This window comes from Medicago sativa, chromosome 3 (assembly GCF_051527215.1).
Source record: "Medicago sativa cultivar Bolivia chromosome 3, Bolivia_mono, whole genome shotgun sequence".
NCBI lineage: Eukaryota > Viridiplantae > Streptophyta > Magnoliopsida > Fabales > Fabaceae > Medicago > Medicago sativa.
This window is the reverse complement of record NC_140751.1, coordinates 102,979,096-103,046,753: the sequence shown is the minus strand read 5'-3', so window position 1 is coordinate 103,046,753 and position 67,658 is coordinate 102,979,096. Positions and strand designations below refer to the sequence as shown.

Sequence of the window (67,658 nt, the reverse complement as noted above, 5' to 3'; positions counted from 1 at the left end):
CTTGTTTGTTGATTGCTGGTAATTGAATTTAAAACTACAATCTTATTTGTTGAATTGGTTTAACTAGTATGGACACCCGTGCCAAGCACGGGCTAGAAATTCGTCATACTTAAGGGAGATGATATTGTGATGTATCAAATGTCATTTAAATCCAACATTAGATAAAATAGTGAATGTTGAACAACATATAGGTGACAGAACTCATACTTAAGTCTTAAAATTTTGGATGCAGATGTAGTATTATTTTTACTTGTGTGGTTGCTCTTTCTCAATTGTGTCAATCCACAACCGTGTTGGTTGCCCATAAGGCCTAACTATTGTATGATGTCTCGGTTTAACATTGCAGGAGTGCAGGAGTGTTTCTTGGTGGTGGAACACGAACACAAAGAGTCTTACACTTAGTGGAGAGATGTTAATGTGTGGAGAGATGTTAATGTGTCAAGTGACTTAAAATTCCAGTGTATGCAAGAGTAGATATTGAACAAAATATAAGTAAGATGACCCATATATCTATTGTTTTAAGATTTTGGATGATGATGTGATGTCAATCTCACTTGTGTGGTTTCTCTTAGGCTAGCATGATTATGCAACCTAATGTAGTCTACTATGGAAGTCCCGAAATTATTATATTTTGTTTTGTTAGTTTTTTGGTCTCATTATCTTAAATTTTAGTTTTTGGATATCATTTGCTTTCATGGGAAAAAAATATTCTACCTCTGTTATTTTAATTTGCTTTACTTTTGGTCTTTCGTAGATGTGTTTTGTTAATTTGACCCAGTCTTGTTCCGGGAGGCCTGACTACATAAATTAATGAGCTATCATGACCCATTCTATTTGTAATTGGGCCAGACATTTTAGAGTCCGACCCAATCTGTTTATGCCATGGGTCAATCCGTCTTATTTTTCTTTTTTTGATTTATTCAGTCTTTTTTATGTCTTTGCGATATATTAGTCACTCACAACTATCTTTTTACTAAAATATGATTGGATGATCATATCAGTGTAATGATACAATGTATTATAGGCTTAATGTGATGATACAATGTATTGTAGGTTCCCTCAAAACTCAAAACATTATGATGAGCTATTTGGTTAGTTTTTAATGTCATTATTTTAATTTTTAGGGAAATGATAACCAAATAAAACATAATTGCATAATTGCATTAATTAGCATGACCCATTATTATTCAATTTAATTTTTTTTTTTGGGTGTCATTTGTTTTAATGCAATATTTTTTAATCAATCTCTATTATTTTAAATTCCTTCACTTTTGATCTTTGTTAGAATTTGACAAAATAAAAATATTGATGTTCTATGTTGAGTTAACAAAATATGTGCTTATTAGACATTTTTAAATGTTGTGGTTTTTTTTTATTTTGTCTAATTTTTTAGTAAATTAATCACCAAAAAAATTTCAACTCCTTCAATAAACCCATAAAATTACTGACAACTCACTCAATCTCTCAATTTAAAGTTCTTTTTTATTAGACATATTTCTCAATCTCAAATTTCTTTTTCATCTTCTTTATTTTTCTAGTTTTTATTTTCTCTTCTCATGAAAGAAAAGAACATAAATTCCACTCTATTAAAATACAATCATATCGCCTTTTAGACCATGTTTTGTCTTCGTTTGACCTTATTTGACTATGTCACATAATTACAGACGCAGAGATTCGCACACTTGAGAGAGATGTTAATGAGTCAAAATTGAGTTAAAGTTCTACAATGGATGAAAGAGTGGATGCTGAATAACATATAAGTGAGATGATCCATATACTTGTACCTAAGAATTTAAAAAGAAATGTGGTGTCAATCTGAAAGTTAACAAAATATGTGTGATGTTGAGTTGACAAAATGTCTGCTCATTAGACATTGAAATTGATGTGGCATTCTTCTAATGATTCTAATATATTGGTAGTATAATTACCCCATAATCTCCAACTTCCTCAACAAAACCATAAAATTACCTGTAACTTAATATTTTCTCTTATCATTTCTTTCAAGTTCAAGTTCCTTTTTCATATTCTTTCATATTCTAATTTACCTTCTCTTTTGTCCTGAAAGAAAGGAGCAAAAACATCCCTTTTTGAAACAGCCACCAATCCACATTTTCCTTTACCATTTGTACATCTGACACCATATCATAGACACAAAGGGTCTCACATTTAAAGAAGAGATGTTAATGTCTAATGTGCGAGTTAAACTTCTATATTAGATGCAGCAGTGGATATTGAGCAACACATAAGTGAGATGACCAACATAACAAATGTCTTAAGTTTTTGGATGAAGATGTAGTGTCAATATCACTTGGGGAGTTTCTCTTAGCCAAATATGATCATCAAACCCATTGTAGACTACCTCGGAACTTTGAACTTTATAATGAACTGATTAGTTAGTTTTTAGATTCCATTTGCTTGATTTTTTTATTAAATATAAACAATTATTTCAATTTTTCATATTATTTCAAATTCATTCATGTTTGGTCTTTGTTGGGATCTAACCATCGAAAAACAATTTGTTATGCTGAGTTGACAAATGAATGCTTATTAGACATTTTTATGATTAATAAATTAGGGGAAATAATTTGATGGGTGATAAATGAGTTACATATTCCTAAAAAAGAAATGAGTCAAATATATTTACAAAAAAAAATAAAAATTGGTCAGCAAGATATGAAATATGTAGGAATGCAAATAGATGAAATAATAGTTATGGTTTTCAATTTGCTCAAAAAAAAGTTATGGTTTTCAGTTAAAGAAGATTGAAGTCAGAGGTTCCGTGTTCGATCCATGAAAACTAACGTTATCCTCTTCCCTAAAACATTCTCTTCCCTAAATACATTTCAAGTGAAAACAGAACTAACTATACGGTACAATTTCATTAACTTAATAATGTATTTCTCAATAATAACTAATGATAATTACTATACATATTTATAACCTTGTATCATCTTCTCATACAACTTTTCTTCTTCCTATCTTTTAGGAAATGCTTCAAGGAGTATATTTGGTTTATCACATGTATCCAACTTTTTTACACAAAAAACAAATCACTAAACTATATAAGTGAATGCAACAATGACATAAACCACAATATCTAGTGCATCAATTTCTTGTAATTCAAAAACAATTAAAGGAACACTTGAGAGAAATGATATTTTCTATAACAAACCTAAATAAAAATGAAGTCAAAATAAAATAGTGGTTATAGGTTAAAATGGAAATGAAGTGGAGATAATAGAGAAATGAAGAATATGGCCAGTTCCGACTTAAATCAAAGGAAGGAAATGAAATGGAGATAATAGAGAAATGAAGAACATGGTCAGTTCTGACTTAAATCAAAGAAAGACAATAGTCAAATGAAATATGATAATTAGGTAAAAAAAATTACAATGTAAGAATGAGAAAAAAAGTAGAATTTTAGAGAATTCAATAATATGAATTGTGAATTGAAAGTGTGTTGTGAAAAGTGTGAGAGCAAAACAAATATTTATAGCGAACGACATCATAATCAAAATAATCATATTTTAATGTTCATCAATTCGTAGATCTCAACTTAGAAACAAAATCACAAAAATTCAAACCCATGATTTTCTGTTATTGATTATATTTATTTGACATTTACACTTTTTTTTAGAGGGACATTCCACACCTTATTTTTTGTTCAAATATAGACATGTAGTTTTTTTATTTAATTTTAAATGTGTAACAAAAATAAATTGCAAACTTTACAAATATGAAATTTATTGTTTTTATTTTATTTTATAGATCCTAAATTTGTTATTCTAATTTATTACATCATGTGAAAAATGAAAAAACAATCTTAGTAGTGCAAGCTATTTAAAATTTCACATGAGTAAATTAGTCAAAGAAAAACATGTTAGCAAACAAAAAGTGTACCATTGAGTATTATATTGTATTCTTATCAAAGGATTTTTTTCTTCCAAATATACAAATGTTATAATATATTTTTTTCTTTAAATACTTTGAAAATCATTTCTTATAGAGAAAAAAAAACTTTGATAAAAAAAAGTTATTAAAAAAAAGTAATATGTACTCATTCAGTAACCCGTATAATTTGGTTGTTACATTGCGTCATGTTCACAAAATTATATATTAGTAACATCCAAATTATATATTACGTTGAAAATATATACGCTCATGAAAAATGAAAAATAAATGTATAAAGGATGATAACCATTTTTAAATACAAATGAATAAGTTATTGCATTCTTATCAAACTTTTTTTGCCATATTTTATTCATAATGTGTATAACAATAAAAGCAAGTTTTAAAAAAATAGACATGTATGCGTTACCAAAAAAAGATATGCTTGCGTTACCGAATTGAAATCGTGATTGCTGATTAGTCTTTTTCTATTGCAATCATATTTTATTGCTTTTTTTTTTGAAAGATTTTTTATTGCCTATTCATGCACATATGGAGTACTTTACTAATGCAATTTGATAGCAATCCTCTGACAAAATTAACAATTATGATTCCTTAATATATGGTGCTACAACTTCCTATTATAAAGAATAAAGAACACATTAATATCTTGATTCCTTGAAAACATTAATTCTTATTTGATTGCACCAATACGTAGAGTTTGTTCAAAATACGGAAATAACTATAGCCTATTTTTTTTTTAAGAACTGTAGCTTAATTTTGATCACTCAATGTCAGACATTTTTCCCAAACAATGTGATTGAAATACTTTTTTTTGGACATCATATTTGTTGTCCATTTTACAGTAAATAAAAAAAATATGGTACCACTAATTGCTACTCATTTGTCGGGTTTGGTTTACTACGTTAAAACAATTTCTGAAAACAATTGTTATTTTCATAAATTAAAAAAATCACAAAGAAAATACAATAATTAAGTTATTTTTGAGTAATTAAAAAAAGTATCAGCCAACTAATATTTAAAATTGATTGGTCATACAAAGTCAACATTAGAGTCGAATAAGAAAAAATAACTTTTTAGTTTGGTTGAATATGTAAAAGTAGTCTAACATTTTTTGGTTTTAATCTTTATAAAAATTTAAATTACAGTGCCAATATAATAATGTTCGTTTGAAATATATATAACAATCACATCTTTAAACAAATGTAATCAAAATCAACATTATTAAGGAAGATTGTATGTGAAATGTGAAATGGACACATTTGTTGATGAAGTAATAAATGCTAGAGTGGAAATTGAGATGCCATGTGTACTATCGCTCATAGATGTATCCTTTTGTATTATATAAAGATAAAGATTAAATAGGATTATAGGATTGAAGGACCATATAAGATAGATATTTCAACTTATGCATATGTCATGCCACTTTGTTAGTGTTTATTGAATTGTTCTTGTTTGCTACGAAGACTTTTTTTTTTCTTATTGTAGTTCAGTTTATATTTAACTAAGAAGGCTTTTTATTTTTATTTTCAAGTTATGCATATTGTAAGTAGTTTATGTTTAACTACGAAGGCTTTTCTTTAATACTTGTTAGTTTTTTTTTCTTCTTCCTTTTATAAACTTTTAATAATGCTTAATTTCTTTAATTTAGATTGTTATTGACTTATGAAATTATTTGATTTTTTGAAGAATAGGAAAGTATAGATGAAGAGTAGAAAAATTGATCATTTTTAAGAGGAAAGTTTGTGGGAGTGAAAGAGATGAACAAGGAATAACTTATGCATTTAAATTAGATTGTTATTGACTTATGAAATTATTTGATTTTTTTGAAGAAATAGAAAAGTATAGATGAAGAGTAGAAAAATTGATCATTTTTAAGAGGAAAGTTTGTGGGAGTGAAAGAGATGAACAAGGAATAACTTATGCATCTAAACTTAAAGTTCCAGGAATTGAAGAAGTGATAACTTCTACATGCTGAGGAATTAAGACTGTGTTTGGTTGTAACTAAGAGGAATAAAATTTACTTCTTGATTGAACAACATTGTGCTTAGCGTTTTTTTTTTTGTGTGTGTACTGCTTAGCGTTTATTACAACATAAATTTTATGTTTATATATTAGAGTTAATTTTGCCGGCCCACCCCAGATATATTTTCTGGCTCCGCCACTGATGAAAGTTACACAGGGAAAAAAAGAAAAAATTATAGTTAAGGTAGCTCATGTGTGGGTCTTCATCGTTACAATGCTGGAGCTGCCATTCCCGTACTTAAAATTGCTGATGTTTTTGCTTCTCTAAAAGATCATCCATCCACAAAGAAAATATATTAAATAAAAAAATAAAAAGTCATAGTATGAAGTTAGAGAAAATGCAACATAAATTAAAAGGAAAAAAAAAAAGAGTGAGAGAAATATGGGAGTATAAAAAAAAAATTCAATAACAAACATGTAGCGAACAATAAAAACTTAGCTTGTCATTACTTGAGGTTCCAAGCAGGGGAGCTCGACCAACGATGGAGGCAGAACATGGTGGAGTAAAACGGCATCGGAAACGACCATGAACAAGTGGTGAACCACCGTCGGCTCTCTCCGGCACCATCCTCCGATGCACCTCCGTTGTCTCTCTCTAGCACCGTCCTCTGCTGCACCTCCGACGCCCTTTGAGATGCAGTTTTGAACACTAAAGAGACACCGACGCCCTTTGAGATGCAGACTATTGCCAATGAAGATGTTAATAATTTTACCAGCTTTACCACATAATGTCTAAAAGAATGATGTTTTGCAATGGTGTACATGAGTTTTGAGCGCCTCATACACTGAACATAGAAATGTCAGTACTCGTAAAATATTGTTGTATTGGAATGTTGTATATGATTATCACTTGTTTTCATGATCAATTTCCATGTCAATTGTGATAGGCCTGTCACTTTCCACCATTGCAAACACAAAATAAGCTCTTGATTTTTGCTTCACAATTTCACCACCCAGATTTTTGCTTCAATTTCAGTGTGATTGGATTGGATGCTGCAAAGCATTTCATGTATTTCTGCAAACACTACAACATTCACAAATTTATTGGCTGAGGTGACAAATATATATTGGTTTATCTAACTTATTTCGGTTTGTGCAAACAACTACAATTACCACGAGGACCATTCAAAATATGTTAAATTTCTTTTCCTCCCTTTGGTTTGTTTGTTATTGATTATTGTTAGGAATGTGACCTGTTTTCTTCATAGTCACATAATTCGCGGTTCATTCCGGTACGCGGTACGGGTACGGGTTCGCGGTATGCGACAGGAGAAGAATTCGGTACGTATAGGGGTATACAGCTTCGGTACGCTCCGGTTCGTAGTAGTAATAATACCTAAATAAATATAGTGAGCTATAAAAAAAACTATTTTTTTTACCTAATTTCTTCTACCAAGTTTCTCACTCTCCACTCTTTGTTCATGTTCTTCTCACTCAGTCCTCAACTCATGGTGATTCATTTTATATTTACTTTGTAGTCTAAACCTTTTTTCAACCAATCAGCGGTAACCATGCTTTGGTACGCTTGATTCGCTGGTTTGTGCGTACCAATACGCCGAAGTACCCGAATTCGGTACTCACGTACCAATTCGCAATTCTCCCTTGATTACAAGAATTATGTGACTATGGTTTTCTTTCTCTCTGTTTCTACTTGCAGGTTTCTTGAATTGCTAATTTGTTCTTGGTTAGCAAAATTCAAAATCAATATTGCTATTATTACCAGACTTGAATTCAGCATCATCTTTTTATTAGCATTTTATCTGTAACACAATCATTTTGTATGATTCCATTTCGATCCAAAAAGCATTTGTCACCGTGTAAACCAATGGCTCATCGTCTCTCTCCAGCAGCGTCCTCCGCTGCACCTCCGGCGATTGGAGGTTTAGGTGTTACAAGGAGAAAGGAGAAGCCACGTTTTTCCCTTTTCAACTTCTGTGATACGCGCGTTTTTTCCTTTTCACTTCTTTCTTTTATTTTATTGTTCCCTTTTTTATTATTTATTTTTTTAAAACAAAGAAGTGCCACGTGGCGGCTTTTTACTGGTGCAAAGGCAGCCTTTCCCGCCACAATGGCACTGAAGCGCCACCCGAGTAAAACGGCATAGACATATTCATTTGATCCTAGAAAAAACGGTAGAATTAATATATTGTAGAAACCAAACCAATTACAACTAATGGCTCTTCCTCATTCTATTATTCGTATCATTGTTATTTTCTCACCAAAGTAAAAAAGCCAAAAACAAACCTTTTTGTAAATATGTGGTAGAGCTGCTTCCAGACTTCTCAAGATGATGCCAAAATTGTGCTAAAAAAGTAACAAAAGAATGAAGGAGACTATAAGAATTAAACTTAAATTGCTAGATAACTTCACTACCGCAAATTAACCTTTCCAAGATAAATTGGCAGATTACATACTTCTCAATGGATGCAATATTAGTCGAGATGCTTTATTAATTATCACATATTTCATTGCCTCATAAACGCATATGCAACAAATGCGAAGCCGCATTATTATATTCACACAGAGAACGGGGTGCTTATGAGAGAAAAATGAAAAGGAAAAAAAAAAAGTATTTTGTATTCCAAAGAAGAACAGGACCGTTGAATAGAATATGGACCAAAAGAGTGCAACTTCCAATCAATCTCAACAGATACCTAGTATTTTTTCAATTTTTTTTAATGTATCGGAAGAGTGCAAATTCCAATCCAAGTATTTAATTACTACAAAATTAAAAAACGATAGTTAAAAGCAAAATAAATAAAAAATAATTAAAAAATAATTAGGGAAATATTACCAATAATAGCAAGTTTAAAAGAAGTAAGCATTCTTAGAGGATGACATATGACAAACTTGCAAAAATACTAAGCTTGCTTTATTATTATCTATAGATATAAGAAAACCTTATGACATATAATACTTATATTTCTCCTCAGACTTACGATGCATATAACAGAGAACATCGAGAGTTTGTCAATCAAAAAACAAATATTTTAAAGAAATATGTTTTCATGAACAAGTCAACAATCTCCAAGGAAGAAGAAACAAATGGTAAAGTAATGGGATCATGCTAAAGAATATGATGAGGAGTACAGTGACAATCAATCTCAATGTATTTTGTTGCGTTCATGAAAAATATCAAGTTATGATCAATTTGAATCGCACTCGTATTATCTTAGTGTATAAGAGTCTGTCCAGAAAGAGAGTCATATATCAAAAAGTAATCAACGCGACCAAACTATTTCAATAATTATGGATGTCATAACCTGATACTCTTGTCTTCTGTAGAAGAGCGAGAAACAATGTCTTATTTTTTATTCTTCCAAGCGATGATTGAATCTCCAAAAAAGATAGAAAACCCGTTGGTTGACTTACGGTTAGTAATGTCCCCGATCCAATCAACAACAAAAGTAAGCACGTAACTCCAAATATGAATATGAGAGAAACAATGAGATGTGAAATTATGTTCCTTGAAGATAATGGAAAATACAAAGTGCAACTATTCAACGTGCTGTAGTAGGAGAAACAAAAAATATTGGCTAGCAATATGCACCACATAAACAATATCAAGTCTAATAAATGTAAGGTACGCCAAGCTTCTAACCAAAGTACGATACAAAATAGGATCTAGTAAAGGAATTCCATCAAAGGGAAGATATTTCACACTCAAGTACTCAAGTGGACTATCTACTGCTTGAGTATCAGAGTAGCGAAGAATGTTTGCAATTTACTTGGATTAAGATAAAAGATACTCCCTCCGTTTCAAAATGAGTGTCGTTTTAGTCCAAAAAAATTGTTTCAAAATGAATGTCACTTTACATTTCCAATGCAATAATAACTTTTTCTTTTCAATTGTACCCTTCAATTAATATTATGTTACACTACTTCCAAAGTATTATTTTTTCTTTAATGAAAAACAAACCAATAGTTGATTAGGATAATTTGGTAAAATTGCTATGACATTTGACTACTTTATTTCATTCCTTAATCTGTGTGCAATTGGCTAAAACGACACTCATTTTAAAACGGAGAGAGTAATTTATAGGGTAATGGGCAACTTCTATCCCCAAGAAATATAAGTTGAACCCTTACAAATTAAACTTTATGTATTGTCTTCTTCTTTGCCTCCCTTGGGATTCCATTGGATGCACACTACGAAAAAGAAAATGTGTTTCTCCCAATTTTTCAGATAACACTCCTACATGTATTAGGGGTGGCAAAATGGATGAATTGGATGGATATGGATGCTAATGGGTGGATCAACACAATCCATTAACCCGTTGCCAATCCACTAAAAATTCATTGGAAAAATTCAATCTAATCCATCCCATTGAACATAAAATCCATCTGATCCATATTATTATATTTTCAAAAGATGAATGCATCAAGAACAAAGCAACGCATAACTCCTCTTTTGTGAAAGGTGCCGTGAGCATCTGATTATCCTCCGGAGACATCTTACGGTGCATAACATCAATAACCAATGCGAAGTTACTATTTTGTGGCTGGAATAATTCAAGAAAATAATTTTTGGCAATCGAACACATACCTTGACTATCTGTGATTTTGTTGCCATTATCATCCTCAAAAGACATGAGTGTTGTTGTTTAAGGTTGTTATACACATATTAAAAAAATACAATAATGTTGGCTATATACATGACACTTTTACTAAAATAGTCTTGTTAACTATTGATGCATTTCTCATTATTATAAATTGAAGTAGAATGTAGTACTTTGGAAGTAGTGTGCTAGTAATAATTAAGGGGTATTATAAAAAAAAAAGTAATTAATGATATGTTGAAAAGTGAGAATAACATTTATTTTAAAACAATTTTATTTTGCTAAAATGACACTCATTTTGAAAGATTTTAAAAGAGATGGTTAGTTACCAAAGAAAACACGTTCTTCGATGAAAGCGGAAACAAAACGGTATATTCTTTTTCTTCTATTCTATATTGGTTTTGAAAGAGTTAAAGTAGTATTTTCTGTTAGAATAAAATCCTAGTTTATAGGAGAGACTTAGTCTTTAAGAATTAATTTGTATTTGTTTTAATTTGTTTCTGTTACCACTACCACTAGCATTTATTTTAGCTGAGTGGGTTGCATTTCAATTGTTGTTTTAATCGTGTGTTAAATGGCTATTTAAGCCAACATTGCAGTTAAATGGCTATTTAATAAAAACTGAGTCATTCAGGCCAATTGTTGTGTTCTTTGCTATCAGTTTCCAAACACTTAAACACAGGTTCTCAACAATTTGGCATCAGAGCCCCCACTGGGCCAGATATATCAAAGCAGCAGCCTTTGACATTCTTGCAGCAGCATAGAAAATGACTACAGAAGGGAGTTTTGTACAACCAGTAATTCCACGTTTTGATGGTCACTATGATCATTGGAGCATGCTAATGGAAAATTTTCTCAAATCTAAGGAATATTGGGAATTGATTGAGCCTGGCTATGTTCAGTCAGAAAGCGGAGCGACACAAACAGATGCACAACGAAAAAAGAATGAAGAGATGGAGTTGAAGGATCTCAAAACAAAAAACTACCTTTTTCAGGCGATTGATCGAACCGTGCTTGACACCATCCTTAAGAAGGATACTTCTAAGGAAATATGGGATTCTATGAAGAAAAAGTTTGAAGGAAATGCAAGGGTGAAAAGGTCTCATCTTCAAGCTCTCCGCAGAGATTTTGAAACTCTTGAAATGAGGTCTGGTGAAGGAGTAACAGAATACTTCTCCAGGGTCATGACAGTGGCTAACAAAATGCATATAGAGGAAGAGGAAGAGGAGGAGGTCGAGCAGATTTCAACAAGGCAACCATAGAGTGTTACCAGTGCCATCAACTTGGTCATTTTCGGTATGAATGTCCTCAGAACCGAGAAGCTAATTATGCAGAAATTGATGAAGAGGAAATGCTTCTGATGTCTTATGTGGAGCTGCATGAAGCTAAAGGAGAAGATGCATGGTTCCTTGATTCAGGATGTTCTAATCACATGTGTGGTGATCGAACTATGTTCACTGTACTTGATGAAAAATTTCGACATTCTGTAAAATTGGGAAACAACACTAAGATGAATGTGATGGGAAAAGGAAGTGTGAAGTTATTGCTGAATGGAATGAATCTCATTGTTACCGAAGTATACTATATTCCAGAACTGAAAAATAATCTCTTAAGCATAGGGCAATTACAAGAAAAAGGTTTGGCAATTTTGATCAAGGGAGGGATTTGCAAGGTATTTCATCCAGAGAAGGGTCTGATAATTCAAACCAACATGAGTGCTAATAGGATGTTTATCTTGCTGCCTCAATCTCAAGCCTCTTCAGAAGCACAATCTGATCAATGCTTTCACACAAAAGCTCAAAATTTGTCTCATCTATGGCATCGAAGGTATGGGCATATAAGTTACAAAGGCTTAAGAACATTGTTATACAAGAACATGATTAGTGGACTTCCTGAACTCTCTGTCTCAGCTGTGACATGCACTGACTGTATCAATGGAAAGCAACACCGTGACTCTATTCCAAGGACGAGCAATTGGAGAGCAACTCAGAAATTGGAACTTATTCATTCAGATATATGTGGTCCTATCAGTCCTATATCTAACAGCAACAAAAGGTATATTCTATTATTCATTGATGATTATAGTAGAAAAGCATGGGTGTATTTTTTGGCAGAGAAGTCAGAGGCTTTAAATTCTTTTAAATGCTTTAAAACTATGGTTGAGAAGGAAGTTGGGATGTCTATTAAGTGTCTACGCACTGATAGAGGTGGAGAATTTAATTCAAATGAGTTTAATGGTTTTTGTAAGCAAAATGGTATTAAAAGGCAGTTAACCACCGCTTATACTCCCCAACAAAACGGTGTTGCCGAAAGGAAAAATAGAACTGTTATGAACATGGTTCGTTCCATGTTATCTGATAAAAGCATTCCCAAGAATTTTTGGCCAGAGGCGGTTAACTGGACAATTTATGTACTAAACAGGTGTCCTACATTGGCAGTCAAGGATGTAACACCACAGGAGGCGTGGACTGGATTGAAACCTTCAGTTGCTCACTTTCGGGTCTTTGGATGCATAGCGCACGTTCATGTTCCAGAAGCAGGGAGGACTAAACTTGATAGCAGAATTACTACTTGTATTTTGTTGGGAGTTAGTGAAGAATCAAAAGGATACAGGTTGTTTGATCCAGTTGCTAAGAAAGTTGTTGTGAGTAAAGATGTGATTTTTGAGGAAGAAAAGAAATGGGATTGGGATGAAAAACAAACTGTACCAGATTTAGAATGGGACGATGGCGAGGATAAAGAAAGGGTAAGTGAAAATGAGAATGAAAAAATTATTAATGAGGAAGTTAGAGAAATGGGGGATGGTAGTGATGGTGAAGAGAGAGTGACAGAAATGATACAACCTAGAGAGCGGCGACCTCCGGGGTGGATGGATGATTATGCTAGCGGAGAGGGTTTATCTGATGATGAAGCTAACATGGCTTTATTGGTGTCAACTGATCCATTGTATTTTGAAGAAGCTGTGAAGAGCACAAATTGGAGACTGGCCATGGACAATGAAATCAAATCCATTGAAAAGAATCAGACATGGACACTCACTGAACTACCTGTTGGGGCCAAAGTAATTGGAGTAAAATGGGTTTACAAAACCAAATACGATGAGCATGGAAATATTGACAAGTACAAGGCTCGTTTGGTTGCTAAAGGGTACTCTCAAAAACATGGAGTGGACTACACAGAAGTTTATGCACCAGTGGCAAGAATGGATACAGTGAGAATGATTATTGCTCTAGCTGCACACAAGAATTGGCAGATTTTTCAGCTAGATGTCAAGTCGGCTTTCCTCCATGGTGAATTGAATGAAGATGTCTATGTGGAACAGCCAAGAGGGTATGAAAAAAAGGGCAGTGAGCATCTTGTTTACAAGTTACACAAAGCTTTGTATGGATTAAAACAAGCCCCACGAGCTTGGTTTAGTCGAATTGAAGCGCACTTTATTGATGAAGGATTTCAGAGGTGTGATAGTGAGCAGACTTTATTCATAAAGAGAAGCAAAGAAGGAAAAATTATCATTGTAAGTGTTTATGTTGATGATTTAATTTTCACTGGAAATTGTGAAATTATGATGTCTGAATTTAAAAGCTCTATGTTAAGAGAGTTTGACATGTCTGACTTGGGGAAGATGAGGTTTTTTCTTGGGATAGAAGTGCTGCAAAAATCTGATGGTATTTATATATGCCAGAGGAAATATGCATCAGAGGTTTTGAAAAGGTTTGGTATGATGGAAAGTAATTCAGTGAGCAGTCCAATAGTTCCCGGATTGAAAGTAAGTAAAGATGGAGATGGAAAAGAGGTTGATGAAACATACTACAAGCAGTTGGTGGGAAGCTTAATGTATCTTACTGCTACAAGACCTGACATGATGTTTGTTACTTGTCTCATAAGTAGATATATGGCCAAACCAATGGATATTCATCTGCAAGTAGCAAAGAGAGCACTTCGATATTTAAAAGGGACTGTGAACTATGGACTTCATTATAAGAAAGGAGGAGAAGGCAAGCTGTTAGCGTTCACAGATAGCGACTATGCCGGAGATGTGGATGATAGGAAGAGTACATCTGGTTATGTATTCTTAATGAGTTCAGGGGCTGTTTCATGGTGTTCAAAAAAACAACCTATTGTGACTTTGTCGACTACGGAAGCTGAGTTTGTGGCTGCTGCGGTATGCGTTTGTCAAGGAATATGGATGAAGAGAATTTTAGAGGAGCTGGGGCATTCTTGTGGAAATGGAATAAATGTGATGTGTGATAATAGCTCAACAATCAAGTTGTCCAAAAATCCGGTTATGCATGGTCGCAGCAAGCATATTGATGTGAGATTTCATTTCTTAAGAAATCTTACTAAAGAGGGTAAAATTGAACTACTTCATTGTGGGAGTCAAGATCAGGTTGCAGACATAATGACCAAACCATTGAAGCTTGAAGTTTTTCAGAACCTTAGAAAGCTGCTGGGAGTATGTGAAATTTCTGATTTAAACTAATTGTTGTACGGCATTTAGTTTAAGGGAGGGAATGAAAGAGTTAAAGTAGTATTTTCTGTTAGAATAAAATCCTAGTTTATAGGAGAGACTTAGTCTTTAAGAATTAATTTGTATTTGTTTTAATTTGTTTATGTTACCACTCACCACTAGCCTTTATTTTAGCTAAGTGGGTTGCATTTCAATTGTTGTTTTAATCGTGTGTTAAATGGCTATTTAAGCCAACATTGCAGTTAATAAAAACTGAGTCATTCAGTCCAATTGTTGTGTTCTTTGCAATCAGTTTCCAAACACTTAAACACAGGTTCTCAACAGGTTTGACTTAACTTATTATGATTTGTTTAAGTCCAGTACCCGTGTATTACATCTGCCACACTCATGCAAGAATTGAATATACCACGTAGGAAGAGTAATGCGATTCTTGTACCTCCAAAGCGAGACATTACTGGCAGTATTGCACACAATCGTTGTTTTAGCATAACAACACTACTCTACACTTGGAGAGGGGTTATGTGTAATATTAGAGCACGTTGAAAATGTCATAATTATTAATAATGCAACTGATAGGAAGAGCTAAAACAAAGTATGATGAGTTGGAGAGTTTCCATGAAGGAGACACTTCTCTATAATTTGTGCAATTATGTCTGATTCCAAAACTCAATGGAAATAACGCAGATCCACATCAAAGTTAGCTTAATTCTCTTTCTCTTTTCATGAGAATGGAAAATGGCAGCTTCTACTCCTAATTTGAACACAAAATCCAATTTCCATTGTCGCTCAAACAGTTTGCCATCTATACCACATCCACTCTTTCTAAAATGCAATGAAGACTTGGACACCTTGTTAAGGCCGGGCTTCAAATGAAACCACCTCTTCCTCCTCAACATCGCTTTGGAATAAAATTGGAGGCTTGCGAGATTTGATCGAGTGTGTTGAAGATTTGATTCAGCTTCAACTAACCCAAGATGCACTTGCCCATGAGCATCAACAAAGTTGGGTAAATAACCTTTTGGATGGATCCTTAAGACTATTGGATGTGTGTAGTTCAGTCAAAGATGCTTTACTACACACAAAAGAATGCACAAGAGTACTTCAATCCATCAGAAGAAGAAGAAGAAGGGGAGGTGATGTGGACTGGAGTTCACTATAGAAGTTAAGAAATTCTTGACATCCAGGAAAGTAGTGAGAAAGGCCGTCTCCAAAGCCTTGGCAAATTTGAAGGGAACTACCAAAAACTGCTACATCTTATCTACAAACAAAAATCATCAAACAATGACTTTGATTAATTTGTTACAAGATGTTGAAGTGGCTACATTATCAACATTTGAGACAATACTGCAATTTATTTCAGGGAGCACACAAACAAAGTCAAACACTTGGCTTTCCATTTCCATGAGCATATTGCAGTCTTTAGTGTTTAGCAAGACTAGCAAATTTGAAGAATTGGATGATCTGCAAAACAAGTTAGAGAAAATGGTGTCATGCATTCAAGAATTTGAAGAAGGCTTTAAGTTTCTGTTTAGGCATCTCATTAAAATCAGAGTTTATATTCTTAATATCCTCAACCATTAGATGAACGTTTAAGGGGATCAAAATTTTGTAGTGATATTGATACAACTGTACATGACTTTTTTTGGTTACAATACAACTGTACATGACTCAACATATGATATGTAATATGCTTTTTTAAAAAAAAAAATACGTATATGTAATAATGATAAGATTTCAAATGAGTAGTTAAGTAATACTGACCGTTACGAAATAGTCTTAAACTAAAAAAAAATCGAAATAATTGAAATTAATGAGATCAGGGGTGGACTTGGATTCCAACCAGTGGGGCTATATTTTTGTCAAAAGATTAAATAATAATTTTTTTAATAAGAAGCTATATTAAAAGAGGTTTTACTGTAGCATCCAAATTACAAAGCAAATGCTCTATTTTTCATTTGTTGAAAATGAGCTAAAATCACATCATTACTAGGCCTGTTTCCAATATTTCAAAGTCGATAACTTTGTTACTCTCACTCTGCTACGCTAGCTTTGTCTCTAGGCATAACCAGAAAAAACTTCTTCATCCTAGTTTTAATTATACAAATACAATAAAACAAAATTCAATCAAGTTCAATCGTTACGAAACTCTCATTCTCTCAATACAAAATCAAATGGATTACTATTACAATTCCAAAATCAAATGGATTACAAAATCAAGTTTCGGAAAAAATCCAAAATTTCTTTTATGGATTACTATTTACTAGTTACGAAACTTTCGTTCTCTCAATAATACAACCTAATTTATGGTTAACTGAAACTATGAATGATAAATTGAAATTGAGTTGTATTTTTAATTTGTTCATAAATATTAAATTTGAAACACAACATAACACGATCCATGTTTGCCACACAAAGGCAGATATGTGAAAAACATTTGTTATTCAGTTACATTTGAAGGCACATGACAATTAGAATTTAGCACCTCCGTGTTATACTTATAAGTTCAACTCCAAATCCAAACAACCTAAATCAATTTTAGTAATCAAAACAAACCCTAAAAGTTAAAATCAAATTCAATTTCAGTACTGCCATCACTACTACTCTTACTATCTTAATTCAATTTCAATTTCTATATCATGATTCAATTACTCTAACATTTATAATCAATTTCAAAACTGACCTGAGACTGAGAGAGAAGAAGAGAGGAGTTGGGCATGGGCTGTCGGCTAAGAATGGAGAGGAGAGGGATGATCATGACTGGCTGAGAGAGGAGAGGAGAGGAGATGGGATGAATCGCATCTTTTGTTGTTCGTGATTCACCAGAGGAGAAGGAAAAGCGTGTTTGTGTTTTTGCTGAGAGGAGAGGAGAGGAAGAGAGAAAACGCGTACGTGGTGTTCTACTGCTGATACTGTAAAAGAAAAATATTGGGCTGGGCTACATATAAAAAAAAAATTGATCCTGAGCTGGCGTGGCTATTGCCACACCCTGCCCTGCTCAGGTCCGCCCCTGAATGAGATACAATATAGAATGCAATATACATTAGAGTGAGTGTATTTTGGATGAAGAAGTCATCATAAAGAAAAATTAGAATTAGAATGAGAGAGTAAATGGTTTGGGAGTCTGAATTAATAAATATAATAATAATAGATAGATATAGATTGATTTAACAACATTTACTTTCCTTAAACTCCAATGGTTTGATGTAGTGGGTAAGAAGACAAAATATGAATCTCGAAGTTTTGAGTTTGAGTCTTGTTAGTGTCATTGGATGGAGATAAATGTAAATACATTTGCAAATGCTCTTTGAACCATAAGATTTTTATCACCCCCTCACTCTAAATTTTTATCACCCAGACATTGCATATATTATGCATTGCCCATAACAACTGAGTTAAGCTTACGAGGACAATTTTGAATGATGTTTGCAAGCATGTTTAAAAAATTATAAAAGTTCTTTTACAAAAAATAAATAAATTAACATGGATGAATTAAATATGAAAATTTTAAAACGAGAAAAGTTCAATATAAAAATAATAAAAATTTGTATCTATAAATCATATTTCGAATTTATATTTAGAAAAGTAAGTTTTTATAATATTATATTCATAGAATTTTTAATAAGAAAAAGAAATAATAATTGAAACGTGAGTCAAATATTAGAGCCCGCGCTCCCCCCTTACACTTAAAAATAAAAAATTAAAAAATAAAATGTTGAAATCAATATTAATAGAAAAAATAGTAATCCTTATTTATTAACTAGACTCTAACACGTACGATGTACGAGTTTTGTAGAGTTTCTTATATAAGCATCAAAGTGACTATATTATTAATTTTAGAGTTACATTCAAAGTAATAGAAACAATGAAACTAAGTGATGTTTGAGAGTGATCGACATGCAAAATCTCAAAAAAGAAAATTATAACATTAGTTTGCATCAACAAAAATGAACATGGAATAAAAGTAATAAATTAAATTATGTGAAATTAATCAAACATGAAAATAAACACAATAAAAATGAGTGTTAGTGGCTTAAAAAAAAGGCCTTTAAGATTACATATCCATTTTAGAAGCAACTATATTTCAATAAAAATGTTAGTGGTCTAGTGGTAAAAGCTCTAAGGTGTTGTTATGGGTAGTTGGTTCAATTCCTTGCAAAACAATTTTTTAAAAAAAATATATTTAGACCCGCCAAAAAGGGCGGGATTAGGGTTAATTAAGGTTGATTGGAGAATATCTAACCTTTATATATATATATATATATATATATATTTGTTCATTTATAAAAATGAAAAAGATTCGTTAGGATTTTTATAGAATTTTTCAAGCATGTGATAGTTTTTTTTTTTGTTTTTTTAAGGAATGTGATAGTTTTTTGTTTCTTTTGTTTTTAGGGAGGTATGTGATAGTTTTATTTTCACGGGATATACCACGTAATAATTTGATTTATTTTTAATTTAGAAAAATATTGATTTACATTATGTCAACGTGTGGAAAGACGGGCATTCACATAGCCGTCTTTTCGTTTTTTTTATTACTCTAAGACATATAGATTATGAACCATATTTTATATAAAAAAGTTTATATAGATTAAAATTATAAGCATAAATATTTATGAATTTCAAATGTAACAAACAAAATTGTTTAAGGTATAGTTTGAATAACAAAAGTCAGCCTAAAATCCTCTATTGTTTATAAATATAGTACAAATATATCATTAATAATTGTAACAAAAAAAATATCATTAATAAGTGTACAACAACTTGTCAAAAAAAAAATCTACAGAAACAATAGATATATACAAACGATGACACAACAGGATATGAATAAAAAGCTTATCAGCGAGGAGAAATATTAGGGATTGCTTCATTTTAGAAGGAATTTGTTAGTTTAAATTGGTGCGCTGCATTTTAGATGGAATTTGTTAGGATAAATTGCTGCTAATCTAATGCAGAATTTTAGAGGGAAATTATTAGGTTAAGTTGCTGCAGACCTAATAAAATTAATAAATAAGGATAAATAAGGATAAAAAAGCATGAAATTGGTGGGCATGAAATTGGTGCGATGCATTTTTTTAGATGGAATTCATTATGTTAAATAATTGCAAACCTAAAAGTGTAGAAAATATTTGATTCAAAAAAAAAGGAGGATAGGAATGAAATTTGTTAGGTTAAAAAATAAGGATTCGGCTGGCCATAATTATAGCAAACTTGATAAAAAAAATCGGCTGGCATTAAGTAAGATGATCAATGGCTAAAATTGAATGGCGCCTAAATGTGCAAGATCCAATGGCTCAGAAAAGTGGAGGGAAAAATGGGGGGGAAAATATTAGGGCAACAATAGCTTGAGGGGTTAAGCTTTAGTAAGTTAGGGTAGAAAATATTTGCTTCATAAAAAAAAAAAAAGGCAAGAGGATAGGAATAAAATTGGTGCGATGCATTTTTTTTAGATGGAATTTGTTATGTTAAATAATTGCAAACCCTAAAAGTGTAGAAAATATTTGATTCAAAAAAAAAAGGAGGATATAAATGAAATTTGTTAGGTTAAAAAATAAGGATTCGGCTGGCCAAAATTATAGCAAACTTGATAACAAAATTCGGCTGGCATTAAGTAAGATGATCAATGGCTAAAATTGAATGGCGCCTAAATGTCTTAGATCCAATGGCTCAGAAAAGTGGAGGGAAAATGGGGGGAAAATATTAGGGCAACAATAGCTTGAAGGGTTAAGCTTTAGTAATTAAGATTTTGTTATGTCTGCAGCAACTTAACCTAATTTTTTCCCGCTCATTTGCTTTATTACGTTTGCAATTATTTAACCTAACAAATTTCATCTAAAAAAATGCATTGCACACCAATTTCATTCCTATCCGCTTGCCTTTTTTTTTTTGAAGAAAATATTTTCTACCATATCAATGATCTTACGGGTTAAAGATTATTTATTGGTCTCTATTATAGTCGAGAAAACCCGTGCGACGCACGGGTCAAAAGTCTAGTATTGAAATCAATATAGCATCAATCTTCCCACAAAAAAATCCTATAAAAAAATAAAATAAAATCTTCCCTGAAAAAATGATATAGTATCAATCAATTATATTTATGTTACTAAATCTTTTTTTTATATGATTACATAAACAAACCTTATTATTTTATTTTATTTTATTTTACGAAAAACAAATCTTTCTTTTTTTTTTGTTTTGAGGGGAAAAACAAATCTTATTGATACAAGTTCCGGTGAAAGATTTTTTTTTTTTTTTTTAAATTGTGAAACTTGGAGACCACTCAAGATCTTATATATATAACTTCTGCAACATCACACTTCGGTGATCGTGCTCGTCTAGCGTCTCACAGTATCGATCAAGGGTTTGAGAAGGTCAGAGGCTATAGGAACAAATTCTGAGTTTGCTTATAGGTATTTTTAGTTCTTAAATTCTTCATCTAGTTAGTTTTGTTCTTTACGTTTGATAATAATCAGAGAAAGTATATTTTATTCCTCCTCCCTTCTTTACTGTGGAAGTATTTTTTTTTTGTGTTGTTTTCATTAGGGTTTTGATGTTTTTGTTTGAGAGGTAGGGTTTTATGTTAGAGAATGGATATAGTCATATAGTTGTTAAATAAAAGATTGATGCTTCTGCGCTGAGAATTCAAAACACTAACCCCCCGTGTTTTTTTTTTTTTTGAGCAAAACACTAACCCCTTTTAATATGCTGTTAATTGTTTAATTTTTCTACAAGAAACTGTTTATATTGTGGATGATTAATGTTCTTTCTTTGTTCTTTGTCAGAATTTCAATTTGCACTTGAGACAAATCATTATGACGAAGGAAGATCCTAGTTCAGAACCAATCATGATACGTGAAGTTTGGGCACACAATCTGCACGAGGAATTCAATCTCATTCGTGGATTTGTTGGAACATACAATTTCATCTCGATGGATACTGAATTTCCCGGTGTTATTTTTCCACTCAAAGTTGACCACCATCATCTCCAACCTTACGAACAATACAGTTATTTGAAAGCCAACGTTGATGCTCTTAACATCATTCAGATTGGCCTCACCTTAACAGATGCAAAAGGTAACCTACCTCGTTTTAAAAACATTCGTTGTATCTGGGAATTCAACTTTTGTGACTTTAACATCGAGCGAGACCCCCACAATAAAGATTCCATTGATATGCTCCGCTGTCAAGGTATTGACTTCGTCCGTAATGCCTCTCATGGTGTGAATTCGTTGCATTTTTGTCATCTGATGCGGGGATCTGGACTCCTCATCAACGAAGATGTGACATGGGTCACATTTCACAGTGCATTTGATTTTGCATATCTGGTGAAAATAATAACACAAAGTTATCTCCCGAATAGCTTGGAAAACTTTTTGAAAGTTTTGAGAAAATTATTTGGAAGCAAAGTGTATGATATGAAGTATATCATCCGCTACTGTAGTGCACTACACGGTGGTCTTGAACGGGTTGCTAATATTCTCGATGTGGATCGGGCCGTTGGAAAGTCCCATCAAGCTGGATCTGATAGTTTATTAACATGGCAGACTTTTCAGAAAATGGTGCACACACATTTCATCAACAACGAAGTCCAAAAATATGCTGGAATCATTTTCGGATTAGAGGTTAAAGCTTGATAAAGAGATCTTGGGTTTGAGTTTGATATATTTAACTCTATTTTATGATGTATTAGTGGATTATAATGTTTATAAATTAGATCATGACATTAGCTTTCTTTCAATCAACTACTTTATAATGTATTAAATTGTGACAACATTGTTAGATCATGACATTAGCTTTAGAATTTCTTATGAAGCCCCTGCCGTCCATGTTGTCGCATCAGAACATCTTCTGAATCTGGTAATATAACATGGTCGATGAACTAACAGTGAAGTTATGATGGTTCAAGCTTAGATTTGTCATGGATTATAACAATATTTGCAACCAATGAGAACAACAAAAAGCGCAGTTAGCGACCAAACAAAACTAGAAAAACAACCAGTAAACCAGCACTAAAAAGAAGAGCGACCCATTCCGCGGAAGAGAGTGTGCAGACCAATTTCACTATGATGAGGAACAATAAAAAATCAGATCCATGCCATAGAGTTTCGCCTTGCCCCTTGCAATACCTACTGTTGAGGACAGCTACAAAAATACCCAAAGCTTTTCACCAGTTATTTTAACACAACGCTCTTGATCTCTCAATCTCTAATTTTTTTTCTTCTTCACAATGTAGAGAGTTTACATGAAATGCCTCACACTTTTATTTCTCAAGATAATAACCAGAAAGAGATAGATACCCCATAATATTTATATAACCAAGTGTAGCAAAATTTATAACTAACTGAAACTGTTAAATGTTGCAGCATCTAAATGATATCTGAATGCTACACTGCATGCTTCTATCAGATTTTGAGACACATCAATAGATATTGGTACAAAGTCAAAGGGGGCGTGTATATCAGCTAAACGATGATTCAGAAATGGAAAATGCACTGATACTGGGTGTAGAAGTAGTGTTCAAGCTTCATCTAGAGATACATAGTTTTGAAAAATAAATAAATTCAAATGCATATTGCATGTTTAAGTAATTAAAAAATAAAATAATTGAACAAAATAAATAAATAATTTTAACGTTTAAAAATCACTTAACAAATCCTGTGCTAAAATAGCTGAAATACTGTCAGTAACGTGTTTATCTCTCTGGTTTTTCTATAGCATTTCATTCTATATATTTAAATGTGTAACACAATGAGTGTGCAGTGCAATTATATTATATTCATATATTGATTCTGATCTCAGTTTTCTTTTCATATTGAGAATCCAATGGAATCACAAGGGAGACATGAAGAACTTCCTCATATGCCTTGCCAGTGTGTGCCTTGCAATGCTTTCGATGCACCTATCCTTCTCAAACCTTAATCATCAATTTTCTAATCCTGTAGATTATCGATAATGGAAGATATTTTCTGGATGAGGAGCTGTTTCAATTATTAAACAGAGTTCAGTTTATGAACTTGTCTTCCATGACCAGGACATCACAGATTAATGTATCAACTTGGCTACTATTTTGTTAGTTCTAATTACTGACTCATTCATAGTGGAAACTACCTTGATCTAAATGGTAATAAAGATGACATTTAATCAAAATAATATATATACAAGATTTTTAATGTGTTGACCACAAGATTTTCTTTGAGACCACAGGAGTGTTGACCACTTGCTCTGCTTTAATCAACCACAAAGACTCTAATGAGTTAACTGTGACATCTTCTGCTTCTTTCAAGATAGAAAAAGTTTCCATGTCTTTGTTTGCGGAAGAAAAGAAACTGTGGACTCATTTTTCATTGCTTTCAAGTTTCCAAGTGCCTTTGACAAGTATTTTCCACCCTCAACTGTGATTCCCCTTTCCACATATCTTCTTCTGAAAATAACTGACCCAAGTTATGCATGATATCCTTTGATTGCACCATACAATCTTTAACTGTATTACAAATATCCAGAGGTCTCATAGATCCATCAAATAGTTCATCAACTTGTGTCTCTGCTGCTCTATCATGCCAATGCTTGTTGGGAGATTGTCATGTGGAGTTGGTTATATGTACCTTCATATAAATCCTGCAAGTCATCGAGTGTGTGACTTATTGATGATGTGGTACGGTAGGGTGTGATGCCGAGGGTAAGCTAGCCGTTGCTGCGACTATGCAGGGAGCTTTGGGGGTTTGTTTCTACATCATCTGCCATTGTTTTTCTCTGAAAGTAAAGATAACTAAGAAATGAGAATACAAGTCAGCGTCATAGTAGTTGAGATATTCTCGGTATATAGCAAATGACTAGAGGAGACAAGAATCATATATCATTTTCAAATTCCTCTTGTGCTACCACAGCAATATTGTTTGCTCAATGTTTCCCACGAACCATGCTTCCCAACTTATCCCTCAAATTATAATAATTGGAAATCACATGAACATAATTAAAACCCAAACTGTGAACTCCAATTAAGGGGCATACATGTGATGATAGTAAACATGGAAAATGGATCTTGTGTCTGTAGGAGGAGAAGCATTTGTATTTATAAATAATTTGTTACGATCTGTTTTAATCAAGTACACGTGTATTGTATCTTCATACTCTTGCTTTAGCATCACAGCAGTACTACACATGTGCAAATGGTTATGTTTAAGATTAAAACACATTTTGGGTAAAGCATTTGCATTTAAAATGTTATAATCATGCAAATAAGACAGAGTATGAGTTGGGGAGATTCCTTGGGGGAGACAAGGCTCTAACATTTATGTAATTATGTCTGAATCCAAATCTGGATTAGTTGGCCTCATTGATATGTCATTAAGATGAGATTCCTTGTGTCGCCTAATGCCCATAATATATATTGAGAAAATGCAGATCCATAGACTCAAATCAACATTCAACATTAAGGCTTCTCTTTCTCCTTAACCAAAAACAAAAATGGCAGCCTCTCCTTTGAACTCAAAATCCAATTTCCACGGTCGCTCAATCAGCTTGCCATCTAGACCACACCCACTCATGCTTAAATGCAATGAGCATTTGGACACCTTGTTAAGGGCTTCAATTGAAACCACCTCTTCCTCCTCATCATCGCTTTGCAATAAAATTGGAGGCTTGCGAGATTTGATTGAGTGTGTTGAAAAATTGATTCAGCTTCCACTCACTCAAGATGCACTTCTACATGAGCATCAAGAAAATTGGGTGAATAACCTTTTGGATGGATCGTTAAGGCTATTAGATGTGTGTAGTGCAGCCAAAGATGCTTTACTGCACACAAAAGAATGTACAAGGGAACTTCAATCCATCATAAGAAGAAGGGGAGATGGATTGGAGCTCACTGCAGAGGCTAAAAAATTCTTGACATCAAGAAAGGTAGTAAAAAAGGCCATCTCCAAAGCCTTGGCAAATTTGAAAGGCAATACCAAAAATTGCAACATCTTATCTACAAACAAAGACCATCAAACAGTGACATTGATTAACTTATTACAAGATGTTGAAGTGGCTACCCTATCTACATTTCACACAATATTGCAATTTATCTCAGGGACCATACAGTCAAAATCAAACAGCTGGGGTTCCATTTCCATACTTATTCAGCCCAAAAGAGTTGCTTGCTCACTATTGACAGATGAAAGTGAATTTTTCCAATTGGATGTAGCATTGCAGTGTTTTGTATTTACCAAGAATAGAAAAGTTGAAGGCATCAATGATCTGCAAAACCACTTGGAGAAAACAGAATCATGCATTCAAGACCTTGAAGAAGGGCTTGAGTTTCTATTTAGGCGTCTCATTAAAATCAGAGTGTCACTTCTTAACATCCTCAACCATTAGTTGGGCTTTTATAGGGATCAAAATTTTGTAGTGATATAGATACACTTGTACATGGAAATTATATGTTTAAATGTAGAGCAATAATAAAGAAAAAAAATTCTTCTAAATTTCCCGTTGCAATATCCGCTTAAGTCTGATGATTATTTACTAACTTGTAGATTAATTAAATCATGAAAATATTGTTAGATCATGACAATAGCTTTAAAATTTCCTTTGTTTGAACACTGCTATTTTGCTGTTGCTGAAATGGGTTAAATGTGCTCCAAAACGAAGGACTATCTCCAAAACCAAAAATGATTAACTAAGAATTTATTTAGAGGAATTATGATTTATAAGTTTCAATAGAATGTAAACTTGATAGAAATAATATTATCAAGCATAATCGATGATCAATGGAGTGAATGTGCTTAGGTCTAGATGATGCAACATTTAGGACCCACTCAAGTAGTGCAATATAGGTCACGATACCTTATAATCTAATCCTACACCATTTTTATTTTTCCCCCAATTGGTTGGCATCAATAGCAAGACAAGAATGAATATGCAAGCAAATGAAAGTCCAAAGAAGGCATATTAAAAAGATTCAGTTGAACTAAGATCCAGATTCTACCTTGTCTCATTTTTTTTTCATGGGTAATAATCAAGGTGAAATTTAACATGGGAAAGGTGAATCATTTTCTATCATGGAAAAGTTTTTTTACCCTTAGATTAAGTAAGGAACATAACTTTATCATAGACTTCATTGCACCATATTTTTTTAGAAATAGGGGGATCAAAATGGTGGTTTTAGAAATAGGGGTGCCAAAATTTCAGTTAAATGAAAATAGGAAAATCAAAAGTGCATTTAAGCCTATATTTTTTAAAAATAATTTTCAATTTTAAATGAATTTTGCGGGATACAAGTACCCAATCAAAATTCAATTACTTAGAATTAACCTATATTTGTTTTGTTAGACAGATGAAATGACAAATAATCATTGAATCTTGCCCACACAACTGGAGGGGCTATGGTTCGAACTCCTAGTTACGGCATCCGGCCTAACGATTTCGATATTTTTGCCAATTGAGCTAGGAATTTACCTATATTGATTAAATAAACTAAAAAACGAATTTAACTATATTTTTTTGGGTTAAATATGTTTTTGGTCTCTATAAATACGTCAACTTTTCGTTTTAGTCCCTCTAAAAATTTTCTTCAACTTTTAGTCCTTCAAAAATTTTCCATCTTCACTTTTGGTCCATCCTTTAAAGTAAACTCATATGTAGAAATCATATTTTTGGATAAAATTTTGCACAAAAAATCATAATATTATAATAATCTCTCCCAAAAAAAAATAGATTTTTTTAACAAAACATGAATTTAATATAAATTTTTATATTCTTTAAGGTTAAAAATTCATATTTAATTTGTGTTTTGTTAAAAAATTATAATTTTTTTGGGAATTTTTTTTACAATATTTTTCACATTTCTGCAAAATTTCATTAAAAAATACAAAAATTTACTTAAAAATAGGAACCAAAATAATGATTGAAAATTTTATAGGGACTAAAAGTTGAAGGAAAAGTTTAGAGAAACTAAAACGAAAATTTGGTATATTCATAAGGATTAAAAACATATTTAACCCTATTAAAAACATATTTAACCCTATTTTTTTAAAAGGAATTTACCTATATTTTATTTTGTTTATTATAACCTAATACTAGTAGTTTAATTTGTACAGTTAATTTTCTTGTTGATCCTCTAGTCATTATTCCAGATCTAACGGTGTCTCGTGATATCTTGGATGGAGGGCTAACAAACAATTACTCCTACCAACATGCTAAAACAAACAAAGACGGTGGAGAGAATTAAAAGTCGGGTAAAACTTAGTACGATCTTTTAGATGCTTTTTTTTTTATAGTTTTTAGCTAAAAATACATCTTCTTTCGATATAACAAACTTTGAAAAAATTATGATTCGAGGAAATTATGGTAAATTTAGTTAACAACGATAAGAAAAAATAATTATAATTAGTGCCGTCATTAGAATTGTTCCTTTCCTTCCCGACAACAAATCTTGCCCTAACAGTTTCCGTGCCAATACAATGACAGACACAGAGTCGGTTTGCTCAAGTAATTTCCCGACTCCACCTCACATTTTGAGGAAACACTCGAAAGGAAACTCTCAGGTATGTACTTTTTCAACCCTAATTGTTGCAACTATGAAAAAGGGAACACAAACATACGGCTTAATCTCACAGTGAAACATGAATTGTATTTTGCATCAGGGCCGTCTCCGATAATTCAGAGGCCCCGTTGTAATCTTGACAATTTTAATTTTAAAAGTATTGAAAAAAAAATTCAACACCACTCAGGGTGACAAACATCTGCGTTCTGACTTTTAACCACAGACAAATAGACATTTACCTACGGACAATGTATAGTTGACAACAAAATAGTTGAATTCGGGACTTTTACCTACGGAAAATGACATTTAGTGACGGTTTTTGTCCGTAGGTACAAGTTTTTTTCCCCTTATTTTCAAATTTTGAGGCCCCTTAAGTTTGAGGCCCTGTGCCAAGGGCCTTGATGCACTTGCACAGGGCCGCCCCTGTTTTGCATTCAAAGACAAGATCTCACACTAGACAGAAACAACCGAGCAACAAACTATAACCTAGTACAGAATCAACAAACTAACTACAACTCACAAACTCTAACTAACTCTATGCTTCTATTAACTAACTACTACTACTAACTATAGAAATAAACAGATTATTTTTAAACTCTAACTAACTTTATGCTTCTATTAACTAACTGCTACTACTAACTATAGAAATAATCAGGTTTTTTTTTTTGGACAAGAAAATAGACAAATCTTGATTCTTGTAAAGAGTAACTTTGTAACTTAGCACTGTAATCATTGGTTAAGTGTTCATATTGAAATATATCAAACTTTCCTTCTTCCTCCTGTGCAAGAGAAAATGGCAACAGTTTCATATTACTCTCAAGATGACACAGTAAGTCTTCAATTTTGTGATTCTATTAACTAACTACTACTACTACCTAGAGAAATAAACAGATCTTTTCTTTTCTTTTTTTGACAAGAAAATAGTCAAATCTTGATTCTTGTATAGAGTAACTTTGTTCATAACTTGCATTGTGATCATTGGTTAAGTATTCATATTGAAGTATTGAAATTTATCAAACTTTCCTTCTTCCTACTGTGCAAAAGAAAATGGCAACTTTATATTACACTCAAGATGACACCGTAAGTCTTCAATTTTGTGCTATCTATCTATGAAGTCTCTTCCTAATTGATTTTCTTTCTATAACTATTACAAGAGTCATTTTGACTGAGTTCATCTTGATTAGGAACCTAATCATAAAATTCTTTACATGATTAAGGTTTATATGCTGTCCTTATTTTCTTTCGATTTTGTTGACAGGTTGATCCACCCTTCAACCATGTGCAAGGACTGAACCTTGATGATGAAAGAACACAAGCGATTCTTCGTATATCTAGAGCATTCGCAAAGAAATATCCAAGAATTGACAAATATGAAATGTTTACTACGTGGGAGTGCTTATCAATCAACACAGTGTTAAATAAGAAGCAACCGGGAATAAATTCCACAAAAGATGAGGTTAGAAAATATATAACTACTAGTATCTTTTTAGATGTTTTTACTTTTTAGCTCCTACAAGTTTTCTTCCTTTCCTGCAATTCAAATTGATGTCACTATTAGTATCAATTAAACCAACTATTGGTATCACTTTTGATGTTATAAATTTATGTTTTGAAAAATATATATCATCACTACGATACTATAAAATTATAGCAGAATCAACCAGTTACCTTATCCAACTAGGTGGAGCAGTGGCTACATAGATCAAACAATTCAATAGTGTTCTATCAAAAACCATATCAACATATAATCTATTGACCCCTAAATCTCTTTATAATACTTGTTATTTGTAATGTTTTTCAGGTGGAGCACATTTTGAGTGTTTCATATCGAATGTTTAGAGATTATTGTGCTTTGATGTGCTATGGATTACATGGAGTTACCGACAATCTGAGTTTTAATTGTAAAACTGGTCAGGTTTATCCACTTACAACAAAAGACAGGGTTAGTTTTTTAGGCCAAGTTTAAATTTAATTGAGTAAATTGACATTCATCATTCCTAGCGCTTATTCTTATATGCGATAAATTTGTAGAGGAATGCGAGGAGAGGACCTTTTATGCTATTCACCAGTCCACCATTCAGAATTTTGACATATTGAGATCAATCTTTCTTTACACATGGGATCACTATTTTGGGGATGAAGATGTTCATCCATATGCTGAAGTTGGTGGTGATCCGCTTGAGATAGCCAGTGATCACCCCGTAAACACATCTATCTGGCCTACGTGGGATCAATATTTAGAAGTAGAAGGTGTTAATCCACATACTGCGGTTGGTGGTGATCCACTTGTGAATGATCCCCCAATGAATAATGCACTTCAGCTTCAGCAAACAAATAAGGTACTTAAATGTTAATTTTAAAAGTAATATTTGGGAATATTTTGTGTAAATTCGTTATTTAGCCATGCTCACTTTGTGCAGCGTGCTCGTGATGACAGTGAAACAGATGACTCAAGTGATTCTGAGGTGAGAATACTGAAACTGGTTGATTTCATTGATTGAAAAACCACCACATACATATCCTGATTTCATTTGATTGAATACCTTCTTTTAAAAGCTTTATTAAATAGTCTACAGTATGCATCAGTTATTAATCAAGCACTTGTGTCTAACACGATAATTATGTTGCAGACCATTCCAAGTTCTCTGTCCTGATGCAATGTTCGTCAATTGAAGAACAAACATTTATGTTTGCATAGTTCTTTTAATAAGATGTATGATATGATGTCTTCAATGTCATTATACTTCTTTTCAATCCGATGTGTGATATGATGTCTTCGGACAATGATATGGAAACAACAAAATGGCTTTTAAACTTGTTCATTTCTTGCATTTAGTTGGAACTCATTCAAATCACAATGTTAAATCTTAGCACATTGGATTTGTTTATCTGTTAGCTATTATAATTTGTAGATTTATCAATTATTTTCTTGGTCATTGATTGTTGCATGCATGCATGCTTTGGATAGTTGATATCACAATTGTGTGACCAAATAGAGATTATTATCCTACTGTTTGACCACCTGATTTCCATCACATTCTAAGACTTTAGTGCTCAAGTTTAATTTTAAAACGAGTTAACCAAAGAACAATGGTGTCACTGATTTGAGCAAACTGCCTTATATATGTACTAGTCTCCTCATGTTTCCTGATTTTTGAACCACTCGAACAATGACCGTGTACTTAAGGACTTACCCCCAACTGTTTTTGCTTGCCAAAAATGGGAACATTCTAGCTGTTATTCTTATCTTGTTCTATGTTGTATCAGCAAAGAATTGAGTTATCATTTTCTTATCATCAGATGAAAATTTGAATATTCAATCAACTTTGTCATTGTTAAGTTATATTATTGCTCATATGCATCACAATTATCATTTTCACTTTCATTTCATGTAGATTTAAACCTCCAAGTTGTGAGAACAGATTTTCTGAACAATAATTATTGCTCATGTACTTGAGGGCTATTAATGTATGTCATTGTACCTATAGGGTGGACAAAAGCATTAGAAATGGACACTGTAGTTGTAACAACAAAAAACAACAACAGGTGAACTTGACAATTCATTAATTTAGCCATGATAAAAATATGATATAGAATTAGTTATCAATTAATAGTCAATTTTTCCAAATGAATTGGATTATAATTTATTTAGCTTGGGCCATGCAGATGCTAACTAGTGTAGGCAGATCTGAAGCTAAATTTAGCATTTATCATTTTTCAAAAAGGTTGTAGCCTCTATCTACGCTATCAACATCGACCTCAAGTTGGTTAAAGTCGACGATAATTAGGCAGTTGGCATCAGTTTTCGCCATTAAGCAAGGGCATCTGGCCAAAACTGATGGCTATTTTTCATGTGGTGATTGTGATTTCTTGTAAATATATATCATACCTCTGTGAACATTCTAGTACAAAAACTATTGGCCTTTTAAAACGTATCCCTTATGATCATAGACTTCCACAGTTCCACTCAAACACCACTCTATCATAATAAGCTGCACCTTTGATATAGCAATGAGTATTCATGGAGTGTTATATAGTCAATCCTATTGTCATGTTCTAAGATATTGTCTTGATTTAATTGATCTACAAGCTAGTAAATAAATATCAGGTTTAAGAGGATATTGCTACAGTTACACAGATAATTTTCATGTAAAGTGTATCTCAATATGATTGTATATAATATTATAATTACATTACGTTTTTATCATGTGACACTTGAGGGGAAAAAACTTCATGTGCACTCAATATTTAAATGTTATTTTTTTCAAAATTAACTCTACATAATATTAACCAAGCCCACACATGAAACAAAGAAAACCAGTTATTCAAAAAAGGATAGTTTTTTTTTTAGTATACTCATGCGTTTGACTTAACTTATTATGATCTGTTTTGATCCAGTACACGTATTACATCTTCCACACTCTTTCAAGAATTGTATATATGAGCTGATCAAGTGATGCGATTCTTGTTCCTCCATAGATAGACATGACAATCGTTGTTTACCATCAAAACATTGATTCACACGTGCATTTGAGTTATGTAACTTATGTTTAATAATATTAGCACGTTTGTGATGAATCATTTGCGTTAAAAATGGCATAATCATGCATGTAAGAGGGAGAGATAAGACAAAGTATGATGAGTTGGAGAGTTTCCATGAGGGAGACACTTCTCTAACATTTATGCAATTATGTCTAATTCCAAATCTCAATTAGTTAGCTTATTGATACATACGTGTTTAATTAACATGATGTCTCCAACACCATTATAATATATATATATATATATATATATATATATATATATATATATATATATATATATATATATATTGAGAACATGCCAATTGGAAAATAAGGCAGATCCATACAAACTCAATTCAAGGCTTCTTAATTCTCTTCCTCTTTTTCTTGAGAAAGAAAAATGGCAGCTTCTTCTCCTTTGAATACAAAATCAAATTTCCATGGTCGCTCAAACAGTTTGCCCTCTAGACCACACCCACTCATTCTTCAATGCAATCAACATTTGGACACCTTATTAAGGTCTTCCAATGAAACCTCCTCATCATTGCTTCACCATAAGATCGGAGGCTTGCGAGATTTGGTCGAGTGCGTTCAAAATATAATTCAGCTCCCACTCACTCAAGATGCCCTTGTCCATGAGCATCAAGAAAAATGGGTGAATAATTTGTTGGATGGATCCTTAAGACTCTTAGATGTGTGTAGTGCAACTAAAGATGCTTTACTTCACACAAATGAATGCACAAGGGAACTTCAATCCATCATAAGAAGAAGGGGAGGTGGATTGGAGCTCACAGTTGAGGCAAAGAAATTCTTGACATCTAGAAAGGTGGTGAAAAAGGCCATCTCCAAAGCCTTGACAAATTTGAAGGGAAATACCAAAAATTGCAACATCTTGTCTACAAACAAAGACCATCAAACAGTGACATTGATTAACTTATTACAAGATATTGAAGTGGCTACACTAGCTACATTTGAGATAATACTGCAATTCATCTCAGGGAGCACACAGTCAAAGTCAAGCACTTGGCTTTCCATTTCCAAACTAATTCAGCCTAATAAAAGAGTTTCTTGCTCACTATTGGCAGAAGAGAGTGAATTTTCTCAAGTGGATGTAGCATTGCAATGCTTTGTGTTTAACAAGATTAGCAAGTTTGAAGAAGTGAATGATCTCCAAAACAAATTGGAGAAAATGGAGTTGTGTATTCAAGACTTTGAAGAAGGCCTTGAGTTTCTGTTTAGGCGTCTCATTAAAATCAGAGTTTCAATTCTAAATATCCTCAACCGTTAGATGAATATTTATGGAGATCAAAATTTCGTAGTAATATAGATTCACTTGTACATGGAAATTATAGGTGTAAATTTATAGTAATAATAAGCGGAACGACGAACAATAACATGTTCATCTTTCCATTTTTCCACAGCACACGTGTGCAGTGCAATTGTATAGTATATATATTGATTGATTCAGATCTCAGTTTTCTTTTCATTTTGAGCATCCAATTGAATCGCAAGGGAGACAAGAAGAATATTTTTCCTCATATGCATTGCCAGTGTGTTCCTTCCAATGCTTTCCTTGAACCCAAGCCTTCTCAACCCTAATCATTATTTTTTCTAATCTCATGGATTATTGATAATGGAAGCTATTGTCTGGACGAGGAGCTGTTTTAACTATTAAACAGCTTTAAGCTTATGAATTTGTCTGCCTCGAACAGGACACCACAGATTAATGTATAAAGTTGACTGAACCCAAAAACTGAACGGAACAGCACAAAAAATAAATGTGACTAACAATTTGTGAACTAAAGCAATTCGGTTTGGTTCATTTGTAAACTATTATCGATGTGGTTTGATTCGATTTTTTGGTTTTCTGAAATGGCACAATATTCGATTTGGTTCACTTTTTTTTTTTTTACAATCCTAACTATCAATTACTTGCATGGACATCTTCTGAATGTATATAGTTATTATTACGAGACATAAGGAGTCTCATGTTAATTAAACACGTATGAATCAATGAGGCTAACTAATCGAGATTTGGAATATCTAAAACATTATTGCACAGATTATACAGAAGTGTCTCTCACTTGCATTATTAGGACATTTTCAACGGAAATGCTTCACCATCAACGTGCTCGAATTTTATTAAACACAACTCATATGCACGTGTGAACAATACTGATATTTTGCTAGTCATGTCTCTCTTAGTGGAACAAGAATCGTATTAATTAAACACAATTCATATTGATAATTGAAGCTAGTTGACACCAAAATTGGTTAGGGGATGACATGGATAATGATATGAAGTATAAACTAATGGATTGCATTGTGGATTTTGGAACGAAAGGAATCAAAAAATATTTATCAAAGATAGCCACGAGGGGTAATTAAAGAGCACTGCTATGTTAATGCATTCTGTTTCGAACACATAAACAATCCAAATCAATATTTTTATTTTTCCTGAACTCATGTCAACATTACATGGATATTTAAACTTAAATGTTACACATCAATTGCACGAGTAGACAAATAATCATAATATAATTTTTTTTTCGTGCACCAAGCCTTTTTTTTTTTCGGTGACCAAATTTTTGGTACGAAATTAAAATGCATTTAACAAATGACATTTGTGAAGCACTGACACGACACGACACTGACACAAACACGTCGACACGGATAAAATTTTGAGAAAATGATAGAATTCAATGTGATCATAAGTGTCGGTGTCGGACACCGGGACACGCCTTCAATCAAAAGTGCATGTGCAACAGAGGTTGGTTTGATTGAATTAGATTTGCATAATAGTACGTAACTACTTTATATTCTTTGCACTAGAAAGAAAAATAATATTTGTAACAAAAAAAATCCATGTTACTATGTGATATAGAGATTTGAAAACGATTATAATTGTTCAATTTAGCATACATTCGGGAATAAAATTAAGGAATTCGATGAAACAGCACTTGTAAGTTGTAATAATCATTACAGCTAGGCTAGTAGATTCAATTATTAGATCACGTTGGTCAAATTATCATAAACTAGACTATGATTCAATTATTCAACGTTTGTAGAGGTTCATTCTGACCCAAGACATGGCATATAGAAATATGGGAAGCATTTAGGTGACATAATGTCACCGTGACATTAAATCTGGGTCACACAACACACATTGCCACAAAACATCTGGGCCACACAACACATACAACACATCTGGGCCACATAACACAACACCTTTGTGTGGTCCAGATTTAATGTCACGGTGACATTATGTCACCCAAGTATTTTCCATAGAAATATAATATGGTAAAAAAAATATATATACAACTTCTTGATCAAAAAATATATACAGCTTTGTTTAATCACATCACATTGATGTACAAAGTATGAGATTTTGATGGTTATTAACAACATGATTTGGGTTTGGCTTCTGGTTTAAAGGAAAACTCTGGTTTTAAAAGGAAACTCTAAATGTTGCATATGACATTGAAATTTCTCAATAGATGAAGGCTTTGAACTGATGAGAAACTGTAACAGTGCATCAACCTTTTAGAAATTCATTTGTTTCAGATTCTGGAGAATCATGAGATTTTTTAGACTGCAAGAACTTTGAAATTGTTGATCAATTTTTAGCAGTGGCTTCAGAATCCTTCAATCTTTGCAGATGCAGCTTAACTAATGATACAGTAGGGTGTGTTGCAGAGGGTAAGCTGTTGCGGCGAGGCGACTATGCAGAGAGCTTTTGGGATTTGTTTCTACAGCAACTTCCATTTTCTCTTATCTGAAAAATAAAGGTGACTAGGAGATCAGAAAATAAAGCATGTTGTTATCTTCTCAATATAAAGCAAATAATTACAGGAGACAAGAATTATGTTTTTTTATTTTAAAATTCCACTGGTATTGCTACCGCAACAGTGTTGTTGAGATTAGGGAATCACATGAATATAATAAAAACTCAAATTGTGAACTTCAATATAATTAAGGGGTGTGCATGTGATGAGAGTAAACATGGAAACTGGATCATGTGTCTGTAGGAGAAGAAGCAGTTCTATTTATAAATAATTTGTTACGATCCGTTTTAATCAAATACACGTGTATTGTACAAAACACCTCAACTCCTATCCTATGAAGAAGTCAATGATATCCATTGATGTTAACATGTGTTTAAATGGGTGATTTGATTTGTGTTCCTCCAACAGAGACATGCCTAACAATACTGCAGTTGTTGCTTTGGCATCACAGCAGTACTACACATGTGCAAATGGTTATGTTCAAGATTAAAATACGTTTTCGGTGAAGCATTTGCATTTAAAATGTTATAATCATGCAAATGAGACAGATTATGAGTTGGGGAGATTCCTTGGGGGAGACAAGGCTCTAACATTTATGTAATTATGTCTGAATCCAAATCTGGATTAGTTGGCCTCATTGATATGTGATTAAGATGAGATTCCTTGTGTCGCCTAACACACATAATATATATTGAGAAGAATGTAGATCCATAGACTCAAATCAACATTCAACATTAAGGCTTCTCTTTCTCCTTAACCAAAGAAAAAAAATGGCAGCCTCTCCTTTGAACTCAAAATCCAATTTCCACGGTCGCTCAATCAGCTTGCCATCTAGACCACACCCACTCATTCTTGAATGTAATGAGCATTTAGACACCTTGTTAAGACCTTCCAGTGAAACCTCCTCATCATCATTGATTTGCCATAAGATTGATGGCTTGCGAGACTTGATCGAGTGTGTTGAAAAATTGGTTCAGCTTCCACTAACACAAGATGCACTTCTACATGAGCATCAAGAAAATGAGGTAAATAACCTCTTGGATGGATCCTTAAGGCTATTAGATGTTTGTAGTGCAGCTAAAGATGCTTTAATTCACACAAGAGAATGCACAAGGGAACTTCAATCCCTCATAAGAAGAAGCAAAAGAAGGGGATGCGGTGAAGTCGAACTCACTACAGAAGTTAAGAAGTTCTTGACATCCAGGAAGGTAGTGAGAAAGTCAATCTCCAAAACCTTGGTAAATTTGAAGGGAAATGCCAAAAATTGCAACATCTTATCTACAAACAAAGACCATCAAACAGTGGCTTTGATTAACTTATTACAAGATGTTGAAGTGGCTACCCTATCCACATTTCAGACAATATTGCAATTTATCTCCGGGACAACACAATCAAAGTCAAACAGCTGGGGTTCCATTTCCAAGCTAATTCAGCCCAAAAGAGTTTCTTGCTCCCTAGTGGCAGATGAAAGTGAATTTACCCAAGTGGATGGAGCATTGCAGTCTTTTGTACTTACCAAGACTAGAAAACTTGAAGCCATCAATGATCTGCAAAACCACTTAGAGAAAGCAGAGTCATGCATTCAAGACCTTGAAGAAGGGCTTGAGTTTCTATTCAGGCGTCTCATTAAAATTAGAGTTTCACTTCTTAATATTCTCAACCATTAAATGGAAGTTTATGGGGATCAAAATTTTGTAGTGATATATAAATACACTTGTACATGGAAATTATATGTGTAAATGAATAGCAATAATAAAGTTGAAACTTTTTCACAATTTTATGATGCAATATCTTCCCTCTTAAACCTGATGGTCATTTACTAACTTGTAGATCAATTAAATGAAGACGATATCATTAGATCATGACGATAGCTTTAGAATTTCCTTTTTTGGGACTTCTATCGATCATGCTATTTTGCTTTTGTTAAAATGAGTTGAACGTATCTAGTATATAAGGTCTAACCGGCCTAGTATCCATTACAGATGGACGGAATTGAGTGGACCTATTTCAAAGTAGGTCAAGCGTAAGCCTTACAATCTTATATAGCCTGGTCTGATCTATTCCCACCCTTTTGCACAAAGCAATGAGGCATTGAGACCTTTGTTCTTTGGTCAGCTCGGTTTAAAATAACTTGAGCAGGATGTGATGGTTATGAGGTGATCAAATAGTATCATATTCATCTCTATTCGGTCACACAATAGTAATATTCAATAAACAAAACAGGGATGCAGCAATCAATGGCCAAAAATATAAAATTCAGAGGACATGAAAATTGATAAATCTGCAAACTTAAACAACTAACAGATAAACAAATCCAATTGGCTAAAATTTGGCATTCTGAGCCCAAAGAGCTCCAACTAAATGCAAGAAATCAATAAGTTTATAAAAAGCCTCCTTGTTATTTCCAATAATCTAAAGCAAAATTCGGAACTTAGTAAACCCCATCATTGTTTGTTTATTCTGCCTAAGTGAAGGACGAACTCCCAAACCAGAAATGAAAAAACATGAATTTACTTAGAAGAATTACGATTTCTAAGTTTCTGATATAACTTTAGCTTGATAGAAATAATATTTTCATGCATAACTGATGAATGAAGTGAAGTTGCATCAATAGGGATTAATCTCACACTTAAAATCATTGGCCCTTGATTTAATTTATTTAAATTTAAATAATAATAATTAATGAAAGGTCAGAAAATTTAGGTTACTAGATGATGCAATGCAACAATGGACCCATCCATGTTGTGTAACACACTAAAGTCACTAACTGTACTCCTGCATATTACACGATTGTATTTTTCTCCAAATTCAGTTGGTTGGCAATTGGCATCAACAGGATGACAAAAACGAATATGCAAACAAAGGAAGGAATCTTTAAAAGATTCAGTTGAACTAAGATCCAAATTCTACCTTGTCTCGTTTTTCATGGGTAATAACTAACTAATAATCATACGATGCATACGAAAGGAGAAAAGGACATGCTAGAGCGAAGGCAAAAACCTAGCCTCACAAATAGGCTTTCTATTTTATTTTAAGATCTTTGCCTGGAGAATTTAAAATTAAGAAATTATTTTATAAAAAATTTAAATACTTAAATTTTCAATACAACGAATACACAAATTCACTTCCTCTCTAATTTAGTCCTAAACTATATAAATATAAGTATTTTTTTTTATGTTATAAATATAAGTACTATTCTTTAAACCGTATATACTATGAAGTTTTTACAAACAATGGTGACACTATTGCAGTTTATGTGAGGTCAACAAAGTTCGGTTGGTGGTTAATGAATATATTAAATTGTCGCAACTTATTAACCATCAACATAACACAATTTTGAATTTCATTAACCACGATCTTCAAACCTTCAAATATACACAAATATATTTTTTAAGATAAATGAAATGACAATAGTCATTGAAAATTCTCTCACACACAAGTGAAGAAATCAAGATTCAAACTCCGATCACGATGTCTGGCCTAACAATGGCGGCATATTTTGTCAGTTGAGCCAAGACGATTGACCAATTATATACAAATATCTTTTTTGAAGGAACAAATATCTATTAATCATTCAGATTATATTCAAATATACATTATTTTCAAGTGTTGAATTATACATGATCTTAATTAACCGTAAGTTCAAAAATCATGGTTGATGACTTCCAAAATTGTGTTCAGTTAATGGTTAATGAATTGTGCAATATTGTTATATTCATTAATCACCAACTGAATTGTGATGACCATGTATTTAAAATAATTTAACCATCTACTTTGTTGTTAAAATTTGATGTAAAACAGTTGTGTCAAAATATAACACGACTCTTATGAAATGAGTGTTGGGCATGGATTTGATTCATCTCATACTTAAATCAAATGTGAGGTTATGTCAATCATATCACTATTAAAATTATTAAATTTTACAACCTAAAAAAATATAAGTTGGAGCCAATACATTTTAACAGTGATTAATGAGATGATGTATATGATCTCCACCCAAATCGGTCACAAAGTAACTTTTACATTTTTTAGTCAAGTGGCTTAATTGTTAGAATTTCACTTTTAAGGTGAATAAGTGAGAGATTTAAAGTTTGAAACTTGCTTCTACACATTCTAATACATTACCTCTACCAACTAAGTTATGTGCATGAGACAATTAAATTTGAATATTCTAAAAAAGATCAAACTCGTATTATTTATATATAATTTTTTTCTAAAGAGGTGTTAGAGACGATATGTTAATAATATTTCTCCATATACCAAAAATTTTCATCTTAGTGCAATATAATATGGCCAAAATAAAATGAAACAATGACGTAGGAGTGGGAACCCCGTGTATGAGATATTTATAGAGAATTGAACGGTGGAGGATGAGTTACCAACAAACGATTCAATACTATAGGAGGCTATCACATTCATGCAGTTCATGTTCATCACATTCAGTAATGTACTGTAAGAACCAGACAGCATATGTATGAGTGAGTAGCATCATCATGCGATTGTTTGTTTCCTACAAATTGTTAAAAGTCCATTCCCCCATGAATCATTATCACCCCAAAAATGATTAAATATTGTACTCCATACTCCCGCACCTGATCTTCCTACCCCATATTCTTTTACAATATAATTGAGTTGATAGAATATAGAAATTAAGAGTAACAACTATCCCAATTCGAGAAGGGACATCTCTTCTAAGAAAGGGAGGAAGACTAGAACTTTTGTTTATTCACTTGCTTGATTATTCATTCACACATTACAACCTTAATATAACACACCAATAAGTAACTAACTTCCTATAACTACTAATAACTTCATAAAACTACTACTAATAATTACCTATATATAATTAATAATTAACACTATAATATAATATTGACATAATACTAATATATACACATAATTATAATTTATATTACATACAAATACATATTTAATATTTTATCTTATACACGTATCATTACTCCATTCGTCCACGACAACCTTGTCCTCAAGGTTGTAATTTGCACAAATATATTATCCTTCGGGATCATATGGTGTTGTATCCCATAAATGCGGTGTAACTGCTTGTTTAGCCATGAGTCAATTTCTTTGATGAATAATAATTCAACAATGATTTTGGTAGACATAACTGAATGACTCCTTAATGTTTGTGTGGAGGAATTGACTTCGGTTGATTATGGTAGAGAAATCAATTTGTCATTGATATCACTTTGTTGCATTACCACTTCTAAGGGTTGTTGAATCCCTATGACATGTGGTTGACACAAAACAATCAAGTTTGTCTCTGAAGTGATAGAAGATTCCGACACAACGATGGACGATTCAGAATCAATCATTCTTTGCAATGTGTCATTCATTCTAGTAAGTTCTTGAATGATTTTACAAAATGATTCATCTATATGTTGATCAATTTCTCTATATGACTCGTGTATGAGAGAATTGGAATTCATGGATGAAATAGAGTTGGAAGATGAATGTATGTTCGAAGATGAAATGGATTTAATTGATGGAATGTTTGTTGAAAAGGAATGAGAGTTCAAAGATGAAATGGTTTGATGATGAACATGTGAAAAGGATTCAGTGACGGTATGTAAGCTTTGAAAATTCTTGAGAAATGATTCACGGTGAAGATCTTCATTTGATTTGAAATCATGAAATGCAAAGGTTAGTGCTGGGATGGATTCATGGAGATTGTTAATGTCTTGTGAAACTATTGTTTCCATGGTTCAAAGAATGAAAGCACCAATGATAGAATATAGAAATTAAGAGTAACAACTATCCCAATTCGAGAAGGGACATCTCTCCTAAGAAAGGGAGGAAGACTAGAACTTTTGTTTATTCACTTGCTTGATTATTCATTCACACATTACAACCTTAATATAACACACCAATAAGTAACTAACTTCCTATAACTGCTAATAACTTCATAAAACTACTACTAATAACTACCTATATATAATTAATAATTAACACTATGAGCAATGCTAAGAGCAAACGCTCTAACAAACACGGAACAACACACGCTCTTAAATTAAGCCACGTCACTCATTTCAAAACGTTAGTTACCTGTTTACCGGTACACCAGGTTTGAGTCATCTAAGTTTTTACCCAATTATATTATTCAAATAATTAATTTTCCTATATCAAAGATTCTCCTTCCTGCACATTCAACATGAAGCACCGAAACTCCATTAAAGCAAAACAAAATACCAAAACCTTTCATTAGCAACACAACACCCATCTCTCAAACAAACAACCATGAGACTCACGTCAAAACCACAACCAAGAAGTATGCAAAGGAGAACAAATTCAACCTCTTTGTTGGGAAATCAACTAGAACAGAGAAAGAAATAGAAAAGGGTCGTGAGAGATAGGAGGATATAACTCTGTTTTTGTCGGTGCCGTCTCTTTCGCCGCCAGTGTCATCTTTACCGTTACATAACTCAAGACCCGCAACACAACCACACATTTTTACTGAACCATACTATCTCCACCATTCACATTTCATATAAGAGCGCCACCCCTTGCTACTAACCTGAACAAAAGAATCTGAGTGAAGAACCATGGGAATGTATTGCAAACCATAAAATTATGAAAAAGGGGTAATGGCGAAACTGTTTGTTTGTTTGTTTCCACTTTCCTAATTGTTTTGATGATAGAATTAAAAAATAAAATAATAAAAAAAAGTAATTTGATAGTCGGTAGCCAAGAGAGAATTATTGACGTGGCTGACTGTAGAAACGTGTGTTGATGGGCGTTTGTTAAAGCGTTTGTCTATAGCAGTTCTCTTAACACTATAATATAATATTGACATAATACTAATATATACACATAATTATAATTTATATTACATACAAATACATATATAATATTTGAAATTTTGGGAAATTTAGAATAATGAGAATACACCATGGTTATATAATGTTAATTTGATAAAATTGTTGCTCCCTTTTTTAATTTATGTCATAATTTTTCTATAATGTGTAAAATGACCTAATATGACAATTGTTAATGGATGGAGGGTGTACTTTATAGCTTCATTACAATTGTGATATCACCATAATTATCAAGAGAAATAATATTTTGACAACCACTTTTTGACAACTTTTGGATAACTTTCTCTCTCATACTCACATGATGTTGTTACCCTCTCTCTTTCTTTTTCTCTCTCCATTGTTTTTGGTTTTTTATGAGCAAAAATGGACACTTATTGTCTCAAAGTTCTAATTTAATTGACAATCTTGATATTGTTAGAGTAGACATTAATAATTTAAATTCAATATCTTACAGTTATTTATATAAATCGCATGTGAAGATTGTTACTTTTCTATTGATCCCAAAAAAAATGTACACGTATCCAAAAAAATTATAAAGTATATGTACATTTATGGGTGGAGTAATTTATTCTAAATATTAATGCTTGCATGTATATATGCTTTTTTTTTTTTACAGATGTATATGTGTGCTATTTTTTTTTGTCAAGTATATTTATATCTATTCTTGATTTCTTGTAACTCGTTCATTATTTTTTATTGACTCCAACAAAAATTAATTATATATTTATTCTCAATCATATTTATTAATTAAATACTTAAAGTGTTATTTGAAATTAGTAAGTAAATTTTCATATATTATAATTATAGAAATGCAAGGAACGATCTTTTCGATTTGCCAAATGTTACGAGTCCAAAAAAAATATTATTTTTCCTTCCAAGTGTTGCTTAGGTTGGAAAAGGTATGGGTGGACCACAAGTAGAGAGTTATGGTGGGCCAGTGAGGAAGCAATAAGAATAGTATATGGGACCGACTAATGCATGTGTTGCGACTCACGAGAACCGTCCATCTATGCGCCCAGCCTCATTTGAAGGAGCCTCCATTGAGGTGGGATGTGAATGCATGCCTCTCCTCTAGACTCTAGAAACAAAATGCACAAGTGTAGGATGAGAAAATAAGTTAAGATAGATATGGATAGATATTGTAGTTTTGCAAAGCTCTAGAGTGTGATTTTTATCAAAAATAAGGTGGTAACTTGTGATTATGTGAATCTCACGGTTGACTCAAGCATGCACTAAGATTACAAGTTGTGTTATTGTGACATATTTATCTTTACAAATATTGATATCAAAAGAAAACAAATCATACTATTATCTATTGTCTTATATATAAGAGAAAGTTTAATCAATTTGATTTAACCCCTTAACTTTTATTGGACCAATTTTCTTTTTTATTTAGGACGAGGCAAAGTATATGTTTCCCAATGGTATTTTAGATAGAAGTATTTTTTCTTAAAAAAATAAATCATTAGTGCGTGTTCAATTTTGAAAATCGTCTTATATTATGGGATAAAGGAAAGTTTTAAAAATATCTTATAATTAAGACATTTTGAAAAATAAATTGTTATTGGTCCCGGTTCTAATAACATTGGGACAATCGTTTTTTTTTTTTAAATATTGCATGCATGCTTATAGGAGATGTATTGGTCAACAAAAATTAATTTATTCGACTCATAATTTATAAATTAAATACATAAGATTCGATACATAAAAGTTAATTATTGTGAGCTAACTTAATTATGCGAAAGTTAAACTCACCAATTACTACAACACATGAAAGCAAATAATAACCGTAGAAGCTCACATCAAAATTTTAATGACATAGCAGGGGATGTACGAGCAGGGGATGAAAATGACAAGTCTTTGTTTTGAATTCCATGTGTAAATAATGTAAATGTACACACCTACAAACTTGGACTATGTGAATGGTTCTAAAGGCAAAGAACAAAGTTCATTATTAATTTATTAATTATAGGAGTATTTGTTTGTCTATAGTTTTTGGAAATTGATATGATATGATATTTACCAAAATCCCAACACAAGATTTCTCGTGAAAAGAGGTCTGGCTCATACTTCCATAAAGGCAACTTCCTTTCCTTCATCACCACTCTAATCATTTTGCTTTCAAATAATCTCACTTTTCTTAGATTCACATTTGAGTACTTGCATTGACTCTGATTCTCTTCACCTTCAACCTCAAAAACAGTTTAGTTTCTTGAGATCACTGCAATGGCTTCTGGTTGTGTAACCGTTAAACCCAACACCCCTTTTTCAAATTCTAAAAAAGGTTCTTTTTTTGGAGAAAGAATCAAAGGAAGCTTCCATAACAGTTCCTGGGTCACTGATCAGTTGAATAAACGTTTCACAAACCAGAAGAAGATCAAACATGCTGCTGTATCTGCTATTCTTACTTCTGATGATCCCAAAGGTTCCTTGGTAAGCTCAATTTCATTCTAGGCTTCTTTTTTTGCTTCCAATTCTGAAAGAAAAAATAATATGAATTTTGATCATTATTGGATAACATAATTGTAAAGTTCAATTATGTGCCTACATTTTTATTTGGGATATGATTATGATTAGAGTGTGCTTTGAATTTCAGAACTTGCAAGTGCCCTCATTTATGAGACTAAGGGCTGATCCAAAAAATGTAATTTCCATTGTATTGGGAGGAGGACCAGGGACACATCTATATCCTCTCACCAAACGAGCTGCAACACCCGCGGTAAGTGACTATCATGATATAATCGTAACGAATAAACCATCAATTTAGTTCCCAAAGTATATAAAAATAATTAGAGACTAAAGTGTGGATTTTGTATACTTTAGAGACTACTTATTAAAATTATATACTTAAGGGAATAAACTGGAGAAGGTAGCCTAACATTTGTTCCCTATGTTTGTTTTAAGGTTCCTGTTGGGGGATGCTATAGGCTTATAGACATTCCAATGAGCAACTGTATAAATAGTGGCATCAACAAAATATTTGTGCTAACTCAGTTCAATTCTGCTTCCCTCAACCGGCATATCGCCCGCACCTATTTTGGTAATGGCATCAACTTTGGTGATGGATTTGTGGAGGTATGTATCCATCACAATTCACCATCAGTAGATGTATGGAAAGTAGTTTTTTTCTCTCCTTTTTATCAATAACTATATATATTAATACAATGAGATTTGATATGAACATGACAGTTGCCAATAATATCCCTCCAAAGAAACAAAACTTCAGTAGTTTGGTTTGCATAAAATGAATAAAGAAGCTCTTTCTTGGTTGGCTGTTGTGATTGATAGAGAAAAAAATACAATCCACCGGAAGAGATTCTTGTTGACCAATTTCAAGTTTGTTTCTATTCATGATGACTAATTAAAGTGAATCTAAATGGTAAATAGGTTCTGGCGGCGACACAAACACCAGGAGAAGCGGGAAATAAGTGGTTTCAAGGAACTGCAGATGCTGTGAGACAATTTACCTGGATATTTGAGGTAGCTAAATTGTTTTCCTTTTTGTTATTTAAACCATTTCTCCGTATTTTCTATAAATAAAATTTCTGATTTTTGAGGTTGTCAATAAGTATTCAATTCTTTGTTGTAGGATGCCAAGAATATAAATGTCGAAAATGTATTGATCTTGGCGGGGGATCATTTATACCGAATGGATTACATGGACCTTGTGCAGGTATACATTGTAATTGTTTTGTAGAGTGGATTGTTTCTTTATTTCATTTTCAACAAACTTCTGATTTATCAATAACAAATAAACAGAGTCACGTTGATAGAAATGCCGATATTACAATTTCGTGTGCTGCTGTGGGTGACAGGTGTGTTCAATCTCCTGTTATATGTGTTTCTTCTTGTTGCTTGATATCACTATGTAAATGAGTATTATACTTAATTTCACTCTAGAATGAATGAATAGTAAGACTCACTTGAAAATAAATTACGAATTTTTAATTGCCTGCTTTTCAGCCGTGCATCAGATTACGGATTGGTCAAGGTAGACGAGAGAGGCAATATCGTCCAATTTTCAGAAAAACCGAAAGGGGCTGATCTGAAAGCAATGGTAATTCACAACTTATCAACCCAATGTTTGCACCTTCTTTCTGCTTTCTTGTTATCTGGTATTTCTACTGAGACTGTTCACTATCAGAAACCAAAAATGAATTGACCATCCTCATTTTGCAGCAAGTAGATACCTCTCGTCTTGGGTTGTCGCCACAAGATCCATTGAACTCGCCATATATTGCATCTATGGGGGTTTATGTATTCAAGAAAGATGTTTTACTCAAGCTTTTGAAATGGAAATATCCTACATCTAATGACTTTGGATCCGAAATCATTCCTTCCGCTATAAGGGAACACAATGTCCAAGTAAGAGGAATTCCAATAAATATATATGCATTGCATACATATGTATTTATCCATTTCAGAAGGAGCAATGAGAAAATTTGTGTTGTTTTGCAGGCATATTTTTTCGGAGACTACTGGGAAGATATTGGAACAATAAAATCCTTTTACGATGCTAACCTTGCTCTTACCAAAGAGGTAGGTGCAAGAAATTGTCGGTGTTCTTGTTCAATTTAGTTGATTGAAACTAATATTTCCTTTATGCTACTCTCATGCAGAGTCCGAAGTTTCAGTTTTATGATCCCAAGACACCCATTTTCACATCTCCTGGATTCCTACCACCAACAAAGATTGACAACTGCCGGGTACGACAATTTATCTATCTTGTAGCATGCTAGTAACTGTAGTAAGTCATAACATCATCATGTCTTGCTTATTCTGTCATGTGTTGCTTTGTTTTTGGTGGTAGGTTGTGGATGCCATTATCTCCCATGGATGTTTCCTGAGAGAATGTACGATTCAACACTCCATTGTGGGTGAAAGATCACGTTTAGATTATGGCGTTGAGCTTCAGGTAAACTGCCATATTTATAGACTCATTATTCCAAATATCTATGTTAGAACACCAACCCTGGTTCAAAAAAAAAAAAAAAAAAAGCAGATATGCAAAACGCAAATAGAGAACACACAATATTTGATCATGGATTTCAACCAATTGTTCCTACGTCTCTGACTTTAGAGTGGCTGCAGTGATTTTCTATCATTCAAGCTTAGGAGTTACAGATTACTTACAGTCCAATTTATAAGGTTAACCTTGAGCTGTACCGCAGGAGGGCTCGTCCCCCGCAGGCCGACAAATAAATGGTGACTTGTCTGCTTATCAGTAGACTGAGTCATACCCAACACACTCTATTAAATGGTCCTACTACTAACTAAATATAAAATCATCTTTTACAGGACACTGTAATGATGGGAGCAGACTATTACCAAACCGAATCCGAAATTGCTTCTCTTCTTGCAGAGGGAAAGGTCCCAATTGGAATTGGAAGGAATACCAAAATTAAGTAAGTGTTACTCACGGTTGATGATCACTAGATAAAGAATTAGTATTTGTGCATAGCGAATCTATTTATTATTGTGAACTTATTGCTTGTTATCTTTGTCAAAGGAACTGTATTATTGACAAGAATGCAAAGATTGGGAAAGATGTCGTCATCACGAACAAAGATGTAAGCATAAATATCAGTTAGTAGTTTTCTGGTCCGCAATACTTTTGTGCATCCTTATAAACTCGAATGGTTTATCTGTAGGGCGTACAAGAAGCAGATAGACCAGAAGATGGGTTCTACATCCGAGCAGGAATCACAGTCGTAATGGAGAAGGCAACGATAGAAGATGGAGCTGTCATATAAATAATGGTTAGTGGCTATTTCATGAGCTGGTTTCTCTGAGGCGTCGGAGGAAGCATTGCAAGGAACACTCCCTCCCGCATCTTTGGGGGAGGTATGGTGACTGTTGCAAAATGGTATGTTGAATAGAGAAAGCGGCATGTGTAAAATAGGAGCTCTCCCACCACATGTAAAAATAGAATGAATGAATAAATCATAAAAGTGAAAGTGCACAAAAGTAAAATAAATTAAGGGTTGAGCCTGTGAGCTATGAAGTTACCATATCCTCTCCCTTGCAAGTGCAAAGGACACCTTTTAAATTATTGTATCACTGAATTATTAATTTAATTTTTAACTGGTGGTGTGATAAGGAATCTGTTTACCTGTTGCTCCAAGTATCATAGACCGATAGACGGGCATAGTATTACTCAGCAGGTTCTAAAAGAAAAAAGCATTGTTCAATATAAACTAATCTGGATTTCTAGGCATTCACCTAATCGGCCGGCTTCTTGGAATCCTTAGATCAAGATTGCACGGCGGATTTATTGGATCAAGATCGCTCGACTCTAAGTTTAGACTTGGTAAATCAGCTTTCGCTCGACTCTAAGTTTAGACTTGGTAAATCAGCTTTTAAGGCAAATGTGAAATCAGAGTTGTATCATTTGTTTATTGAATAGATTGTTTTTCGTCACAATTTTCAGGCGTTCAATTAGCCAACAACTCCAGAGTTGTTGACTAATTGAATGCCTGAAAATTGTGACGAAAAACAATCTATTCAATAAACAACATTATTCGGTATTTTTAATTCTGCTTACCCTGCGTAAAAAAAAAAAAAAAAACTGCCTACCAGCATATCACAATTCAAATCTATAGACTGCACACGAGACATGGACTTAATAGCACCATCTTTCTGTTTAGAAGCTCATACTTAATTTGTTAAATGGAATATATGCACGGTGCACTTCTTATAGAGTCATTTTAACAAGTGTCATTGGGGCACTTGCTAAGAAGTTTAAAAAGGAAATTTTATCTGGGAATGATATATTCAACACATTGAAAGTTTAAAAAGTAACTTTATCTATATAAAACTTGTAAATTATTTATATATTTGAATCCTTAACTAGTGCCCTAAGGGCATGGTTAACAAGATCCAGATCCTTGTTATAATTACATCTTAAATTATCTCAACAAACATCTATATTGTGACATTATGCTAAAATATGACTGGATAATATGTAAACGTAAAAACAAATCATATAAGTTTTTTTTAATATCAAACACATTAGGACTTTTTTAATCTTTTGAGATAGAAAAGGTAAAAACGGATCAATTTACTGAGAGATTGACACGTATAACTTGTGGCATTTTTTACGAATATCAAAGGCCTAAGTTGGCGTTGAGAGAGAGAGAGAGGATCATCAAAAAAATAAAGAATTAAGCTAAAACTTAAAATTGTATGACGTAAACTGATTTAAGAACAAGAAACGAAGAAAATGCAATCTAGGAACAGGCCCGGCCCTGAGGGGGTGCAAACAGCTCAACAGAGCTGGGCCTCCCTCAGCCATGGGCCTCATTTTTTTTTTTTTTAATATCCACTAATACTGCGGCCCTCCAATTTTTTTTAATACCCCGAGCCATTTTCTGTCCTCTTGTTTTTAGCCTTTTAGGCCTATTAGAATTATGTCCTCTTGCTTTTGGTGTTAGATGGGGGTTCCTCATGTATACGGTAGTCATTTTCACCTTTGGGTGTACCGCATATATATGACACCTTATATTTATCTTTTAAAAAATATAAATAGAACATTGTTCTTTTAAACAAAACACGTTTTGATTTTATCACTTGCATCTTTTCATTCCCAGAGCCGAGCCTCCGAATTCTTAGGGACGGCCCTGTCTAGGAAAATAGTGAATGATGATTTAGTATCTGAGAAGAAGGAAGATAATGATGATCAGAACGTGCATGTTGATTCTGCCTTTGCCCTTCAACAATTTCTTGATCGCATATCGATTAGTTCAATATCCGGCATAAACAATTCGCATGGTACTACTACATTTTACAATTAGTTTGTTAACAACATTGTTTTGTGATTCAATGCCCTCCAACGTTGTTTTGTTCCTTCCTATGTTAAGTGTTTGAAATAAAATCTGGAGACACTATAAGGGATGCAATTCATATGTTGTACGGAAAGGACACGTTTGGTGCTGTCATTGTGGATGTTTTGGACACTGAAACAGCAAGCATAAGGTTTTCTGATCGCTGTATTGGTTTCATTTCTTTTCCAAACATGGTTCTTTGGTGTCTTGAGGTATTTATTACTACTTTTCTCAAATTTCTCAAAATTTATAACTTGTATCTTCAAATGACACATCATTCTCATTGAGTATGTTGTATTTTCAAGGAATGTGAAAAGATAAGAGAAGATGCCGCTGATAACCATATCAAGGATATAGAGAACCAAGGTTTCTTCTCTATCTTGGACCGGATTCCTCAGATTGGCCAAACCAAGGTTTTCCTTTTTCATGTTTTCATTCAGTTAGCTTTCTCTATTTGCAATTCTTGCTCCTTCTATTGGTGTTTCAGTGTTTGTATACTTGGAATTCAACACATGAATTTATCTTTTCACTTACAGCCTTACTGGTGATGTTTTAAAGGTGTTATTTGTGTTGTTCATTAGTTATAACATGCCACATGAATTTATTTTTTCACTTAAGTTTAATATTAAAATGATTGTGTCTATACTATTAAAATGATTATGTGCACAATTATAATTAGAGAATAGTATAAAATACATCACATAAGTTATGTCTTATTCTTTACTAGGTTGGCGAATTGGCCAAGTCATTCCTCTGGGAACCATTTTTCCCGGTACGGTTGAATGACACGATTTTGCATGCACTGCTACTTCTTTCTAAGCACAGGCTGCATGTTTTGCCTGTCATACAACAACTTGATGCTGCACTCATCGGCTTTGTTACACAGGTATCTGTCGACTGTCGTCGAGTTGCAAACACAAGCACATATATGTGTCATATTGAAAATTGATATATTCAGGATGAGTATTGTGTTTCCTTTTATGCTAGAATGCCCTAGTCCAACTACTTCTTCAATCAAGCGAACTAGAGTGGTTCAATAATATTGCAGACAAGAACTTATCAGATAACCGGTATTTAAAATCTTAACATTCAAGCACACGAGTACATGTATCTATTCAGTACTCTGTTCAAGTGAATTTGGCAATGTGGTATGTTGCTCTTTGGCTTTGACCCTTTGTTGTCCTTCCACAGACTCGAAGGCCAAGAACATCTTAGTTGTGTGTTTGGAGACCAAACTGTTGCAGATGCTTTGAAGTTGCTTTGGCAGAACCAAACTTGTGTAGTTGCAGTTGTAGATAGACAAACCAAGAAGATCATTGGTAATGTGAGGAACAGTGACATTTATAATCTTGTAAAGAATGGTGACCTACTTAGAAATAGAAAGTAAGTTTAAAAAGCAGGTCTACTCTCTCTTTGCCTTCTATCGTTCAACTTATGAATACTTAGATATACAATAAGAGTTTAATTTTGATTCACTTCCAGCTTAAAAAGTTTTACACAGGCATCAAATCACAATTAATCATATATCTGACTTTATAAGTAGTTATGTTTAAAGTCAATGTTTTTAATCTTCTCATGATTATGATTGATTAATGGTGTCATTTTTTTTGCTGACGGTATATTATATATATGAATTAAATCCTGTGAATAATGGTTTAATTCAAGCAACAATATTGAATTGACAGTGTCAATGTAGCTAGCATGACAAAGATACCTGTTTCTATGCAATGACAGGATTTTAACTGTTGAAGAATTTGTTCACACAAAGACCAACAAGACAGACGCTGAACCAACCATTGAACATGACCATGGTGCTAATCACACAACAGGAAGTCTCCCCCTGAAAAACAGCTTCACATCGAGAATGGATTCACCGGTAACCAACAGAATAAACGACACGCTCAAGCAAGTAATGGAGCATATGACACAGACTAATAGCAGTTTCAGTTTTTTGATAAATGATAATGAACAAGTTACAGGTGTGATAACAGTGAGAGATGTAATTCTGCAATTTGCACCTCCATGTGTAAATTCTAGTATTGGTGGAGGTGGATTTTTTGAAATGGCTTTGGAGCAGAGTGGATGTAGAGTTAACAATGGAACTATCATTCGCACTCGTTGAACAAGGTATGTGCCGATGCATTTACTTAGAGAAAATGTATGCATTAGGCAATGGAATGTTTCCCACGACAAACATGAAGATATTTTTCAGGAATTTGGATTTCGTACAGTTGAAAATGACAGTAGAGATGATCTTAGTTGTTGGTATAAATTGGATGGTTGAAACTGATTTATTAAATTACCAATGTAGTCTTCCAATCTTGTATTTATAGCACTGATACTATCATTTTTCGTATTTATAATACTAGTAGACATCATTAACTTTTAATCTTTGTCTAAGATGGCCCCAGAACATCTGGGTTTGGGATGACAAAATCACTCGCCCTTCGAATATCTGTCGTTAAACTTGCAGGATGGGTTTGAATAGTTTAATAGATATTGTTTTTGACCTCATGTTTTTTTTTTTTTTTTGAAGAAGTTTTTGAACTCATGTTAAAGGTAACTCATCCTACCATGATCGTAGATTGACTATCCACCATATCCCTAATCGAGGAAGAAGTTATGTAGTGACTTGGCTGTACACTCACAATTTTTTTCATCAACCATTGATAAGTATAACTTTTATCTCCTAACCAAAATTTCACCTTTGATGAGATCATCCCTTAAGATTTTCACCTTTGATGAGATCATCCCTTAAGATGAATCTCAATATTTTGATAGACTAGTCTCATGGGTTCATCATGAATAAAATTATAAGGCAATACCAATCTTTAAAACTGCTGATCTTTTATCATAATATCAAGGGATAGAGATCATCTTAATTTCTAAAAAAATGAAATGGAGGACTTCTTAATTCTTATCATAGTTGAATCATTGAGTGTATAAAGACACATTTCTGGAAACACAACACTTTATTTCTTTTGCGAAATAGAGATGATATTATCAACCTACTACATGATTAATTCTTCTGAGAGGACAAATCACATCTCGGCTTGAATCTCAGACAAACTTATTAAGGAACTCATCTACAGTGGTGTATTTCACATCAGGATAGAGAGTTGTAGCTTCTACTCCAAATGTTGGATCAATTTCAAAGTTAGTATGGTCCCCTTTTATGTACACACAGTGAGCAATAGACAGCATCATATTTAATGGAGGCGAGGACTCTGAAACAACCAAAATTAAATTATTAAACCACCGAGTCTAACACATGTGGTTTGTGTGCGTGCGGGGGGGGGGGGGGGGGTGTGTTGTAAATCTCGTGGTACTGTGTTCGATTCCTGGGAATCATAAAAAGATTAAAGTATTATGAACAGCAAAGGTCACTTACTAACCTTGAATTTGCTTCAGAATCTGTTCCTCTGGAACATAGATTCTTTCAAGAGTTTTACCAATCTTCTTCTCCCATAGAGATACGAGATCATTGAAAGACAAGGCATTACCTGGTGGTCTAATATACAGAATTTTGTTCAAGGTTCTTGGATCATCAACAGATTTGATTGTATAAGTAGCAATATCCTCTTCCTTGTTAAAAACAGCTGTTGATTATATAATCAAGCAAAACCTATTAGTAAGAAAATTTAATGAGTTAAATTCAATATTAAACTGCATGTGTCTAGTTTTACACCTTTGGGGTTTCCATCTCCTAGGATAACAACTTTATCTCTTGGTGGAGCTGAAGCTCCATGCTGTGATAAAGAGGGTAGGAAATAACCAGCAAAGTAGTTGCTTGACACATAAGTGTACGGAATTCCTTCTGCCTCAATGCTGCGCCGAATTCTGGCTTTAACGGCATATGCACTCTTTGCTGGTTCAACTGCATGACTCCGATCCACATCATTTCCGAATTCAGAAGGAAAGAATCTCTATAAACAATGAAGATATTTTTTGATCACATTTTAGATGAATTTTCTATTTTTAAATATATTGATATAGTAAATAATGAAGATATTTTTGAGTTTTTGAATGTACCTTAACATTTCCAGCTTCTTTGATGGCAGAGATGATCTTGTCTTGAACACTCAGGTGCGAGCGAGACACAGTAGAAATTACAACATCAATCTGTTTTATTGCTTTGACCAAACTTTGATGATCATATAGATCCCCCTGCATATATATAATACGCTGAATATTATATCTCCTGATACACAAAATTTGACATGATACTAAAATATCTCTAAAAATTATTACACTAAGATAATTTGAGCAGTATTTAAGATTTTTAAGGATCAAATCAGTTATTTTTATTTCGAAGTAGTTGAATGTTTATACAAGTCTTTTCCCATGAATCGATCAGTTTGAGTCTTTACTATATATGCTACCAGAAAGGAATAGGATTTGACGTACAACAACAAGATTGACGGACAAATCCTTGAATTTGTTGATGATGGATGATTTAGCAGGGTTGGAAAGAGTTGAGTCTCGGATGAGAAGGAAGGTTGGATGGCCAGCTTTGACGCTAGCTTCCACCATGAACTTTCCGATGTAACCGCTGCCACCGATCAATAAAATCTTGCTCATCATGTTACTCCCACCTGCCATTGCAATTTAAAACTGCTTTCTTTTGACCACAATTCACAATATATCAACGTATGCATAGGTGGTCTTGCAGTGTACTTGTCCTCTTCTTATATATTACTGTTATTTTGCCTAGCTTGCTGCAACTGCATTTCAGTACAAAACTTAGACTTTTATTCCCTCCAAAAGATCAAGGTTGGAGACAATAATAAAAATAACTCTATTCATTCGGTTGACACAAATATCAAGTAATAAGATGTGAATTTGCGTCAATAATGTGTCTTAATACGGTGGGTGGACTCAAAAAATGTTACTATCATGTTATAAATTCATCTAATACCGTAATACGTCCACTAATCCTAAGTTACAGGTCAAATATTCAAACATTGCCTCAGATATGCTCTCGTTGTTATACTATATTCCTTCCGTTTCAAAATACATGTCCAATTTTTGCAATGTGCATTATTCACTTGACTTACTTTAACCATACTTTTTTACTAATGTATTTTTTACTAATGTATTTTTTTTTTGTTTTGTAGTGGTCGGGGTTTGAACCCCGGACCTTGCATATTTTATGCATTATCTTGTCCCAACCAACTGAGTTAAGCTCACGAGGACTTACTAATGTATAAATACAAATATTAGCATGTAAGATGTTGTTTGATTTGCCTCGACAAATATTTTCAAAATATTAAATTTTTATAATTTTTTACTTTACATAATTAAAAATATTAACGGTCAAAATTGTGCATTGGCATATGTGAAGTTGTTGACTTGGACATGTATTTGACTATAATCATGTTTTTTTAGAGGTATATAATCTTGTATGTTGTTGTTGTTGTTGTTGTTGTTGTTGTTGTTATTATTATTATTATTATTATTATTATTATTATATCTTAAAAGACAAGTGTACAAAATGCTGCTACTACTTAAAAGGAAACAATAAAAGAATACAGTAGAAATTAACAAATGGTTGATATGTTGACCGGGGAACAAGTAATTTTAACTTGGACTAGTGAAAGTTTGGGTCCAACTTGAACCAATTTTTTTCAAGCATTGATCAAATGAGACATACAGATTTTATAATAGTCCAACCACACGGAATTACTCTCTCATTCTTCCATCTTCTCTCTCTCTCTTTTTCTCTCTCTCTCTCCCTCGGTTCCTTCTTTTCTATCTCTTTCACCAACTCATCTCAAACCCAATCTCCTCCTTCCTCCATTCTTTTATGTTTTTTTTTTTTTACAACAGCCACTCCACTCATTTAGTTCCCTTTCTCTTTATTATTGGATTAAATATCAAAAATTTCGACATTGTTGGATTGCATAGATCCTTCCTTCATGGGTTGAGGGGAACATCAAACAATGGCAGCTATGTCTCAAATGGATGTTCATGCTTCAATACTTTCTTCTTGTTTAATGAATGACCAAGAGATGAATTTAAAAAATTCACTTGTTTTCAAGTTTAACATAAACTAAAATAAATGATGAATGACAAAAAAATAAGTGAAAAAGTTTAACGTAAGATAAATCTGGAACCATTTCGTACCAAAAAAATAATAATCTAAAAGCATTACTAAAAAAAATGGTGAATGAAAAAAGTACCGTGGATATAGAAGAATAAAAAAAATCACTTGTTTAATTCATAATTCTTTATTTATATTTTTATTAATTTAAATTGAGTGAAATGAGTATATAATTAATGGACAAAGAAAACAACACCATTTTGAAGATTAATCTACAACTTTATCATGAATAAATAAAGCCACAATTTAATGAAAAATAAAAGCTATCATTTGTATCTAGTTTAATATTTTGAGATGAAAGAACAATGAAGAAGAAGACAAGATGCAAATATAGGGATGAAAGTAGAGCTGTCAAAACGGGCGGCCCGGCCCGTTTAGGCCCGGCCCGGTCGGGCAACGGGCTTTTTAGGGCCGGGCTAAAAAGCCCGGTTCGAATATGGGCTGGAAAATTGGGGCCCGAGCCCGGCCCTGCACGGGCTCCCGGGCTAACGGGCCGGCCCTGGCCCGTATCTTTTTTTTTTTCCTTTCAAAAATCAAAAAATAATTTTATTAAAATAAGTTGAAAATGAAATATCGAGGCAATCACTTGGTTGTAATTAACATGGGTGTGATGTTGAACAGTTGAAGTTTATAAGTGTTGCACTTTTGCAATCTAATGTCACCAAAAAAAAAACTAACATTAATACGAAGAAAAAAAAAGGTTTTCAATTGACTGGATATTATTTTATATTAATTCTGAGACGTGAGTGAGCTTGCGAAGATGGTATTGTCTGGCGCCTGTGTGAGAACTAAGAACTGAATTTCATATACACACAAAGACAAAAAAAAATTGTATTTTTTGGCGGGCTTGCGGGCCGCCCGCGGCCCGACCGGGCTACCTACCGGGCTCCGGGCTTTTTCGGGCCGGGCCAAAAAGCCCTGAATCGATTCAGGCTCCAAATTTTTGGCCCAGGCCCTGCATTTAATTCGGGCTTTCGGGCCGGCCAGTAAGGCCCGGCCCGTTTTGACAACTCTAGATGAAAGAGGGAGTCAATGCAATGAGAGAGAAAGAATTTTTTTTTTTTTTTTGACAAAAGTAAACGATATTCATTCATTCAAATTGATAGAGTACATCGATACAATACAAATCCAAATTCGCTAAAAACAAAAAGGATGAATATGTGAACAAACTCACAACATCCATGTTAATAGCATAAAACGGCAAAGTATCTATGCCTACAAATATGACTAATATGACTATATTTAAGTCTCCGGAATACTCATGTCTCCGGATCTGCAACATTGACGACACCAAAGTCATTGTCATTGATCGGATCTGCACTTGCTCAAAGTTAATCCTTCAATCTGAATCAAATAAACACCGCACTAAGACGGGAAATAAAAAAACACACCGCACAAAGACGGGAAATCAAAACAAACAAAGTCGTTCAGAGACGACGAAATCACAAAAACAAATGAAAGAAAACAGAAAATATGTGAAATCACTTATTTAATTAGGATAGAAGGAAAAAACAACTCGGAGGGGTGATTTTTGGGTCAAAATTGACCCTAAATCACCCCTCTGACAAGAAGAAGAAGAAAAAAAGGGTGACGGCTAAGGTTTGAGAAGGAGAGAAGAGAGAGAGGAAGAAAGGAGAGAATGCAATGAGAGAGAAAGAATTGATGAGTTTTATTTTGTCTGAATGGACCATAATAAGATATGATGGGAGTTACAATCTAATGGTAAAAAATATTGGTTCAAGTTGGACCTAAACATGCACAGGTCCAAACTAAAGGGACCCCAAGTTTTCGATTTGAACACGACAATTTTGAGACAAACCCGTGGAAAAGACTAGGGTAGAGCATCGGGCGGATTCGGACGGGTTCGGGCCCGAAAATGCCATACTAGATGAAACTGAAGACACCAAATCAAAGTCTGAATTCGACCGTTTATGAGCTCGGTTTGGGCGGTTCTCGGTTTGTCGGTTGGACGGTTATTTCGGGTGGGTTGGATCGGTTATATACTTCATTAAAAAAAAAAAAAAACATGAACTTGAACCTGGTTTTATTTCTCTACAAGAAGGAAGATGATGAAATATACAATAAAAGGGAAGAGCAATAGAGAAGGAATGAAGAACAGTTGAGGCGTTATAATTATAGTTAACAATGGACATGAGATGAAGAATAGCAACATTTTGGAATGAGATCTACGGTTTGGATATGGAAGAGAACATGTAGGCTGGAAAATAGAGTGAGAAAACTAAAACAAATAAATGAGTATCTTTGATTTCTAGTATATCCATGTTAATGTTATTATAATTAAATAAATATAAATATTAATAATTGCAAAACAATGGGCTGTATTCTTGTAAATTGGTTTTGGTAATAGATACTAGAAGACAAGACAGCTAATACACTAAATTATTTCAAACCACTCCTAATAGTGTGTGTCACGGTAAAAGAGGTAGTATTAAGCAGCTTTTCAGTAGTCATAGCATAGGTCAGTGAAACTTTTATGATAAAGAAGTGGAAACCTGACGTGGGAAAAAGCTATTTCTGGGAGAAGGTTATTAACCGGTCGGTTGTGGGTACCGATGGGTTACCATTCCAGGAGCCACAACCGACCGTTAAAAACCATACAAACTCGATTTTTTCACTTTATGAACCCGACCCACCCGTTTACTTAAAATGAGCTGCGGTTTAGACGGGTTTTGGACGGGTTCGGTTCTCATGCTCAGTCCTAGAAAAGACAGCGTGCCACCAACCAAAAAGAAAACTTTTAATTAAAAAAATAATAACAGCACTTGATATTGATAATATCCTTTAATAAATTTTGAGTAGAGAGATAATCAGAAAAAAGCAAAGTTGATTCATAATCCAAGTTGTGAAGTGAAGATTGTAAATTAATGGAGACAGTGATGGAAGATGTAGAAGAATACAACTACAGAGAAGTGAAGCTTCCTTCACTGATACCAATAGTGCCTGAGCCAGAGCTTGAGAGGGAAACAGGAGAAAGAAGAAGAGGAAGGGATATAGTATTAGCCATAGATCATGGTCCAAACAGTAAACATGCTTTTGATTGGGCTCTTATTCATCTATGCAGACTTGCTGATACCATCCACCTTGTTCATGCTGTTTCTGGTTGGTTGGCTCCTTCACTTTCTTAACTTCTCATATATTACTTTTTTTAATTCATTTTCTTCAATATAGTGTATAAAGTGATTCAAATTTGTGGTTTTATGGATTTTTTTTTTTTTTGTTCTTAATCAAATATTTTGCAGATGTGAAGAACCAAATTGTGTATGACTTGACTCAGGGGCTGATGGAGAAATTAGCGGTTGAGGCTTTTGAAGTTGCAATGGTTAGTGTCTCTCCGTTTTCCTATTTACTTATGAAGTTTTTTAGAATATTCAATTTGACAAATTATATAGGATAGAGTTAGAGTTATTCAATTTGACAAAAAAATAAAAATAAACATGGCTTCAAATCATGTAAAAAAAAAAACCACAATTTGTGTCCCATTCACGGAGTTGTCCATTTAGGTGGTACTCAATCACATGTAAAAAAAACAATGGGGTTCAATAGCATAATTAAGTCAAGGGCATATCTTGAAATATTTAATGGAGGTCAAAGATACTAATTACGGTGGATTAGGGAAAAAAAAGTTTAATCAACCATCATGGCTTACAAGTTGTTCAGTCACTTCATTTTTTAGATGATTAAGTTTTATATGAAGTCTGACGACTCATCCGTATAAAATCAACTTGTAATACAAGGAATGTCACTCTTTATAATCTGTTTACAAAACTTATTCTTTTTCAATGGGAGACTTGGAGTCCTTTACATGTATTAATAATCCCTTGCAGCATTTATTGATAACTTTGGTGCTTTATTAGTTGAATATGATGAATGCTAATTATTGTGAATTTATTTTTTTGGTTAACCTCTATTGTTTATCACTCATTACTACTCTATTTCCTGGCAAATTGGCAATCTATTCTTCCATTCTACTTATGATTAGTATGATGTGAAAACAGGTGAAAACAGTAGCTCGGATAGTGCAAGGTGATGCAGGAAAAGTAATTTGCAAGGAAGCAGAGAGGATTAAACCTGCAGCTGTGGTTTTGGGGACCAGAGGCAGAAGCTTGTTTCAAAGGTGAGCGTGTGTGTGTGTGTATGGGTGTACATTACATTCAATTCAATCCCTTTCTATATCTCGGCCATTCTCTACACACTGCAGTTATCCATTATTCTGTATATGTTTTTTTTCCTTCTTCAGTGTGCTACAAGGAAGCGTCGGTGAGTATTGCTTTCACCACTGTAAAGCAGCACCTGTTGTGATCGTTCCTGGAAAAGGTGTGCATTACTATTCTTTTTATCATTTTACTTTTACTCAAGTTTAGAATACTGAAGAAGTTTAGCTTCTTTGATTGACAGATGCTGGTGATGCATCAATGGTCTAATGGATTTAGGTTGTGTTCTGTATAAATCTGCATTGTTTTGTAACTGTAATGTATCTAACTTCGTATGTTGTGGTTTGTTTTCGACCCATTTTCATGTTTGGAAATTCATGGGCATTTTACTTCGTTTTGCAAGTAATTGTAAACTACTCATTTCTTGAATGTAACATTGTTTGGCTCATAGTTTGCTTTTATGAGCACACAGAATGCTTTTATGTAACCTTCTGGCATAGTAGTTTGTTTTGTAAACAATGCAACACAGCTGTTTGTAGTTAGCGATGACTCTTCCTATTGCGCTGTGTTGTTTCTCTATGTTCTATTTTGTTTAAAAAAATTATACCGTCGAAATTTTGTCTACTTTGTGTTGGATTATGATCAGGGGCGAAGGGCTTCAAAGGGATGGGGTAGCATTGGCTTCCCCAAGAGAAAAAAAAATCTTGAATAACTAGCATAAGTTTAATATATAGCTATCCCATGAATATATTATTTGGCTACTCCAAACAATTTTGTTGGTTCAAAGAGATATTATATTAACAAAAATTGATAATCTATTTAGTTTAGTGTCAATATGGATAAATTTGTCTTCTTAAAACTCCATAGAGCTCATCTTTTACAAATAACTATTGTTAACTTTTATTTTCTTCGTTGTTGTTTCATTAAATATAAGTAAATTGTTGTTTCATTAAATATAAGTAAAAAAATATTGTGAATTTATTTTACTTATCGATTAAGTTTAATATATTAGTGTTCACAAAAAAAAAGGTTAATATATAAGTTTGTAAAATATTTTTTATTTCTTCTTTATATTGGCCCCCTCGCAAAAAATTTACTAACTTCGCCGCTGATTATGATGGAAGCCTAAAACTTTGAATCATTATCACATTGAGTATGAACAACCACATAAATGTCTTAGAATTACATCTTCATAAAAAATAAAAATAAAAACTTAAGGTATTTGATAAATAAGTATGTTGATTGTTGCCAACATAGTGCGACAAGGAATGAGATTCAAGTAATTTGATGAGGACTAAAAAGTTGTGAAATATAATTGGATGAGTTTGTAAATAGTTTTTACACTAACATGAACTTAAAAAGGTGTTAAAAAAGTATATTATTGGCATTTCTTGAACCCTGCAACGTTTCATATATAGTCCATGAGCACCCCTTTATTTATTTACTTTTAGGCTAATGTTAACTTGTGTCCTGAAGGCACATGTTAAGATACTCATTATAGAAATACACATATCAAAAGGCGTGCATTCAACTTCTTAAAAGTTGTTATATTGTGTTTTCCAATGCAAAATTGCTCTATTTAGGTTGCTTAACATGTGCCCTAAGGGCACAAGTTAACATGACCCTTACTTTTAAGGGGTTATGCGAGTGGATGTTAAATGTATAAGGACCCATCACAATAACTGCTTGTAACTTTGGATAATTAAGTTTGTTATGAAGTGTCCCCCCTCCCCCCAAACCACCTCTCGTGAGCTCCCCATTTTTCCGAAATGTCCCTTGATTTTGGATTCTAAAATTCAGAGCGTGTTTTCTCTAATTTAGAAATGAAACAAAATTAATCACAATCAATTTAGCCACGGTTGAACCATGGTCAACTATTTTTTCAAAAAAATTTACACATCTAGTTTCCGAACTCGCATTTACATGGTTTGAGCCCCTTTTGTCACAATCCAATTTCATAATTTTTTACATCTGGATTTTAAAATCTGAATGTATATCATTGATATTGCATATGTGAAGAACTCATTAAAATCTTTGGGTTCCCATTCTTTAAAAAAAAAAAAAAGTATTTTTGAGGGTTTTTTTTTTTGACAAATATTTTTGAGGTTTTTAGAAGGGCACGCGAGATCTATAGAGGAAGGAAAAATTTTACAAGTTTTGTTTCTATCCTTCTGAGCCATTTTTAGAGCTCAATTTCAACTGGACAGAAATGTGATAATCATCATTTCATCACAGAAAAGCCCAAGTTTGTATATATGTAAGGGTGCAGAGCTAAAGTACAAATCCTGGTTGTAAAAAGAGGTGTGATCCGTGTTGGTTAAGGGATGTGACTCTTCTAAAGTACATATTGTCAACCATTGATTAAAAAATTAAATGTGAAATTGCATGTTTATCAAAATAGATTATGAGTTTGTTGAAATAACAAACCTTAATTGTTTTCGCCTTACATATTAGCCATTTTAGAGGACTTAATTTTAATTTTTATTTGGAGTGGATGAGGAGTTAAATTTGTTTGTCAATAGGCTAACAGATTCTTATGAAAAAGGCATAGTTGATTTTCTTTTTTTGTCAAATACTTTAGTGGCTAGAAATTCATTTCTTAAAATGAATAAGTGGAAAATTTTGCGTTCAAATTTTAACCCTTGCATATTGCAATGTGGCTGCCAACTAAGTTATGCACACAGATTTTAACCCTTGCATTTTGCATGATTGAATTTTGCGTTCAAATTTTAACCCTTGCATATTGCAATGTGGCTGCCAACTAAGTGGAAAATTTTGCGTTCAAATTTTAACCCTTGCATTTTGCATGATTGAATTTTATTGAAAGCTACACTTCAACTAGTATATAGAAAAATATCTTCCTAATTATAAAGACAACTAAATGTCAAAAATTGCTATATGGGCCTATGGGTTTTGCTCAAAATCTCCTCGACTTATCGGACTATAACTTCTTGATCACACAAACTCTATCGAAGGTTACGGTCTTTTATTTCATCGGATTCTATCTCCCGGGTGGTTTATTTCAGAGATTGGAGAATCTAATGGATACATAGAGCAACTACCAACAAAAACGGTAAAGTCGGCATTTTTTTTTTAAGGTTTGTAAGGGTGAAGGAAGTGTGGGGGTGCAGGGTAAATTTCTCACATAGTAAATGTCTGATTTCTTGTAAGGCCCGCTAAGTAGTAAAACCCCGAGTTTAGACCCTTTGAGTTTGGAGAAACACTTGTGTGGACCAGGACCAAGAATTTTGGTTTGGTCACACACACAAGATTTTCTCCTTCTCTCTCTTCTCTTCTCTCTTCTACATTTTCTCTCTCTTCTCTCTTCTCTCTTTGTGTGTGACCAAACCAAAATTTTTGGTCTTGGTCCACACAAGATTTTCTCTTGAATTTGAGGTTATATATGGGTCTTATACAACCCGTAGTAAAGTAGAAAGAATTCTGCTCTTCTTCCAACACATTTTGCTCGCGTCCAACTGAACTTTCCAAAATACCCTTGTGTGAGTTAACTCACGCAAGTGTTAATTCCAGCGTGAGTTAAGTTGTGCAGCGCATGTTAAGATGTGCAGATTTTTTTTTTGAGGGAAAATGCGCAGATTTTAACACTTGCGTTATTTAACTAACGCATGGGTATTTTCAGTATTTCAGTTGGACACGAGCAAAATATGTTGGGAGAAGAGCAGATTTCAAGTAGAAATTGGCTTCATACGACGGAAAGTTAGCATTTAGTTACTTATTTTTACGTTTTAGCCACTAGCTCTCCCATAATTTCAATCTATTTATATTTTGAAATAATACATTATTTATTAGAATAAAGTAGTGTTATACAATATATATTTTTTTAATTTGCATGAAATTTTGTCACTGCTATAATACTTCATAAGAACTTTCCATCTAGAAGGACTGATATTATTTTCATATTGCGTGAAAAATAATTGAGTGGTATAAGTGTATAAATTGATAATGATGTCAACTGATCCTATTTTATAGATGTATGTGGATCAAAAATTCATACTCCAAATCTGATCCAGCATGGGCCTATTTAGAATTTTTCGAAAAAGAATGAGACACAACACAAAGGTGGAATCTAACATATATTTTTGCTTTTGAAACTATTTTCTAATATTTCATGCTGATAGCAAAGGAATCTGTGGTGATTTTTTTTTTAATTATAATAAATATATTATAAACTTTGGGACTGCCCAACAGCCCCCCATGTGAATGAAGGGGTAAAGAGAAAATAATAAATTCTCACAAATAAAGCTAAAAAATGGGCCAATTGAAAGCAATATGAAATATCATTTCTCACTATCCTTAGAAACAGAGGATCAACAAAATCTTCACTATGAAGCAGACGGGAGCACCTATGTCACAATTATAAATGCTTTGAAAATGAAAGATGGCTGCGGTGCTTGTTACTTGTTAGCTCCAACAACAATAAAAAACAGTAGTTCCTAATTAACCGTCGATAAAACAAAACTTTGAAATTGAGAAGCTTCTTTCATGCATATTAAGACAAGAACAATAATCTATCTATATTCATTAGTATTACGTATGTTAATAATTTTGGAAGATACATAAAAAATGGACTAGTATTTATCATATCTCTAGCCAAACAATAAAAAATTATTTGTAATAGTTGAATTCAAACACTATTACTATGGATTGAGTTGAAAAGAAACCAGTGCGGTTGATTGAACTAGGAGCAACTTGGGGAACCTTGGTAATTGTTGGATATGACTCATTGTAGGATAATCTTGTCAATTGGAGTAAGTTATAATATGTATCTTTCAAAAAAAAATGTTATAATATGTAACTCTAGGCTTGAATATGGTGATCAAACATTATTTGCTCTTAGTTTATGTTATTTGTAGTTGTTTTCTTCTGAATTAAGATTGTTATTCTAATAAATTATTGGCTCTTTGTTTATGATTTTCTTATTTGTTTTCTTTAGAATTAAGATTGTTGTTCTAACAATAATGAATTTGGTCCACATATGGCCGGAATTCGACACAACTCTATGTACAATTGATGCTAGAACTCAAAAAAATAAAAATGTTAATGTCTTTTCCTTTTCTTGTGAGTGTCCTTTGTCCTTACTATTCTAAATACTTGAAGATTGTGGTGAGGATCTATCCTTTTAACCACAGACACATGAGTAGAAATGATATTTTTGATTGAACTGAATCATAAATATTATTGGGTACATCAGAGACAAAATATGATTCTAATAAATTGGAGACAAAGAAATGTCTGCCCATAACCCTCCTTTACACCGCATACTTAGAGAGAGCTATGTATTCATCATTCTGTGGCTTAGCTATCACTGTCTCAATCAACAGCCTCTTATTCTGTCCCCAATTGGCTACTTTATTATGGTCCACTATCCCAGCTCTCTCCCCCTAACATGTTCAGTGTTTTCTTTCTGCTTTATCCCAACTAGTGTGTTTGGTTGGGGGATGAAAGTGAAGGGAAAGATAGAGAAAGGAAAGATTGTATGAGGAAAGTAAAAGAGTAGAAAGTGAGAGGATTGTTTTAGTTGTTTGGTATAAGAGAAAGTGAAGTAGAATGTTGAAGGAAAGAAAGATCCATATTTTATAATTGACTAAAATACCCTTGAGCAAATATTACATGTATACACACACATACACATGTCTATATTGTTTCAATGGAAAAAAATATGCACTAACTGTAAGTGTTAAAGCAATTGTAAGATGAAAAAAAAAAGGCCGTAAATTGAAAAAAATAAAAAGAAATGACAAGTGAATAGTAAAACATATAAACAACAATAATAGGTGGGGTATTTTTGACTTTTCCATCACATATTGGTGTTTCCTCAATCTTTCCGTGCATTTGAGTGTGGAAAGGTTTTTAAGGTGGGCCCCACTAAAATCTTTCTTTCCTTAACCTTTCTATGGTGTTCCAAACAAGGGAAG

General features: G+C 33.2%; 7 protein-coding genes and 2 pseudogenes across 8 annotated transcripts; 8 read left to right on the top strand and 1 right to left on the bottom strand.

The window, feature by feature from the left end:
- Window positions 1-15,681: 15,681 nt before the first annotated feature.
- Window positions 15,682-16,542, top strand: LOC146943170 (uncharacterized; annotated as a pseudogene).
- A 4,688-nt stretch (window positions 16,543-21,230) lies between these two features.
- On the top strand, window positions 21,231-22,695 carry LOC146943169 (putative CCR4-associated factor 1 homolog 11 pseudogene; annotated as a pseudogene). Its single transcript, XR_015032971.1, has 2 exons — window positions 21,231-21,368; window positions 21,741-22,695. The product of XR_015032971.1 is annotated as a putative CCR4-associated factor 1 homolog 11 pseudogene (transcript).
- A 2,699-nt stretch (window positions 22,696-25,394) lies between these two features.
- On the top strand, window positions 25,395-26,420 carry LOC146943168 (uncharacterized). The gene has a single exon (XM_085757277.1). The coding sequence runs from the start codon at window positions 25,423-25,425 to the stop codon at window positions 26,311-26,313; it is 891 nt and encodes a 296-aa protein (XP_085613403.1). The 5' UTR covers window positions 25,395-25,422; the 3' UTR covers window positions 26,314-26,420.
- A 6,934-nt stretch (window positions 26,421-33,354) lies between these two features.
- On the top strand, window positions 33,355-34,540 carry LOC146943167 (uncharacterized). The gene has a single exon (XM_085757276.1). The coding sequence runs from the start codon at window positions 33,404-33,406 to the stop codon at window positions 34,289-34,291; it is 888 nt and encodes a 295-aa protein (XP_085613402.1). The 5' UTR covers window positions 33,355-33,403; the 3' UTR covers window positions 34,292-34,540.
- A 2,907-nt stretch (window positions 34,541-37,447) lies between these two features.
- Window positions 37,448-38,563, top strand: LOC146943166 (uncharacterized). The gene has a single exon (XM_085757275.1). The coding sequence runs from the start codon at window positions 37,559-37,561 to the stop codon at window positions 38,453-38,455; it is 897 nt and encodes a 298-aa protein (XP_085613401.1). The 5' UTR covers window positions 37,448-37,558; the 3' UTR covers window positions 38,456-38,563.
- Window positions 38,564-45,727: 7,164 nt separating this feature from the next.
- On the top strand, window positions 45,728-49,723 carry APL4 (Glucose-1-phosphate adenylyltransferase family protein). Its single transcript, XM_085757271.1, has 14 exons — window positions 45,728-46,057; window positions 46,221-46,343; window positions 46,529-46,699; window positions 47,012-47,104; window positions 47,214-47,297; window positions 47,384-47,439; window positions 47,588-47,681; window positions 47,804-47,989; window positions 48,083-48,163; window positions 48,244-48,330; window positions 48,435-48,539; window positions 48,923-49,029; window positions 49,134-49,194; window positions 49,276-49,723. The coding sequence occupies exons 1-14, from the start codon at window positions 45,851-45,853 to the stop codon at window positions 49,375-49,377; spliced, it is 1,557 nt and encodes a 518-aa protein (XP_085613397.1). The 5' UTR covers window positions 45,728-45,850; the 3' UTR covers window positions 49,378-49,723.
- Window positions 49,724-51,254: 1,531 nt separating this feature from the next.
- Window positions 51,255-53,836, top strand: LOC146943164 (SNF1-related protein kinase regulatory subunit gamma-1-like). The gene is made up of 7 exons (XM_085757272.1): window positions 51,255-51,394; window positions 51,484-51,659; window positions 51,753-51,860; window positions 52,175-52,333; window positions 52,435-52,517; window positions 52,639-52,830; window positions 53,182-53,836. Exons 2-7 carry the CDS (start codon window positions 51,528-51,530, stop codon window positions 53,567-53,569), a joined length of 1,062 nt encoding a protein of 353 aa, XP_085613398.1. The 5' UTR covers window positions 51,255-51,394; window positions 51,484-51,527; the 3' UTR covers window positions 53,570-53,836.
- Window positions 53,837-54,275: 439 nt separating this feature from the next.
- On the bottom strand, window positions 54,276-56,416 carry LOC146943163 (phenylcoumaran benzylic ether reductase POP1-like). The gene is made up of 5 exons (XM_085757273.1): window positions 55,855-56,416; window positions 55,480-55,614; window positions 55,136-55,373; window positions 54,843-55,046; window positions 54,276-54,674 (listed from the first exon to the last, which is right to left on the bottom strand). Exons 1-5 carry the CDS (start codon window positions 56,047-56,049, stop codon window positions 54,508-54,510), a joined length of 939 nt encoding a protein of 312 aa, XP_085613399.1. The 5' UTR covers window positions 56,050-56,416; the 3' UTR covers window positions 54,276-54,507.
- Window positions 56,417-60,368: 3,952 nt separating this feature from the next.
- Window positions 60,369-62,264, top strand: RD2 (Adenine nucleotide alpha hydrolases-like superfamily protein). The gene is made up of 5 exons (XM_085757274.1): window positions 60,369-60,670; window positions 60,811-60,890; window positions 61,567-61,685; window positions 61,809-61,885; window positions 61,967-62,264. Exons 1-5 carry the CDS (start codon window positions 60,436-60,438, stop codon window positions 61,990-61,992), a joined length of 537 nt encoding a protein of 178 aa, XP_085613400.1. The 5' UTR covers window positions 60,369-60,435; the 3' UTR covers window positions 61,993-62,264.
- The last annotated feature ends 5,394 nt before the right edge of the window (window positions 62,265-67,658 follow it).

Bases quoted from the DNA above. Each gene is read 5' to 3' on its own strand.
- LOC146943168 (XM_085757277.1), top strand. From the start codon at position 25,423: ATGGCAGCCTCTCCTTTGAACTCAAAATCCAATTTCCACGGTCGCTCA.
- LOC146943167 (XM_085757276.1), top strand. From the start codon at position 33,404: ATGGCAGCTTCTTCTCCTTTGAATACAAAATCAAATTTCCATGGTCGC.
- LOC146943166 (XM_085757275.1), top strand. From the start codon at position 37,559: ATGGCAGCCTCTCCTTTGAACTCAAAATCCAATTTCCACGGTCGCTCA.
- APL4 (XM_085757271.1), top strand. From the start codon at position 45,851: ATGGCTTCTGGTTGTGTAACCGTTAAACCCAACACCCCTTTTTCAAAT. The intron at 47,298-47,383 runs GTATACATTGTA...ACAAATAAACAG, and splicing joins ATTACATGGACCTTGTGCAG to AGTCACGTTGATAGAAATGC. The intron at 47,990-48,082 runs GTAAGAGGAATT...GTTGTTTTGCAG, and splicing joins TAAGGGAACACAATGTCCAA to GCATATTTTTTCGGAGACTA.
- LOC146943164 (XM_085757272.1), top strand. From the start codon at position 51,528: ATGTTGTACGGAAAGGACACGTTTGGTGCTGTCATTGTGGATGTTTTG. The intron at 51,861-52,174 runs GTTTTCCTTTTT...ATTCTTTACTAG, and splicing joins CTCAGATTGGCCAAACCAAG to GTTGGCGAATTGGCCAAGTC. The intron at 52,334-52,434 runs GTATCTGTCGAC...CTTTTATGCTAG, and splicing joins TCATCGGCTTTGTTACACAG to AATGCCCTAGTCCAACTACT.
- LOC146943163 (XM_085757273.1), bottom strand. From the start codon at position 56,049: ATGGCAGGTGGGAGTAACATGATGAGCAAGATTTTATTGATCGGTGGC. The intron at 55,374-55,479 runs GTACATTCAAAA...CATTGTTTATAG, and splicing joins AAGAAGCTGGAAATGTTAAG to AGATTCTTTCCTTCTGAATT. The intron at 54,675-54,842 runs GTTAGTAAGTGA...TGGTTGTTTCAG, and splicing joins GATTCTGAAGCAAATTCAAG to AGTCCTCGCCTCCATTAAAT.
- RD2 (XM_085757274.1), top strand. From the start codon at position 60,436: ATGGAGACAGTGATGGAAGATGTAGAAGAATACAACTACAGAGAAGTG. The intron at 60,671-60,810 runs GTTGGTTGGCTC...AATATTTTGCAG, and splicing joins CCTTGTTCATGCTGTTTCTG to ATGTGAAGAACCAAATTGTG. The intron at 61,886-61,966 runs GTGTGCATTACT...TTTGATTGACAG, and splicing joins TGTGATCGTTCCTGGAAAAG to ATGCTGGTGATGCATCAATG.